The following is a 72,089-nucleotide window of genomic DNA, read 5'->3' as shown; positions in this document are numbered from 1 at the left end:
CTCGATGAGGTTCTTTATCTTGGTCATATCATCTCTGCCAAGGGCATTGCCGTGAATCCTGAGAAGGTGTCTGCAATTGTGAATTGGGAACCTCCTCAGAACGTGAAGCAACTCCGTAGCTTCCTTGGTCTCGCAAGCTACTGCCGAAGATTCATTGAAAACTTTTCTAAGATCGCGAATCCTCTCTCTAATCTTCTCCAGAAGCACGTCAAGTACGTTTGGTCTCCGGAGTGTGACATTGCTTTCAACACTTTGAAAGAGAAATTGATCGCTGCTCCAGTTCTGAGTCCGCCTGATGAATCCAAACCGTACGAGGTCTTTTGTGATGCCTCTCTCCAACGTCTTGGCACAATATTGATGCAAGAGAAGAAAGTTGTTGCTTATACCTCTCGCCAATTGAAACCCAATGAGAAGAACTACCCCACTCATGATCTCGAGTTGGCGGCAGTTGTGCATGCTCTTTTGACTTGGAGACATCTTCTATTGGGAAGAAAAGTGGACATTTTCACTGATCACAAGAGTCTCAAGTACATCTTCACTCAGCCTAATCTCAACCTCAGACAAAATCGATGGGTCAAAATGATTCAAGAGTATAATCCGAGTATCGAGTATAATCCAGGCAAGGCCAATGTGATTGCTGACGCATTGAGCAGAAAGGCTTACTGCAACAGTCTCATTCTCAAGCCTTATCAACCCGAGCTTTGTGAAGCTTTCCGCAAACTTAATCTGCAAGTTGTTCCTCAAGGTTTCCTAGCCAACCTTCAAGTCTCTCCTACCTTAGAAGACCAGATTCGCCAAGCCCAGCTTCTTGATGCTATGGTGAAAAAGGTGAAGATTGGGATTGCCAAGAGTCAACCCAAGTACAAGTGCTACCGCCTTGATGACAAGGATACTCTCTTCTTTCAGGATCGTATTGTTGTGCCCAAAGGTGACCTTCGTAAAGTGATCATGAACGAGGCTCACAATTATCTCCTCTCTATCAACCCTGGGAGTACGAAGATGTATCAGGACCTCAAGCAGGCTTATTGGTGGACTCGAATGAAGCGCGAGATTGCTCAATTCGTGAATAAATGTGATGTCTGCAGAAGAGTGAAGGCAGAACACCAAAGGCCAGCTGGTCTCCTCCAACCTCTTGCCATTCCAGAATGGAAGTTTGACCACATTGAAATGGACTTCGTGACTGGGTTTCCAAAGTCCAAGCGTGGCAATGATGCTATATTCGTTGTCATTGACAAAGTCACTAAAGTGCCTCACTTTCCTTCCTATGACAGAGTCGATCATTGCAGCTCAATTGGCAGAACTCTATACCTCTCGGATTTTCTCTCTGCACGGTATTCCACAAGTGATCTCTTCAGACCGTGGCAGCATCTTTACGTCCAAGTTTTGGGATTCTTTTCAGAAGGCCATGGGCACCAACATCTGCTTCAGCACAGCTTTCCATCCTCAAACTAGCGGTCAAGTCGAGCATGTCAACCAGATTCTTGAACATATGCTCAGGGCTTGTGTGATCTCCTTCGGCATGAAGTGGGAGGATTGTCTTCCTTATGCTGAATTCTCCTACAACAACAGTTTTCAAGGAAGTTCGGGCAAGGCCCCTTTTGAAATTCTGTATGGCAGGAAGTGCCGTACCCCTCTCAACTGGTCTGAAACCGGTGAACGTCAGCTTTTGGGTAATGACTTAATCACAGAGGCAGAAGAAATGTGCAAAGTCATTCGAGATAACCTCAAAGTAGCCCAATCCCGCCAGAAGAGCTACTATGATAGTAAGCACGGTGATTTGGCTTTCGAGATCGGAGATCATGTTTACCTCCGCGTGTCTCCTATGAAAGGTACTCGTCGCTTCGGTATTAAAGGGAAGCTTGCCCCTAGATACGTGGGACCTTTCAAGATTGTCAGCAAGAGAGGCGATCTCGCCTATCAACTCGAGCTTCCTTCAAACTTTGCAAATGTTCATGATGTGTTCCATGTCTCTCAGCTCCGAAAGTGCTTCAAGACTCCTGACCGCACTGTCAACTTCGAGGACATTGAGCTCCAAGAAGATCTTTCCTATCATGAGCACCCCGTTTCTATTCTTGAAAAGACTGAACACAAGACTCGCAATTAGTCAATCAAATTCCTCAAAGTCAAGTGGTCACACCATTCCGACCGTGAAGCTACCTAGGAACGCGAGGATCACCTCCGTTCTGAGTACCCTGCGTTCTTTCAGTCCTAGATCTCGGGACGAGATCCTTTCGTAGTGGTGGAGTGTTGTAACACCCCGGATATGACTTTCCCAATTTGTACTCCAACTCTTGCCGTTTCCGGCGTTAACTTATTTTATTTTCTCGGGTTCGGGTTTTTGTCTCCATGTGTTGTTGTCGTTGTCATGCATCTCATATCATGTCATCATGTGCATTGCATTTGCATACGTGTTCATCTCATGCATTCGAGCATTTTCCCCGTTGTCCGTTTTGCATTCCGGCGCTTCGTTCTCCTCCGGTAGTCATTTCTAGCTTTATTTCGTGTGTGGGGTTTAAACATTTCCGGATTGGACCGAGACTTGCCAAGCGGCCTTGGTTTACTACCGGTAGACCGACTGTCAAGTTTCGTACCATTTGGACTTCGTTTGATATTCCAACGGTTAACCGAGGGACCGAAAAGGCCTCGTGTGTGTTGCAGCCCAACACCCCTCCAATTTGGTCCAAAACCCACCTAAACCTGCTCCATCATCTAGAGCGTTCGATCACGATTGCGTGGCCGAAAACCGCACCTCATTTGGACTCTCCTAGCTCCCTCTATGCCTATTTATACCTCCCCCATTTCCAAATCTGGATCTCTCCCCGTCCAACCCTAAAAAAAAAGATCTTCGCCGCCGCTGGACAACGTCCGCGCCGAGCCGGATGTGTCCGGATCCGCCGCCGCCTACCGCCGCCTGCCACGTGGCCATCGCCTGTCCCCGCCGCCGCCGCAGCCCGGGAGCCCGAGGCCGGCCCCCGCGGCCCGCCTCTCCGTCGCGCCCCGCACCTCCTCTCACCTCGCCGCCCGCGCCTCCCGCCTCCTCCGCCCGACGTCACCACGCCCCTCGCCGGCCCGCGCCGGCCGAGTCCCCGGAGAGCACCACCACCAACGTCGGCCGCCGTCCTCTTCTTCTCCGGCCGTGAACAGTAAATCCGGCGATCCTCGAAATCCACGCCGGCTGGATCTAGATCTGGATCTGAGACGGTTGACTTTTTGCCCGAAATCCTAATCCATATGCTCCTGTGCATCGCATCATAACTTTGCATCCGTAGCTCCATATGCTCCGTTTTTGGCATATCAAAATGTTCATCTCAGAGAGTACATCATTTCATTCCATTGCATCATTTTCATTTGAGTTCATCTTGATGCCCGAAATGCTGTTAGAAGAGGGCTACTTGAGTTAATTGTCAGATCTGCTACTCCATTTGCATATTTGTCATTTTTGCCATGTTTATTGTGTGCATGATATGCCCATGAGTTTTACATATGTTTCGTTAAGGGTTTTGCCATCTTTCCAGAGGTGCAACCCATGTATTTTTGTGATGTGTGCGGTGACTAGTTCAAGCTTGCGAAATGAGGCACTTGGTAGTGCTGATTTCAGGGACTTAGCAATTCCACTAAGTCCTTGACCTGTTTATCTCATATGGCCATATGTTCTTGTTGTTTCCTAGTGATCTGTGCCACTTTTGAGGATGATCAGTAAGGATGTTTTGTTAATCTTGTAGTGCTCTATCCATCCATGTCTTTGTTTGCGATTATGGAGCAACCTAGCTTGATTCAATCGAGCTCTACTTTTGCTACTTTGTGAATCTGGGCAGATTGTCAACTTGTTTGCAATTTTGCCGATGATGTTGTAGTTGACCCGTGCATGCTATGCTATTGTTCTTTCCATGTCTAGCTTGAATTTTGTGTGTTCTTGATAGATGTATGCTTAGCTTTTCATGTCTTGCTCCGTAGTGAGTGCATCGAGATCGTAAACATGCCTACTTGATATCTGTTTTCAGCATGCTCCAGTTTTCACTAAGTTTGTGATCTGATTATGTTTTTGCCATGTTCACTTGCTTGCAATTGTATTTTCTGATCCCTTTTGTCTCAAGGTCACTAAGGGACTTTTGTTAAGCTCTTTGAGTAGCTCCATTCCATGCTTTACTTTGCCATGTTTGGGTGCTGTAGCATATTCATCTCATTGCATTTAGATGGCTACTTGTTGTAAATTGCAGACCGGTGTCATATTTGTTTTGCTTGCCATTTCCAAACCGTAACTCCGATTCCGGCATTCTTTATATCGTTTTCAAGAGATTTCATCTCATATTTCCAGTGGCACACTTGGATTCCCAAGTTGAGGCAAAGGTCATGCATTCCTTGTCACATCTTGCATATGCATCCCGCATCGCATCCTGCATAGCATACCATCCTTGCATCATATTGTTTGATCCTTGCACGTGGTTGATTGTGTCCTTGTTGCTTGTTTGTCTTGTTTGGGTAGATCTGGGAGACGATTTCGGTAACGAGGAGCCCATTGAGTTTGCTTTCGAGGATCCAGTCAACTCTGACAACTTTGCAGACAAGATGATCATACCCTTGAAATCACTAGTATCTTTGCTATGCTAGATTGCTCGCTCTTTTGCTATGCCAATGCTACGATGCCTACCATTTGCTTTCAAGCCTCCCAAATTGCCATGTCAAACCTCTAACCCACCATGTCCTAGCAAACCGTTGATTGGCTATGTTACCACTTTGCTCAGCCCCTCTTGTAGCGTTGCTAGTTGGAGGTGAAGATTGGAGGTCGTTCCTTGTTGGAAAATTTATTTACTTGTTGGGATATCATTATATTATCTTATTATCTTAATGCATCTAAATACTTGGTAAAGGGTGGAAGGCTCGGCCTCTCGCCTAGTGTTTTGTTCCACTCTTGCCGCCCTAGTTTCCGTCATATCGGTGTTATGTTCCCGGATTTTGCGTTCCTTGCGCGGTTGGGTTTTAATGGGAACCCCTTGACAGTCCGCCTTGAATAAAACTCCTCCAGCAATGCCCAACCTTGGTTTTACCATTTGCCACCTAGCCTTTTCCCTTGGGTTTCGCGGACTCAAGGGTCATCTTATTTAAACCCCCCCGGGCCAGTGCTCCTCTGAGTTTTGGTCCAACCTAGAGCACCGTGCGGGGCCGTCCCTCGGCAACTTGGGTTACGTTGGCTCCCGTACGCTTAGCTTATCCGGTGTGCCCTGAGAACGAGATATGTGCAGCTCCTATCGGGATTTGTCGGCATAGCGGGTGGTGTTGCTGGACTTGTTTTACCATTGTCGGAGTTGTCTTGAAGAACTGAGATACTGAGTCTGATCGGAACGTCTTGGGAGGCGGTCTATTACTTCATTGACCGTGAGAGCTTGTCATGGGCTAAGTTGGGACTCGCCTACAGGGATTTGAACTTTCGAATGCCATGCCCGTGGTTATGGGCATATGGGAATTTGTTAATGTCCGGTTGTAGATAACTTGAACCTTAACTTAATTAAAATGAATCAACTGAGTGTGTTACCGTGATGGCCTCTTCTCAGCGGAGTCCGGGAAGTGGACACAGTGTTGGAGTAATGCTTGCGCAGGTTGTTCTCTAGTTTCTCGCTCGCGCTTTGCCTCCTCTTCTCGCTCTCTTTTGCGAACAGGTTAGCCACCATATATGCTAGTCGCTTGCTGCAGCTCCACATATATATTTACCTTGCCCTACCTATAAGCTTAAATAGTCTTGATCGCGAGGGTGCGAGATTGCTGAGTCCCTGTGGCTCACAGATTACTATTACACCAGATGCAGGGCCTGATGATTCCGCTCCAGGTGACGCGCTCGAGCTCAAGTGGGAGTTCGACAAGGACTCTCAGCATTACTATGTTTCCTTTCCTGATGATCAGTAGTGGTGCCCAGTTGGGGGTGATCGGGACCGTGTCGCATGTTGGGTTATCTTTTATTTTGGCACCGTAGTCGGGCCATGAGTGTTTGGGTGATGTAATGTTATTTATGTACCTTGATTGATGTGGCGAGTGTAAGCCAACTATGTTATCTCCCCTTTATTATTATATTACATGGGATGTTGTAAAGATTACCTTACTTGCGACATATGCCTTCAATGCGATTATGTCTCTAAGTCGTGCCTCGACACGTGGGAGCTATAGTCGCATCGAGGGTGTTATAGAGAGTAGCAGCGCGAGCAAGAGCAAGAGCAGACAAGGCAGGGGACCGAGAGGAAGAGCAGAGCAGCAGCGCGAGTGAGAGCTAAAGGAGCGGCAGCTCCTACTGATATGGATGTCGCCGCCGAGGGAGCGACACCATGGAGGAAGTGTCCGGTGACACCGCCGTGGATGGAGCCGCATCGTGTCGGCTCGGGACCGAGCGCCGGCAGCACCGTGAGATCGAATCAAGAAGGAAATGCAGCGATTAGTTTACAACCTCTTTGGTGGTGCCTATTAGGCCGCAGCTTCATCTAAGGAAACGGCGATGATGATGCTTTTCTGGTGGTGCAGGAGAAGACAGCGGTGTGGGAATGGAGGTGGCGCGAAAGACGAGGGGAACGTCGGGGCAGCTCCTTGGAGGTGTAGGACGGGGTGGCTGAACCGGCGGGACGACCAAATCGACGACCGATCCTCATTCGGTACGGTGGATGAGGGACGTCGAGGTGTTGCTGTGGACGACGTCGTCGGGGAAGCGGCTCCGGCTAGGTGGCGGACGGAGGATGGTGTGGGGCTTCACGGGTTTCCCCGACATCGGTGTACGAATGGGTGGACGGATGGGATGGGAGTGGGGAACCATGGCTTAGGGACGCGCTTGTCCGAAATGTGGGGTAAGTTATGAAAGTACCCCCACCGATTTGAGGCAGTTCTTTCGGTTCAGGGGTCTCATGGGCATTTCGCGTGTTGGGATAAGATCTACAATAATGATTGTTGTGAAGTCAAAGCATTTGAATTCATTTCTCTGTTTTAATAAGATCTACAATCATCATTATTGTCAAGTTAAACCATCGTTTGTGTATTATCTTCACAGCACACCACATGATTAGTCTCGAGTTACATATAAACTATGTGTACTATATGAACTCGAATTTGATTTTTTGAATCCAATTTATGTCGATTTCAAATCATAGTACATTTCAAGCTCTAACTAGATCTTCATAATCTAAACCATGTCTCATATGTATAATGTGTTTATCACATTATGTATGGTGCCCCGCCCCTACGCATACAAGTATTTAGATGTGAGTTCCAAACACCACACATTACCACAAATTCAAATAAAATGTGAGAATGTTTAATATATAGTATTGTTTAGATTGTTCGATACTTAGTTGTAAGCTGCAAATGCCACACATTATCACAAATTCAAATAAAATGTGAGATTGTTCGATGTATAGTGTGGTTTAGATTGTTCGACATTTAGCTATGAGTTGCAAACGCCATGCATTATCACATTATGGTATAACATGTGCAAAACCACAACACGCGTATCACCGCTATATTCATGCAAGCACATGTTTAAAACACTATGATCTCCTATTCAAATATATGAATCCATTTTCATATCAAATTATGATCTTTGTTAGTCTCTTACACCCATGCAATCCTCTAACCTTTGTAGCTACCACTAACCTTCTCTCGTGCATGCACACGCCCTCCTCGCCCTCCCCCTCCCTCAGCATTCTACCCTTCGCACACATTCATTTTTTTTCTTTAGGTCGTTCTCCCACAGTCTCCACAACTCATTTCCAACACACACCGATCGATAAACCTCTCAAGTGATGTTTGCCTACAACATACACACGCACCTTCAATCTCCTCATTTATGTGTCCTCGACTCGTGTCTCTCATACGGTCCCACACACGTGTAAACTCTCGCCCCTCTTTTCATTGATCTCACAACCGCACACTCCTCCCCTATCTAGCTAGTAGCTGGGCCTCTTGCACCATCTTATAGCTCCATTCTCTTTGTCTATCCGTCTCGCCGGGCCTTATTTGCCTCTAACAAATGGATGTACACCGACCAATCTCCCGCTATACATATAGCTAGCTAGGTCCTTATAACTCGTTTTTCCCCACGTGTCGATCGATCCACCTCATTACTTATGTGCCCTTCCTCCGACAAACAACAATTGATCTACCAATCTAGTTAGGTTTGCTTACCAAACACATGGTTCCCCTTCATCATCCATGGATGCGTCCCGACAGATCTATCACGCACAGGCACACACATAAACACATCCCCACTCTTATTGATAATATTGCAGTTCCACCCTCAGTTTGTCTAGTAAGCCTCTCCCACCATCTTCAAGAAGCAACTCCATCACCCATCCAACACTCTACCCCGCTCCCTCTCTCTCTCCTCTCTCTCTCTCTCTGTCCCATCCTATTTCCCGTCCTTCAGTTATGTATGGATGTTGACCGATCTCCCTCAAGACATAGCTGGGTCTCTCCATCTCAACACATATACGAGTCGTTCTACCTCTAAAGTTAAGCCTCTGCCTACCCCTCCCCCACCCCTCCCACACACACATACCGATACATCGAGTGCTAGCTCTAGTCATGTCTCCCTGCCACACACAAACTTGACCTATGCCCTCTGACGTCCCGGTAGGTCAGTCTCCCTATATGTTTGACTTGCACACACACACAATTTTGATGGCTCTCTTCATCGATCTCGCACCCACCCACTTGATCTGCTCTTCGACACTATCGATATCTATGACCCCTCCCTCTCTTCTTGTGGATCGCCCGGCCCTCTATATATGATATGGATAGGCCTCCATTTCACATACATTGCATGCAAAAATTTGTTTGATATGTCATCGACATATATTCCCACAAATACATTCACGAAATCAACCTCTCCCCCCCCAACAAAAAACACTCACGAATGTACAAGCCATTTGTCTAGGTTTGTATCTCTCACACACACCCACGTAGAAGGGGGACGTGCACGAAAGAGAAGAGGTGCACGCACGGCGCACGTACTCCCGTTTCTTTCCCAACCACACCCGCGCGGGTACACGGTGGAGCTCATTTCTATACGAGAAGGTAGCCCACATGGTAATTTGACACGTGCACGGGTTGCCCACTAGATGGAGGGAGGATCGTCTACCATGGGTGAACAAACAAATTTCGACTTGACGCGTTATGTTAAAAAAGAGGCAGACCATGTGGGGCCTACCTTAGAGGCAAGGCTCTATACACTAGAATACTTTTGATGTGTCCCGTCAACTCATAGAACGAGGAGAAACTTGCTTAGTACGCCGTCTCCCCCACCCACGGGCACGGTGGCTCACAGGATGAGGTGAAGCTTGCTTACTAGTAGTAGTATTGTACGCCTTACGCCCGCTCCCTTGCCCATGCGCGCGGTGGCTCGCATGACGAGGAGAAAATTTTACTACTCCCTCCGTTTACTCCTTGTCCCTACTACCTTGGTTAGACAGATTATCATATTGTTTGGAATATATATGTCTTTTACTAGATTTCAATATGAAGTACTAGTACATGCTCCAAACACTGATGTATATAGACATATTTAAAGTGTAGATTCACTCATTTTGCTCCGTATGTAGTCCATATTGAGGTCCTGTTTGGTTCATAAGTCCTAGGACTTTTTCTAGTCCAAACTAAAAAGTCCCTACTCCTTAAAAAGTCCCGCCGGTTCAGCCACCCCGTCCTCCACCTCCAAGGAAAATTTTGGTGACACGTAGGAAAATTTTGAATTTCTGCTACGTTCCCCAACAGTGGCATCATGAGCTAGGTCTATTGCGTAGATTCTTTGCACGAGTAGAACACAAAGTAGTTGTGGGCGTTGATGTTGTACAATATGCTTACCGTTACTAGTCCAATCTTGTTTCGATGGTATTGTGGGATGAAGCGGCCCGGACCGACCTTACACGTACTCTTACGTGAGACAGGTTCCACCGATTGACATGCACTTGGTGCATAAGGTGGCTAGCGGGTGCCAGTCTCTCCCACTTTAGTCGGAACGGATTCGATGAAAAGGGTCCTTATGAAGGGTAAATAGCAATTGGCATATCACGTTGTGGTTTTGCGTAGGTAAGAAACGTTCTTGCTAGAAACCCATAGCAGCCACGTAAAACATGCAAACAACAATTAGAGGACGTCTAACTTGTTTTTGCAGGGTATGCTTTGTGATGTGATATGGCCAAGAAGAATGTGATGAATGATATGTGATGTATGAGATTGATCATGTTCTTGTAACAGGATTCACGACTTGCATGTCGATGAGTATGACAACCGGCAGGAGCCATAGGAGTTGTCTTTATTTATTGTATGACCTGCGTGTCATTTAACAACGCCATGTAAATTACTTTACTTTATTGCTAAACGCGTTAGCCATAGAAGTAGAAGTAGTCGTTGGCGTGACAACTTCATGAAGACACGATGATGGAGATCATGATGATGGAGATCATGGTGTCATGCCGGTGACGATGATGATCATGGAGCCCCGAAGATGAAGATCAAAAGGAGCAAAAATGATATTGGCCATATCATGTCACTATTTGATTGCATGTGATGTTTATCATGTTTATGCATCTTGTTTACTTAGGAAGACGGTAGTAAATAAGATGATCCCTTACAAAATTTCAAGAAGTGTTCTCCCCTAACTGTGCACCGTTGCTACAGTTCGTCGCTTCTAAGCACCACGTGATGATCGGGTGTGATGGATTCTTACGTTCACATACAACGGGTGTAAGACAGTTTTACACAGCGAAAACACTTAGGGTTAACTTGACGAGCCTAGAATGTGCAGACATGGCCTCGGAACACGGAGACCGAAAGGTCGAGCATGAGTCGTATAGTAGATACGATCAACATGAAGATGTTCACCGATGATGACTAGTCCGTCTCACGTGATCATCGGACACGGCCTAGTTGACTCGGATCATGTAATCACTTAGATGACTAGAGGGATGTCTATCTGAGTGGGAGTTCATAAGATGAACTTAATTATCTTGAACATAGTCAAAAGACCTTTTTGCAAATTATGTCGTAAGCTCACGCTTTAGTTCCACTGTTTAGATATGTTCCTAGAGAAAATATAGTTGAAAGTTGACAGTAGCAATTATGCGGACAGTAGAACGCTTATGTCCTTAATGCACTGCTCAGTGTGCTGAACCCCAAACGTCGTTTGTGGATGTTTCGAACATCGAACATACACGTTTTGATAACTACGTGATAGTTCAGTTAAATGGTTTAAGTAGAGGCACCAAAGACATTTTCGAAACGTCGCGGAACATATGAGATGTTTCGAGGGCTGAAATTGGGATTTCAGGCTCGTGCCCACGTCAAGAGGTATGAGACCTCCGGCGATTTTCTTAGCCTGCAAACTAAGGGAGAAAAGATCAATCGTTGAGCTTGTGCTCAGATTGTCTGAGTGCAACAATCACTTGAATCAAGTGGGAGTTAATCTTCCAGATGAGATAGTGATGTTTCCCCAAAGTCATTGCCACCAAGATGCTAGAGCTTCGTGATGAACTATAACATATCAGGGATAGATATGATGATCCTTGAGGTATTCGCGATGTTTGACACCGCGAAAGTAGAAATCAAGAAGGAGCATCAATTGTTGATGGTTGGTGAAACCACTAGTTTCAAGAAGGGCAAGTTCAAGAAGGGATACTTCATGAAACGGCAAATCAGCTGCTGCACCAGTGAAGAAACCTGAGATTGAACCCAAACCCGAGACTAAGTGCTTCTGTGATAAGGGGAATAGCCGCTGGAGCAGAATTACCCTAGATACTTGGTAGATAAGAAGGCTGGCAAGGTCGATAGAAGTATATTGGATATACATTATGTTGATGTGTACTTTACTAGTACTCCTAGTAGCACCAGGGTATTAGATACCGGTTCGGTTGCTAAGTGTTAGTAACTCGAAATAAAAGCTACGGAATAAACGAAGACTAGCTAAAAGTGAGCTGACGATATATGTTGGAAGTGTTTCCAAGTTTGATGTGATCAAACATCGCACGCTCCCTCTACCCTCAAGATTAGTATTAAACCTGAATGGTTTATTGAATCTCGATCGTAGTGATACACATTTTCATGCCAAAAGATATAAGATAGTAATGATAGTACCACTTACTTGTGGCACTACCATGTAAGTCATAATGGTATAAAACGCATGAAGAAGCTCCATGTTGATGGATCTTTGGACTCACTCGTTTTTGAAAAGTTTGAGACATGCTAACCATGTCTATTGGTGTATATGCATGAAGAAACTCCATGCAAATGGACCGTTTGGACTCACTTGATTTTGAATCACTTGAGATATGCAAATCATACCACATGGGCAAGATGACTGAAAAGCCTCATTTTCAGTAAGATGGAACAAGATAGCAACTTGTTGGAAGTAACACATTTTGATGTGTCCAATCCAATGAGTGCTGAGGCATGCAGTGAATATCGTTATGATCTTACTTCACAGATGATTCGAGTAGATGTTGAGAATATTTACTTGATGAAACACAAGTCTGAATTATTGAATGGTTCAAGTAATTTCAGAGTGAAGTAGAAGATCATTGTGACAAGAGGATAAAATGTCTATGATATGATCATAGAGATGAATATCTGAGTTACGAGTTTTGGCACACAATTAAGACATTGTGGAAATTGTTTCGCAATTAATACCGCCTGGAACACCATAGTGTGATGGTGTGTCCGAACATCATAGTTGCACCCTATTGGATATGGTGCGTACCATGATGTCTCTTATCGAATTACCACTATTGTCCATGGGTTAGGCATTAGAGACAACCACATTCACTTTAAATAGGGCACCACGTAATTCCGTTGAGATGACACCGTATGAACTATGGTTTAGAGAAACCTAAGTTGTCGTTTCTTAAAGGTTTGGGGCTGCGATGCTTATGTGAAAAAGTTTCAGGATTGATAAGCTCGAACCCAAAGCGGATAAAATGCATCTTCATAGGACACCCAAAACAGTTGGGTATACCTCCTAATTCAGATCCGAAAGCAATATGGATTGTTTCTTGAATCGGGTCCTTTCTCGAGGAAAGATTTCTCTTGAAAGAGTTGAGTGGGAGGATGGTGGAGACTTGATAAGGTTATTGAACCATCACTTCAACAAGTGTGTAGCAGGGCACAGGAAGTTGTTCCTGTGGCACCTACACCAATTGAAGTAGAAGCTTATGATAGTGATCATGAAGTTTCGGATCAAGTCACTACCGTACCTTGTAGGATGACATGGATACGTACTACTTCAGAGTGGTACAGTAATCCTGTCTTGAAGGTCATGTTGCTAGACAACAATGAACCTACGAGCTATGGAGAAGCGATGGTGGGCCCAAATTCCGACAAATGGTTAGAAGCCATAAAGTCCGAGATAGGATCCATGTATCAGAACAAAGCATGGACTTTGGTGGACTTGCCCGATGATCGGCAAGCCATTGAGATAAACGGATCTTTAAGAAGAAGACGGATGTGGACGGTAATGTCACCGTCCATGAAGCTCGACTTGTGGCGAAGAATTTTTCACAAGTTCAAGGAGTTGACTACGATGAGATTTTCTCATCCATAGCTATGCTTAAAGTCCGTCGGAATCATGTTAGCATTGGCTGCATTTATGAAATCTGGCAGATGGATGTCAAGACAAGTTTCCTTACCAGTTTTTGTAAGGAAAGGTTGTATGTGATACAATCAGAAAAGTTTTGTCAATCCTAAGGATGCTAAAAGGTATGCTAGCTCCAGCGATCCTTCTAAGGACTGGAGTAAGCATCTCGGAGTTGGAATGTACACTTTGATGAGATGATCAAAGATTTTGGGTTTGTACAAAGTTTATGAGAAACTTGTATTTCCAAAGAAGTGAGTGGGAGCACTATAGAATTTCTGATGAGTATATCTTCTTGACATATTGTTGATCAGAAATGATGTAGAATTTCTAGAAAGCATATAGGGTTATTTGAAAGGTGTTTTCAATAGAAAACCTGGATCAAGCTACTTGAACATTGAGCATCAAGATCTATAAGATAGATCAAAATGCTTAATAATACTTTTAAATGAGCACGTACCTTGACATAATCTTGAAGGTGTTCAAGATGGATCAGTCAAAGAAGGAGTTCTTGCCTGAGTTGTAAGGTGTAAAGCTCGACCACGGCAGAAGAAAGAGGAAGGACGAAGGTCGTCCCCTATGCTTTTATCATAGGCTCTCTACAGTATGCTATGCTGTGTACCACACCTGAAGTGTGCCTTGCCATGAGTCAGTCAAGGGGTACAAGAGTGATCCAAGAATGGATCACAGGACAGCGGTCAAAGTTATCCTTAGTAACTAGTGGACTAAGGAATTTTCTCGATTATGGAGGTGGTAAAAGAGTTCGTCGTAAAGGGTTACGTCGATGCAAGCTTAACACCTATCCGGATAGCTCTGAGTAGAGATACCGGATACGTATGATGGAGCAACAATTTAGAATAGCTCCAAGTGGAACAGTTATTTGGAATAGCTCCAAATAGAGCGTGGTAGCTGCATCTAGGAGATGACATAGAGATTTGTAAAGCACACACGGATCTAAAAGGTTCAGACCCGTTGACTATAACCTCTCTCACAAGCATAACATGATCAAACCCAGAACTCATCGAGTGTTAATCACATGGTAAATGTGAACTAGATTATTGACTCTAGTAAACTCTTTGGGTGTTAGTCACATGGGGATGTGACCTTGAGTGTTAATCACATATCGATGTGAGCTAGATTATTGACTCTAGTGCAAGTGGGAGACTATTGGAAATATGCCCTAGAGGCAATAATAAATTAGTTATTATTATATTTCCTTGTTCATGATAATTGTCTTTTATTCATGCTATAACTGTATTATCCGGAAATCGTAATACACGTGTGAATACATAGACCACAATATGCCCCTAGTGAGCCTCTAGTTGACTAGCTCGTTGTGATCAACAGATAGTCATGGTTTCCTGGCTATGGACATTGGATGTCGTTGATAACGGGATCACATCATTAGGAGAATGATGTGATGGACAAGACCCAATCCTAAGACTAGCACAAAAGATCGTGTAGTTCATTTGCTAGAGCTTTGCCAATGTCAAGTATCTCTTCCTTCGACCATGAGAGCGTGTAACTCATGGATACCGTAGGAGTGCTTTGGGTGTATCAAACGTCACAACGTAACTGGGTGACTATAAAGGTGCACTACAGGTATCTCCGAAAGTATCTATTGTTTTATGCGGATCGAGACTGGGATTTGTCACTCCGTGTAAACGGAGAGGTATCTCTGGGCCCACTCGGTAGGACATCATCATATGCGCAGTGTGACCAAGGAGTTGATCACGGGATGATGTGTTACGGAACGAGTAAAGTGACTTGCCGGTAACGAGATTGAACAAGGTATTGGATACCGACGATCGAATCTCGGGCAAGTAACATACCGATAGACAAAGGGAATTGAATACGGGATTGATTAAGTCCTTGACATCGTGGTCCGTCCGATGAGATCATCGTGGAACATGTGGGAGCCATCATGGGTATCCAGATCCCGCTGTTGGTTATTGACCGGAGAACGTCTCGGTCATGTCTACATGTCTCCCGAACCCGTAGGGTCTACACACTTAAGGTTCGATGACGCTAGGGTTATAAAGGAAGTTTGTATGTGGTTACCGAATGTTTTTCGGAGTCCCGGATAAGATCCCGGACGTCACGAGGAGTTCCGGAATGGTCCGGAGGTAAAGATTTATATATGGGAAGTCCTATTTTGGCCACCGGAAAATGTTCGGGATTTTTCGGTATTGAACCGGGAAGGTTCTAGAAGGTTCCGGAGTGGGGCCCACCTGCATGGGGGGCCCACATGGACGTGGGTAGTGGTGGCAAGGCCCCACACCCCTGGTCAAGGCGCACCAAGATCCCCCCTTAGAAGGAATAAGATCATATCCCGAAGGGATAAGATCAAGATCCCTAAAAAGGGGGGATAACAATCGGTGGGGAAGGAAATAATGGGATTTCTTTCCTCCCACCTTGGCTAACGCCCCAATGGACTTGGAGGGCAAGAAACCAGCCCCTCCACCCCTATATATAGTGGGGAGGCGCATGGGAGCTCAACACGAAGTTCTGGCGCAGCCCTCCCCCTCTCCCAAGTCCTCCTCCTCTCCCGCGGTGCTTGGCGAAGCCCTGCAGGATTGCCACGCTCCTCCACCACCACCACGCCGTTGTGCTGCTGCTAGATGGAGTCTTCCTCAACCTCTCCCTCTCTCCTTGCTGGATCAAGGCGTGGGATACGTCACCGGGCTGTACGTGTGTTGAACACGGAGGTGCCGTGCGTTCGGCACTTGATCATCGGTGATTTGAATCACGACGAGTACGACTTCATCAACCCCGTTCACTTGAACGCTTCCGCTTAGCGATCTACAAGGGTATGTAGATGCACTCTACTTCTACTCGTTGCTGGTCTCTCCATAGATAGATCTTGGTGACACGTAGGAAAATTTTGAATTTCTGCTACGTTCCCCAACAGTTACCCCCAGTATACAGAAAAATAACAACCAAACAACACCATGGGGCAGTGGGGCAATGGGTGCAGAGAGGGGCATTGTTGGTAAAGTCCTAGAAAAGACTCTCCTTGAGAGTATTCTTCATTAAGTCCTAAAAAGCAAGTTTTAGTCCCTAGTAGTCCCTCATGTTTGGTTAAAAAGTCTCTATGAGGGACCTTTTCTAGTCCCTACACTAAAAAGTCCCTGGAAACAAACACCCCCTGCATAAAGTTGAGACACTTATTTTGGAATGAAGGGAGTACATATTTTCTATGATCTGCCAATCATTGAGATGCAATAGCATGCATGTTAGTCTCCCTTGTATTTGATGCAATGTTGCAATGGGCAACCTTGGACGCAAGATACAAGTAACAGAAGCTGGAAGCTTCATAGCATTGTACTATCTTGCTGATAAATTACAGTACGTACTATACTAGTACTTCCTCCATTTCTAAATATATGTCTTTGTAGAGATTTCACAATGAACCACATACAGATGTATATAAATGCATTTTAAGTGTAGATTCATTCATTTTGTTCCGTATGTAGTCCACCTAGTGGAATCTCTACAAAGACTTATATTTAGAAATGGAGGGAATACTATGTAAAGAGTTAGGTGTCACACGGTGTCCAGAAGATATGGTGATAGTGTGAAGTGGGCCATCTAATCACTGAGCCTGCGTGTTTTCACTGCTCTTGCACTCCTCCACTATAAGAATGGAGAAAATTGTAAACTAGTAGTACCTCCTTTCGCCAAAAGTGTGGGACATCTAGTAGTCCTACCACCTAAGTAATAATGACCAATGAGCCGTCAAATCACATAGACCCAAGGGTAAGTTGGACAGACGAAACAACCATCACTCTTGAACCCGCTTCTCCCTTTAACGCAGGCGCCAGTGAAAGGTCGCGTCCGCTCTGCCCGGGCATGAATGTGGCACCGATTCTGTGGAGTGGCACTGATCGTTTCGGGCGGGAAGTGCGCGCAGTTGATGGAAGGGCTTTGGGTGGGGCCAGGCTGGTCGGGAGCGGGCGTGGCAGCTATCCATCTGTCCCTACGGGACGCCCGGAAACGAGAGGATGCACCGACTCTCGCGGCTAAAATCATACACTACACACCATATCTTTGTAGGAGTAGGTCGATCTGTCGCTCTCTCTAACACAAACATGTTGTTAAACACACACACACACAAACACAGGTTCATAGAATAGGAAAATCATGCGAGTGGGAAGCCACAGGAAGTGAGATACAAATGGATTACGTACAAGAAGCGAAGAGGAGACGAATATTCCATCAAACCTGGACTGAGGAGTAGTACTCCCTCCGTCTAGGTGTTAAGTCATCTTACGGAAATCAGATATTCCAAAAAAATTTAGGCGTCGACCATTAACTACGCATCTCAATCCCCTCCTGGCCTCATTGCTAGAGAGCATTTGGATCCTTAGCAAGAACACCTTATAGCATAGCCGGGCAAGGTTAGGCATTTGGAAACTGTTGAAATATGTTAGCATTTGTGGGCGAGCTAGCTTGGGTGGGCTAGAAAAACCTTGCTAGCTCAGGAGAGCCAGATCGGCTCGCTTCCGACAGAAAACTTCTTGTAGTAGTAACATAGACTAGTAACATATGCATGTTACTAGTCTAAGTTACTCACCACTATGACCAGCCTAAGCAATGTAACCAAACACTCCTTACTCTGCCTTGTTATCTCCCCCAGAAACCCAATGCATGGAGCGCAACTACGCGTTGATCAATCAAGAAATCAAAGTCGGCTTGCATGCGAGTTAATACGTGGCCCTACATGGTAGCTAAAACGGCATCTCTTAGTTGTTTGGATTAATTGTTGCGTTTAGAGATAGAAATCAGGGCTTTGATTGAAGGAATGACCGGTCAAGTTTCTCCTTCTCCTCCAATCTGCTTGCACCTTGGTTCTGCTGCGCCTTCTAACGTGACATATTACACCCAGACCGAGGTAGTCGTATGAGATACGGTGGCACACTAACTTAGGTCGAATACAAGTGCCCAAAATTGTGTGCATGTTATAATAAGGATTCACTTAAAATAGTACGTGAGCGAATAGAGGGATCAATTGGACAGTGTTCCCGAGCAGTAGCGAGATGTGTGAGGTAAGATATACCGCTGGCGCTTTTAATTTTTCTTATTAATTTGTTTGTTTCACCCTCTATCTTGTGGGACCCAACGTACTACGTGGAGAGAGGTAAGGTGACTAAGGCTGCATTATTTCTGCACCACTATGGATAGTCTTACCACCAAAGCCACATGACACGATTATGATTTAAATCCCAATGACTCCCACACAAAAAAAACGGCATGCTTGTCACACGAATGCAGGAATGTATAAAAAGGTTATTTTCCTCTCTTTGAACATAACGGGAGGGTTGTGTAGCTGGTTAGCCTATTCGCTTATCAAACTTGAGGTCTTGGGTTCGATAACTACACTTGAGCATAATTCGTGCCAGGAGGATTCTTTGACTGCTCAAAATGCATGGATATGGAGCTATACGATCAGCTGCAACCTCGGCGCTTGTTTTCTAGGGTTTGCACTCTTCACACTCTCTCCAGTATATATATACACGCTGGAGCCTCAACGCTTGTAGTTTCTCTCTTCACACTCTCTCACCCTCTCCAAATCTAAACAAGGCTTCGTTGGCCTCTCTCTCCCCTCACTACTGGTCTTCTTGTAGTTGCTCTCTTCACACTCTCTCACCCTCTCCAGATCTAAACAAGACTTCGTTGGCCTCTCTCTCTCGCCTCACTGCTGGTCAAAGAGCTGACAGGATCCGTTTGCCGGGAAGGGAAGGAGGCTTAACGCTGTCACCGTCGGCGAGGGAGGGAATCCACTACCATGACAGTTGTTCACTTTCACCCAGCAGCGGCGTGGGAGGGCCTCCGACCCCTTCTTCTTCGCCGCCGTACATAGTGTGGGCCGAACGGCCTCCGGTCGTCCACCGAACCACACCCCAGGAACCTTAAGCTACTATAATTTACTTATTCCACATGCATCACTCTAGCTGCATGTGGGCTTTCTCCGCTTCTGCACTCGAATCTAGGTGTTGGATCAAACAGGAAAGTAGTGGGGAAAGATGTATACCATGAATCTAGGATGTGGTTCAAAGAGGAAAGGAATGGGGGAAAGTAGTGGGAAAAGTTGTATAGCATGAATGTAGGACGTGGTACAAAAAGGAAAGGAAGGGGGAAAGTCATGGGGAAAGTTGATTGCATGAATCTCGGACGTGGTTCAAAGAGGAAAGGAATGGGGGAAAGTAGTGGGGAAAGTTGTATAGCATAAATCTAGGACGTGGTTCAAAGAGGAAAGGAAGGGGGAAAGTACTAGTAGAGACTGGCTATCCAACACCTACGTTGGTCGAAAAGGGAAAACAATAACAAACGCAGTACGCACATCTGTAACGAACTGATCGTTTGTTCTGGGGGACAAGGTTGTAGAGTTTGAGCAGGACTAGATTTGCTGCGCTCACATAGGGAAAGGTGTCTAAAGATAACAAAACTGGGACCAACACAAATATGCTCCTTGGTTGTTTGTTCTTTGTTGCAACAGACTGTGCATCACCCCAGTACATCGGTAGATGCACATGGTGCTGGTGCGTTCACTGTCCTGTGCAACTCTTTAGCTATTGTTAATCTAAGGCCCTGTTTGGTTAAGAACTCCCTAGTCCCTACCTGCTTGGTTCTAGGGACTAAACATGGACTATAGGTTATTAAATGACATGCTAAAAGACCATGTTACCCCTAGTAATGAACTAATAGAGACAAGGTGCGATGCGTGGCAGGGGCAACTATTGGAAAAAGTCCTAAAAAGACTCCCCCTCAGGTTCTTCTTTCTTTAGTCCCAAATGCCCACTTTTAGTCCCTAAAAGTCCCTCCTGTTTGGTTTAGATGGGACTGACACGGAGTTTTTTAGTCCCTCCACCAAACTGTCCCTGTAAACTAACACCCTCTAATAATGCCACTGGAAAATTGATGCAATGCCACAGTTAAAAGCAAATTACATGTTTAACAGATTTTATTGTTATTATAATCTCTCTATTAATATTAATCAATGCCACCATTTGAGAAATGCTACTGTCTTGCTTTCTTTCCCATTTATATAAGGTAGATGCTTCTTTTTGTTGGCTTCTATTTCATCCACCGTTATTGACCACTAGTTGTTTCCTTTGCACCTCTGTGAAAACAGGGTTATCTACTTCACCTTGTTGCCATTTTGACCTTTTGTTGCACTGCACAAAACACTTTTGTTTTAAGAGTAGTGGGGAAAGTTGTATAGCATAAATCTAGGACGTGGTTCAAAGAGGAAAGGAAGGGGGAAAGTACTAGTAGAGACTGGCTATCCAACACCTACGTTGGTCGAAAAGGGAAAACAATAACAAACGCAGTACGCACATCTGTAACGAACTGATCGTTTGTTCTGGGGGACAAGGTTGTAGAGTTTGAGCAGGACTAGATTTGCTGCGCTCACATAGGGAAAGGTGTCTAAAGATAACAAAACTGGGACCAACACAAATATGCTCCTTGGTTGTTTGTTCTTTGTTGCAACAGACTGTGCATCACCCCAGTACATCGGTAGATGCACATGGTGCTGGTGCGTTCACTGTCCTGTGCAACTCTTTAGCTATTGTTAATCTAAGGCCCTGTTTGGTTAAGAACTCCCTAGTCCCTACCTGCTTGGTTCTAGGGACTAAACATGGACTATAGGTTATTAAATGACATGCTAAAAGACCATGTTACCCCTAGTAATGAACTAATAGAGACAAGGTGCGATGCGTGGCAGGGGCAACTATTGGAAAAAGTCCTAAAAAGACTCCCCCTCAGGTTCTTCTTTCTTTAGTCCCAAATGCCCACTTTTAGTCCCTAAAAGTCCCTCCTGTTTGGTTTAGATGGGACTGACACGGAGTTTTTTAGTCCCTCCACCAAACTGTCCCTGTAAACTAACACCCTCTAATAATGCCACTGGAAAATTGATGCAATGCCACAGTTAAAAGCAAATTACATGTTTAACAGATTTTATTGTTATTATAATCTCTCTATTAATATTAATCAATGCCACCGTTTGAGAAATGCTACTGTCTTGCTTTCTTTCCCATTTATATAAGGTAGATGCTTCTTTTTGTTGGCTTCTATTTCATCCACCGTTATTGACCACTAGTTGTTTCCTTTGCACCTCTGTGAAAACAGGGTTATCTACTTCACCTTGTTGCCATTTTGACCTTTTGTTGCACTGCACAAAACACTTTTGTTTTAAGAGTGTTTTGTGCAGTTTAACCAAAATGTCACACTGACAATGTTGCTTGATTGCTTGATCTTAGTGGATCTGCACAAGAGGAGATCTTGCTTCCTATCCGTGTTGGCAAATTTGGTTCATATATTCTTCTTGTGAGTTGTTTGAATTCCGCGCCATGAGAGGTCAGTACTAGCCTTCTTTCACATGATTCTCCAGTGTGCTTTCATATGTTGTGCTACTTGTACGATAATGTTGCTTGATTTTAGTGTACTACACAAATGGAGACAAGACTACCAATCTGTATGTGCACCGTAATATCCCATTGAGGTAAAATAAGGATATTTCACATCTGTTGGCCTGTATTTTGCCACTTTCATCAGAAAATTAATGTCATTGTTTAGTGCTATACTTGTGCAACCTAATTGACATGCCAAATCTTACATTGAGGGAGAAGCTTGTCAATTATTGAACAAAGTGACGAAGGGCAAGAACAAGTGGAAGAAAAAAATCAACTCCCGGTGCTGTAATGAAGCACTGGAACGGTGATGACACAAGTAATGATATAGTTTTGCATCTTAATTTATTGCTATGGCTGGAACGAGCAATTGTTTTGCCACTGATTTGATTCCACTCTTAATGTAATACGTAATTATCTCTACTTGTGCAAACAGGGATATTCTTTGAAGATGCCATATATTTTAGTGGGACTGCACAAGAAGATGTTGGAAACATCAGAGGAGTATATAGTAAGCATGGCCACCACAGTAGATAGCAACAGATGGTCCCGGAGAAGTGCTTAATCTGTATGCTCTACACAATAAGCCTCCTGACAAAGGTTGGTACTCGCCCACTGATTTCATCCATATGATTGAGCTTTGTCATCTCTATTGGTGTTGTGCTACAGTTTAGATACTGTCATCAAAAAGTGGTATTGTCCTTGAGGAGTGCTTCATCTGTGTTGTTTTAAATATTTCCTTTCCTTTTTTTCGAGCAAACAGGGATGCTAGCATTTAGTTGTCCTCTTGTCTTTGCACAACAGGATCATCGTCCTCTAAAGAAGAATATGGAGTACGTGAAGTGACTAGTTCCGATTATGCCAGGATGAAGAAGCCATGTCTATCTTCTCATCAGAAGGAGCAGTTGAAGGATGGTTACATTACCCCCCACAAGACCAAACTAACTTCAGCCCAGAAGGACTGACAAATATCCATTTTCTTGTTGTGATGCGCGAGTACAATGTTGTTCTAGGATTCTTTCCAGTGAGTTCCATTTTTCTAAAAGTGTGCTCTACATGGACCATGTAGGTGCCTATTTAAACTGTCAATTCATAGTACAGTTTGCTTTATACTAATCACTTTTTTTGTATTTGTGCAAACAGGGGTGCTCAGCTTGATTTCAATGCGAACTGCACAAAATGTTCTTGAATACATCGAATCATTCATTTCCACCACTAGAAAGGAGGTGCCGAGCAAATTTGGTTGATTTTAGTGGAACTGCACAAGAAGAATGGCTGGTTTATTTAGCATGAGGTGCCATGTCAATGTACGAACTGATGGAAAACCCTGCCCATTCCACAATCGTAGGCATTCGATATTTTGGAATGGGACAACCTTGTCAAATTTTGCTCATTGATTTTAGCAAGAAGACATGTGTTTGGTATTTTTGAATGGGACGCCCTTTGCTGTCAGCAGCGTTAATCCATTTTTTCTTTATTCTTTAGTTGTGAAGTAAATATTGGCTCTGACATGTGAATCGCTGAGATGCATAACCATCGATTGTTTTGAATGCTCTCTATGAATTGACAGGCTTGTGTGTTTGATTGCAGTGTACATGAACGCCAAAAAGCTCCTCAAACTCTTTGTACTCCTTCTGTTCCTTTTTAGTTCACACATTGTAAAGTGCATAATTTTTTCTATAAGATTGGTCAAAGTAGAGATACTTTGACTGTAGACAAAACTTGTATGCAGACTAGAAAGGACCGAAGGGAGTACATGTGAAACTGCTGCAAACTAGCTGATCACCCTGGGAATAATGCTAGTACATATTGTTTTGCATGTTCATCCAATGCCATTGATACAAGAATTCAAACTAATCGAAATAAATTCATTCATACACGGTCAGATTTCATATAAGCATGCCGGATTTCATTACATTTCACATATGCTACAACTAAAAAGGGGTGCGTTGGATGTATAATTAATTAACCAAAGCTACCCACCTGTGTCCGGCTGAGCAGAACAGAAGCTTCAGTGACTTAACTGCAGGTGCGGTTGCGTAACTGACATGTGGCCCAGATGCCTGTTGGGCCCACGTGTCAGTCAGCCAACTGCACCAGCAGTTAAGTAGAAGTAGCGTCCTTCTCCAACATAGCTCTCCGACTCCACGTCGCCGCCAAGAAGCTAACCGGCCATCAGTGATCAACCCTCCTAGCTTGTCATAGTGATTAGGGAAACTAGGAGCCCAATGATCACGATCCCCACATGACAAACACCTTTCTTCTTGTGATTCTTCTTCCTAAAGTTTGTGTGTTGCACAGCCTTGTTCTTCCCATCAAACTTTGCTTTACCATCAAACTTGCCCTTGTTCTTGAACTTGTGGGGCAGGAAGTTCTTCTTCTGTACCAGATTGGCACTAGATCCTCCCTCAATTCCTCGAGCATGTGTGTCCATTGCTCTCGCCTTTTCTTCCACATCAAGAGTGCCAATGAGATCCACGAAGGAGGAAGCTTAGTGGTGATACCTCCTGCAACAAACTTGTCCGGTAGCATACAACTAAAGTGCTCAAGTTCTCTAGCAAATGACTGTATCTCATGAGCTTTCTCAACCACGGAGCGCTCTTCAATCATCCTGTAATCATAGAATTGCTCCATGATGTACACCTTAGTGCTAGAAATCGGAGGGTAGCAGCAGTGGCCTTACTTGGACCTGAGCAGCGGCGACCTACCGTGTTCTACTCTTCCTCGTTTTCTGTGTGGCACAACCTCGTTGGCAGTGGGGCGGGGCCTCGGCGGAGCCGGCAATGTCCTCTATCTCGTTGCCGACGGGCGGCGCCTCGGTGCAGCGGGGGAAATCCTCCCCCTCGTTGCCGGCAAGGTGGGGCTGTCGGCGTTCTAGGAACGGGGGTCCCCAGACTTGCCTGCCTGCGGCCTGCGGCGTGGCTCAAGTGGGGGCCCAGCACGGCCCATCTTCATCAACGCAAGCTCAAGACCCTCGTGAAGGGTCAAGCCTCATGGGGCGGACGACAGGAAGCTTCCTCAGAGGCAGCCTCATTAGGCAGGCTCGCGAGGAGGCGGAGAGATCAATGCAAGGGTACCTCGCGAGGATCCCATGACGCAAGCATTGATGATCAAGGCCAGGCGGGCGTCGGCCTGCACAGGGTTCTTGTTTCCCCTTTGGTGCAAAGGGGGCAAGCACAGGCCAAGGCATCAGGCAAAGGTTGCCATTCCGGTGCAACGGCGTCATCACCAATGCTTTGGGCAGCCGAAGACCACCTTTGGTCAGGATAACTTGTACTAGATGTTCCCCTTCAAAGTGGCCAATTGTTGGCGCCCTTCCCGCTCAATTATTCGTGGAGAGGCCCAGGGCCACTATAAATAGAGCTAGCCTCCACAAAGGAAGGGGGACACCCAGAAAAAAGAGAGGCGGCAGAACTCACCCTAGCAGTTCATCGCACCAGCTCAAGAACACCTCTCGTGAGGCTGTTCTTCCCTTTTACTATTCATCATCAGCCCCTGAGGCAATCCACCACAGCACACACTAGAGTAGGGTATTACACCACAACGGTGGCCCGAACCAGTATAAACCTCGTGTCTCTTGTGTCATTCATCATTTTCATCTTAGTTTGCACGAGAGGATCGGACGTAGATCGGTAGGGCAGAGATCTCCGTGTGCACCCCAGTGTTCGAACCTCAAGGGTCTCCCGGAACCCGAAATCCGACATTTGGCGTACCAGGTAGGGGTGCGCCGGAATCTTTCTTCCGATGTTCGCGTGTGATCTTCCATCATGTCCATGGCTGACGCTCATCGGGCTTGCGCCGAGCGCCGGGATGCTCGCGCCACTCGCGTCACCCAGACGGCGCCCGTCGGCGGCCACCATGTCGTTCCCCATCGCCCGCCGCCAACGCCGCCACCGGCCCGGCGGGGAACGAGCAGCAGGCCTCGTCCCAGCATCCTTCGGCGTGGCGAGATGGCCGCACCGCCACCCCGTCGCTGACTCCAGCTGGCTCGTCGTCCCACACCCGTCGCGCACACATGGATGCGCACGCCTCATTGCTCTTGGCGCGGGAGCTCCTGCACTATCGCCCTGTCGACAACCTCTATGAGGACTGGCTCGCCCGCATCACCGAGCTCGTCAGTGCCGCAGGGGGCTCCCCCTTGTGGTCCCTCTCACTGCTTCGCCCTCCATCCCGTGCAGGGGGCGAGGATCAGGAGGCGCCTCCACCGCCTCCTTCCCAAGAAGGTGCCTTGGCTCCAAGGCGCGCAGCCCCAGGGTGGGACCCTCCATGTCTGGCGCCGGCGCAGCAAGAAGGGAGCTGCCAAGAGATCCCACGTCCCCGGGAATGTGCTCGTGCGCTCCTAGCGCCGGCACGCCAAGATCGTGCCCCAGCGCCTCCACGACGAGACCACGCGCTGCTCCCAGTGGCGGCGCGTGGTGACCCACAAGAACAAGTCCAGCACCAGCAAAGGGCGCCGGTGGCCACGGTGGGCTGCCTCAGCTTCACCCCCGAGCTGCGCGGCGTCACATGGCCAGGAAAGTACAAGCCTGACCTCCCTCCCCGCTACGATGGCACAGCGGACCCCGCAGAGTTCCTGCAGCTCTACGAGCAGGGCATCATAGCCGCCAACGGAGACGAAAAGGTCATGGCGGATTGGTTCCCCATGGCGCTCAAGGACAGCGCTCGCACCTGGCTCCTGAACCTGGCTCCTGGCACGATCTCCTCCTGGAGCGAGATGCGCACCCGCTTCATCGCCAACTTCCAGGGCACACGCGACCGGCCCCCGGCCTTGAGCGACCTGCGCCGCATCAAGCAACAGCCAGGAGAAACCCTACAGAAGTACATCCAGCGCTTCAACTATGCTCGCCTCAAGATCCCCAAGGTGACTGTAGAATCTATCATCTCAGGCTTCTCCGACGGCGTGCACGACGTGAAGATGAAGGAAGAGCTAGCAATCCATGAAGACCTGTGCACATCCCTGGAGCTGTTCAACTTGGCGACCAAGTGCGCCAGGGCTGAGGAAGGGCGTCTCTCCCTCCTCGAGCTCCCGGCAGCCGACCCGGAAGAAAAGAAGCCCAAGGCCAAAGACGTGAAGCGCAAGGGGGCTGCCGTGCTAGCAGCGGAACCAAACACCAAGCGAGCCAGGGACCAGCCCGAGTCATCCAAGGGCGGACAGTACTGCGTGTACCACGACCTCCACACCCACAACACCAACGAATGTCAAGAGCTCAAAGCTGTGTGAGATGGGAAAATCGGCCGACGCCCAGAGCGCAACGATAGGGGCTATGGCCGAGGAGGAGGAAGAGGTGGCGGACGATGGGAAGACCGTGGCCTTCGCCAGGGATGGCGTGGCCGCTTTCGCGAGGACCACTGGCAGGACCATCCTCGCGAGGGAGGCTGGAGGGACTAGCCACGTGAGGGCCACCCGCACGGCATCGCAGGCCTCCCTGCTCTACCGCCTCCACCAAGGAGGAACAAAGACCAACATCAAGACGATGGGGCTGGGGGCTTCCAAGAGCCGCGTGCAATTGCTTGCATCTTGGGTGGCGCCCAGGCCCCAGCCTCACAGCGCATCTTCAAGCAGTTAGCTCGCGAGGTGAATGCAGTCCTTCCCTAGCTTGAGGCTAAGCACCCTCTCAGGTGGTCTTCGTGCACAATCAAATTCAGTTCCGCGGACCAGCTCAAGTGTGCGGCAATGGCCGGAGTCCTCCCGATGCTTTGCTCCCCAGTCATCACCAACGTGCAGGTCACCAGGACCCTCATCGATGGTGGAGCAGGACTCAACGTCCTTTCTGTCGAGACGTTCGATAATCTCCAAGTGTCGTATGGCCAGCTTCATCCGACCAAGCCTTTCTCAGGAGTCACCGATGGTTCCACTGTTCCAATTGGGCAGGTTCGCCTTCCGGTCACCTTCGGGCAACGCAACAACTACCGCACCGAGCTCATCGACTTCGACGTCACTCACATCCGCTTGCCGTACAACGCCATCCTTGGGTACCTAGCCCTAGCCAAGTTTATGGCAGTGACTCACCATGGTTAAAATGTCCTCAAGATGCCAGGAAGCGGTCAAGTCATCGCCGTACCTTGTGAAGAAAGGGACACAGTGTGCTCGCTTGAGCGTGCGTTCCAAGCTGCAGCAATCGATGACCCAGATCACGGGAGAAGGAGGCCTCCCGAGGCGACCCTCGAGAAGAAGAATACCTCACCTGGCCCGAGCCACAAGGAGGCAAGCACCTCCGGAGGTATCGCGTCAGGCTTCGCGGCCGATCAGGGAGCGCCACACCCTCACGCATAGGAAGGCGTGCCCGGTGCCCTCCTCAGGCAGGGCTCGGGGGCTCTCTCTTGGAGAGCCGCCGACCTTGCCAAGGTCGCGGGGGAGGCGCTCGGCCACCACTTGGAGGGGTGCTTTCAAGCACGCTTCCCTCTGGAAGGTACAAGTCAAAGGAGACCAAACCATCAGGAGTTCATCGCAAGGAACGCCCACGAGCTACAAGAGTCCAGAGTCATGTGCGGCAGCCGCCGCTTACCTTTCGTGGCCCCACACCCAGGCGAGGATGGAGGACTGCGCGTCTGCATTGACATACCAGGGCTCAACCGAGCTACGTCCCAAGAGCGCCTATGGCCTTCGGCCGTAGGGCGCTGCGAGGGACCACCTCACAACTACGTTCGCATGCCCTTCGGCCTGCCGAGTGCGGTCGCCGCATATCAGCGCCTGTTGAGGAGCATTCTGGAGGCTCAGGAGGGCAGGCATCGCGCGGTCCTCGCAGAGGTGGCGATGGTCCCCAGAGACCTGCACGTGCCACCGGAGCCTCCCGAGGCCCCTGGGCCTGGGGGCTCATGAGGGCCGACGTCTTCACCGCGCATCGCTCACTTCCTCAGCATCACTTCATCTTCAACAGCACCATGTGACATCTTTCAGAGTTCTACTTTCAGCTGGGAGCGCCCACAGGGCTACACCATTCCCCGGCCGCGTGGGCCTGTCCCCGCGGCATGTATCCATTTTGGTTGTGCTCTTTACTTACCTTGTTGGGGGCGCCCCTCGGGCTGCATCATCCCCACGCCGCCCGGGCCTGACCCAGCGGCAGTTGCCTTTCCAGCATTTACCTTAGGGTGAAGTTATTCTTTCACGCTTAATCTAATTTCCATAATTATCACCTACTACTTGTCGTCATGCAAAGCGCTTGCATGTTAAAAGGGGGATACCTGAGCATCGCGACTCATGGGCTCCTACTAGCTCTCCAGCCCTCACCCCCTGGCCTTGACCCACGGCATCAAGACCTGTCATACCAGCGGTGGCTGAGCTCGCTCGAGGGCCGGGACCTAAGGACGTAGAGCATTTGCATTCTAACAACCCTGCAGGAACACACCAATTGATAAAGGCCCAGAGCCAGGCGCAACCCGCCTTGAGGTAGGGCCTCGTGAGTGCCGCGCTGGCTCACGGGTGCCCAGATACACCTCTCCTAGCCCTACCGTGCCGGCCACGTGTCAGGGCGGGGATGTACACGCCCCGGGGTCTCCTCCCGGAGGGGAGCCCCCTCCCACACACCAGTAGAAGCACCACGCTACGTGTTGGCTGATGACACTACCGAGGAGCCGCTATGCCCGTACACATATGGAAGCGCTCTGCTTCGCGCTGGTGATAAACAACTGAGGGCGGCCCACGGCCGTACCAACCTCAAGGAGCCCAGAGCTTAGTGTCCGGCACCATCGCAACGCCTCCCCTCGGGGGTGCCGCGCGAGGGGCTGGACACGGGGGCTACGTCCGGGCCTCGCCCGAGCGCACGCCACCCAGCCAGGTCCCTTGGACTTGGCTGTCGCGCGCCACTCCCCGAGCGGAGCCAAGGTACGAAACCCGTTTGAGCGTCTATGGGGACTCCTGAGCATCGCGACTCAGGAGCCTAACTTGCCACGTAGACCCTCACTCCTTAGTCTCGTCCTTGGTTTCTGGTCGGGGCTAACGCTGGGTGAGGTACGCGCGGGGCCGGGCCCTGCCGACGTAAAATGATCAATCCACTCCTCGCTCCCCCTTCCCTACTTGTTGGTCGCGCGTCAAGGGGGACTCCTGAGCATCGCGATTCAGGAGCCTAACTTGCCACGTAGCAACTCACTCCTTAGTCCCATCCTTGGTTTCCGGTCGGGGCTAACGCTGGGTGAGGTACGCGCGGGGCCGGGCCCTGCCGACGTAGAGCGTAAGCAAGTAGGAGAGGAAAATGCAAATTCCAGGAAATTCAAAGCAAATATTACAAGCCATAAGATTGTTCCACAATGCCAAACACAAGTTTTGACGCCTCCGCGAGGCATGGTGCATATGCAGGAATAAAACAGGATGGATGTCGCGAAGGGATCACTCTCCCGAAACGTCGTCACCGGTGGTGGAGTCACGCTGGACGGCTTCGCCTCTCGAGGTCGCAAGGCCGGCGGCACCGCGCCCGAGCAGGACGTTGGGGGAGCGGAACTTCCCCAGCAAAACCTCGGCTCGGCCCCACACGGCCTTAGCGGCGGTAGCGGCATGGTCGCCGCTCATGGGCTCCAACAGGCTGTCGAAGTCGATGTTGGGGTCGCACAGGTAGACATGGATGAGGACACGTGTCAGCGTCGCAGAAGACAGGGCACGCGCCTCAGCCTCGACCGTGGGGCCAAGGCCGTCCGTGACGTCCTCAAGCGCATCAACCAGGAAGGGGATCAGCTTGGCGGGGCCGTCCTCCTCACCAGCCAACGGCTCCTCCAGGACGCTCTCATACATCGTCTTCAGTATGCCACGAGCCCTCTTCTCCAGCTCCACGAAGGCCACCCGGTCCTCCGTCAGGACCTTCGCCTTGGCGTCCATCTCGGTCCTCTCCGCCTTCAGCGAACGCTCTAGCGATTCCAGTCGGCTGTGGCGGTCATCAAGCTTGGCTTTCTGGTCCTTGGCGGCAGCCTCCCTGGCCTTCATTTCCTTCTCCTTCTCCCGGCGGATGTGCACCTCCTTAGCGAGCTCGTCGCGCAGGCCTTGCAGCTCGGCCTCAAGTGTCTTGCAGCGGCATTGGGCATTTGCAGCGTCGCCCAGGGCAGCGTCACGAGCGGCCTTGGCTTGGTCAGCGGCCCGCTTCTTCTCGTCAGAGGATAACACGACCTGGCTCAGCACCGCTCGGACGGAAGCAGCAGAACGGGCCCAACCAGAGGCCAACTCCAGAGGCCCGGCCACTAGACGAGGGTCTATGCTCAGGAGATCCTCTCGCAGTTGGCTCAACTCATTGGGGCGGATGGAGCAGCAGACACAAGAACCTGGGGAGCAGGCGGAGAAGATGGCTGCATGACCACGGCTTGGCAGGAAGGGACCTCCTGAGCCTTGGCCGCCATGGCCGCAGCGTCGGGCACAGTCGACTCTAGGTCCAGCGGGGCCGCGGGGGCTGACTCCTCGCCGGGGTGCCCTAGTTGTCCTTGCGAGGGAGGTTGGGTCAGAGAGGCACGGGCCTTGCCGTCCTCTCCCCCAACAGCGAAGGCGTCGCCCCGGAAGAAGTATTCGCCCCAAGCGGGGCCGCAGAAGCCTCCTTCAACCTCTTGGCAGCAGGTGCCGGCCTGGTAAAAGAGCGCAAACGTCAAGCCTCAGCAGCAGAAACCAAGCAGAGCACGAATCGAGCAATTACTGGACATCGTCCATGGACTCAAGCAACCTCCGGCCAAACTTGAAGCCCGAGAGCCTGCAGCGGGGGTCAGCCTTGGAGGGACTGGAAGCAGGAGGCGCGTCATGAGGGATGGAGCTGGCCTTGGACCCCCCAAGGACCAGAGCAGACTTTGGGCGAACCAGCCTCGACCTGCCCTTCCTCGTGACTGAGGAAGAGCCCTCCCTTCCTCGCCTGGCACTGGCCTCATCGTCGTCCGGCATGGAGCGGATAGCCTGGGACCTGCGCCGAGGGTAGGACTCCCCCCAATCCTCGCAAGTCTCCTCCGAGTTAGACGCTTCCTCCTCTGCCTCTTCTTCCCCACTAGAGCTGCTGGAGGACAAGTTCACCTTTGCCGACACCGTCAGATCTTCGGGAGCTGCCGCGGGCACCAGCCCCTCACCGTTGAAGGTGGGCATGGCGTTCACCACCTGCTCCCAGTCCTCACTAAGGAACAGGGGGACGGGGGCGCCCACCGGGCTCGCCACGTCTCCCCCAACCAAGGAATGGAGGGCCGCAGTCAGATCCTCGTCGGTCAGGGCCTCGGACCTCAGGCGCAGGGCGGCGTCTGCTCCTCCAAGCCTCCACAGTGGGAGCGAGTGCTCCTGGAGCGGAGCCACCCGGTGCTCCAAGAACACACTCAGGAGCGTGGCCCCGGTCAGCTTCACTGCCCCCAAGTTGCTTGGCCTCAGGTCCGTGTTCATCCTCTTCAACACCGCCTTCATGCGAGGGTCGACGAGCTCCGCGCGGGACCATGCGTCAACGGACTTAGGTTGCCCCGTGGGCAATACCAGCCGAGGATGGAGGCACCCGACATCCATCATAACCAACTGCTCCGGTAGCCTTCGGTCCTCTTCCCATGCTTCGAGATGGCGTTGGAGCTGGAGTATGCAATGAAGCTCGCGCATGCGGAGACCTGAGCATCGGAAACCTGGAGGGAGAAAAAGTGGCGTAGCAAGGCCATCGAGGGCTTCGCACCAACATGAGCCTCGCAATAGTAGGCGAAAATCGCTAGGAGAAGGACAGAGTTGGGGTGCAGATGCAGGGCCTGCAAGTTGTATTGGCGGAGAACGGCATAGAAGAACTCAGAGAAAGGAGGCACTAGACCGGCGACAATGGCGCTCACGAAGAACGGGTAGAAGGTGCTCCCCTTGCCCTCAGGCTGGTCGAAGCCGACCTTGAGCACAGTCGCCCCCTCGCTGCCCTGCGCCACCATCATCGGGCGCGCGAGGGAGAGGTTCTTCTCCGGCAAATTCGGGGAATCCAGGGCCGGCAAGTACCAAGCATCAGCCAGGGACTTGCGAGTCGCCATGGCATGCCGAATGGAAGGATTGAGACGGATCTGGAGGATTTCAGGAGCAAGAAGGAGGAAAGAAAGAAAGGGGATCTAGGGCGAGACGGACGAGAGCAGGGCAAGTAAGCCTGGCCCGGGCGCCCCCTTTTTGTCAGACGTGTAGTTGCCGAGGTGTCGTGGGAAGTGCAGACGCCCACGTCCAATCAACCGCCACGCGGCGCCCAAGGCCGTAGGCTATTAGGGAATTTATCAAACTCATCTAAGCATGGACTAGCAAATTTAGTAAATGGGATTTCAGCTTTATCATATCTGTAGAGAGAATTTACCCTTACTACATGCCTCGGGTTATCAAGACCATGAGTTTCTTCAATAGGTGAAGGATTAAGATCATATGTTTCTTCAATAGGCGGTAAATTAAGACCGTGTATTTCTTCAATAGGAGGTAAATACTTAACATATTCAGCTTTAATACCTTTTTCTTTCATAGATTTCTTTGCCTCTTGCATATCTTCAGGACTGAGAAATAGAATACCCCTCTTCTTCGGAGTTGGTTTAGGAATAGGCTCAGCAATTGGCTCCGGAGGTTTCCAATTATTTTCATTTGTCAACATATTATTCAATAGAATTTCAGCTTCATCCGGTGTTCTTTCCCTGAAAACAGAACCAGCACAACTATCCAGGTAATCTCTAGAGGCATCGGTTAATCCATTATAAAAGATGTCAAGTATTTCATTTTTCTTAAGAGGATGATTAGGAAAAGCATTAAGTAATTGCAGAAGCCTCCCCCAAGCTTGTGGGAGACTCTCTTCTTCAATTTGCACAAAATTATATATATCCCTTCAGGCAGCTTGTTTCTTATGAGCAGGGAAATATTTAGCAGAGAAGTAATAAATCATATCCTGGGGACTACGCACACAACCAGGATCAAGAGAATGAAACCATATCTTAGCATCACCCTTTAATGAGAACGGAAATATTTTAAGGATGTAAAAGTAACGAGTTCTCTCATCTTTAGTGAACAGGGTGGCTATATCATTCAATTTAGTAAGATGTGCCACAACAGTTTCAAATTCATGACCATGAAAAGGATCAGATTTAACCAAAGTAATTATATCAGGATCAACAGAGAATTCATAATCCTTATCAGTAACAAAGATAGGTGAAGTAGCAAAAGCAGGGTCAGGTTTCATTCTAGCATTTAGAGATTGCTTACTCCATTTAGCTAATAACCTTTTGAGTTCATTTCTATTTTTGCAAGCTAAAATAGCTAAAGAAGCTTCTTGATCAAAAACATAACTGTCGGTGTCAAAACTGGCGGATCTCGGGTAGGGGGTCCCGAATTGTGCGTCTAGGCCGGATGGTAACAGGAGACAAGGGACACGAAGTTTTACCCAGGTTCGGGCCCTCTCGATGGAGGTAAAACCCTACGTCCTGCTTGATTAATATTGATGATATGGGTATTACAAGAGTAGATCTACCACGAGATCGAAGAGGCTAAACCCTAGAAGCTAGCCAATGGAATGATCGTTCATGTGTACGTTGTCCTACGGACTAAAACCCTCCGGTTTATATACACACCGGATAGGGTTAGGGTTACATAGAGTCAGTTACAATGGTAGGAGATCTACATATCCGTATCGCCAAGCTTGCCTTCCATGCCAAGGAAAGTCCCTCTCGAACACGGGACGAAGTCTTCAATCGTGTATCTTCATAGTCCAGGAGTCCGGCTGAAGGTATAGTCCGGCTATCCGAACACCCCCTACAGGACTCCCTCAGTAGCCCCTGAACCAGGCTTCAATGACGATGAGTCCGGCACGCAGATTGTCTTCGGCATTGCAAGGCGGGTTCTCCTCCAAATTCCGTGTACCGATTTGAATAAAGTTTGGTTTCTTGTAGATGTTGTGCTCCTTGGCTTCTACACCCAATAATGGCCGCTCCCCACGTGTCAAACGAATATGAAAAGTCTGAGTGTTTTTACATTCACACCCCTAACCGTGTAAACGAGCTGCCCTATTTAAGGGGACGAGGATTTAGATCCAATCCACACCTTCTCCCCTCCGCGAGTGTTCATCAGAGCGCATCCGACAAAGGTCCATTCCACCATGGCTAGCCATCGCAACTCCTCCCCTCACCCTTCCAGCCCTAAGCCTGGATATTGGGAGAGATGTTCCATCCCGCATAGCGAGCTAGTGACAATCCAGACCAAGGGATTTCTCCCCCCTGCCTATATGGTCCCGGTTCGAGCCGGTCTTGCCGTCTACAACGGCGGCGAGCAAGCAGAGAATGCCCCTAATCCCGCCAAAGGAGAGCGGGTGTGCCTCGTCCCTTACTTAATAAGGGGGCTCGAATTTCCAATCCATCCATTTCTCCGGGGGTTGCTGGAGTTCTACGGCCTCCAGCTACATAATCTCACGCCTGCCTCCTTACTGCATATCGCGGGCTTTGTAGCCCTCTGAGAGCTGTTCTTGGGTGTCGAAGCTCATTTCGGACTGTGGAAGGAGCTATTTTGGCTCGTGCCCCGTTCCAAGAAGGGGTCAATGTATCAAGTGGGCGGAGCCGAAGTGTGGCGCATCGCTGGGACCGGATATCTGTCCGGAACCCCAAAGAAGGCGTCGAAGACTGGCCCTCTGAGTGGTTTTATATAGAAGACGTTCCGCTGCCGGATCCTATCCGGATCGGCCTCCCTGAATTCAACAGTGCTCCCTTAAAGAAGCGCCTAAGCTGGCGCCCACGGAGCCCTCAGAGGGGAGGTGACAGGGACATCATTTACCTGATGGGCCGAATAAGATTGTTAGCCCATTCCGGACTAACCATGATCGGGGTTATTGCCGAATGCATTATGAGGGGGGTGCAGCCGCTTCAGTATAGAAGCCACCCCATGTGGGACTTCAACGGGGAGGACGACGCCACCCGCTACGGCCGTAAGGGGCCAAATTTAGCTGCCGCTCTACTAAAGATCTTGTGCACTTTGTATAAGGGAGAAGAGGAGGAATTTCTCTGCGTCAACCCTCAGGGTGGATTCTCCATGCACAATCCCCCGAGCTGGGTAAGCGGTCGTATTTACTTGTCCATCCGTTTTGTATTCCCATTGTTAAATATTCAGTCTGACGACTTCAACGCAGGAACTGCGCCGGGCTGTTAAGGAAATAAGCAGCCCTCCTCCACAACCCGAGGACCTAGGATGGTCCCTCGACCCGGCCTCCCAAGAGGATCCGGACATATCTGTGGAGCTGATTGATGGAGTGTTCCATCAATTGAGCAAGGACAATGCCTTGGTGGCCATTACAGCCGATTACCCAGGGCTAATCCTGACCCCACAGGTACCTGAGATCGAAGTCCCAGTACCCCGAATAGGTGTCTGCCCACTCGTGTTCAGTTTCCTGAGTGCAACCAAACTTTGCAGGGGAGGTATTTAAGGCGGAAGGCCGAACCTGCGGCGATAAGCCAACGAGGGGCCGTAGAGCCCCGCGGGCAGAAAAGAAGTGCAGTCCGGACCGAGGCGTCAGCGCAAAGGTATGGCGCGCCCCCTTATCCCAGGTGTTATACCTTCGAGGCATATGAACACTCGCGCTCTTTTCAGGACAAAGAGACCTCACCGGACTACATCCGGAGAGGCTGCCAATCACGCCTCCACCAGCCAGGCTCCAAAGCCTGGTCAGGAGGCGGAGGCGAACGCAAGGCGCGCGCCAGACGCTCCTCCGACGGAGGATGTGGATGGGTTGTCTGCCACCAACTCTGAGGTGGAGAGTGCTATGAACCACAGGCGTCGCCGGACAATTCTTCGCGTCGCTTGTTTCTCCCAAGGGGCGTTAGATGCCTTCAACTCGGGAGATGCGTATCTCCGTGCCTCTCAAAATGGTCTAGCCAGAGCCACGGAGTAGTATGTAAAAGACATACGGGTAAGAAAATTCTGGTAATTATATGTATATACCAGTAGCCCCCGAGACTTGAAACAGTTAGAAGAACTGATTTAAGGATCATTTGTGATGCAGGTTCTTACGGAAAAGAATTCCCTACTGTCCAAGGAGTTGGAAGAGTGCAAAGCCCAACTTGAGGCCGCACTAGCCATAGCAGGGGAGCCCAAGGAGACCCCCTCTGGTAATATACACTTTGAAAGATAAGTATTTTGTGAAGCACGACTTTGGTGCGAATCTGACAAATGAAATTGCAGATGGCGCCAGATTGAATCTGGAAAGGCAACACCTCCTACGCCAGCTAAAGGCTGGTGAGAAGGTGCTGACAAAGGTGAGGCGGGAGAAGAACGATCTCCAAGATGCCAACACCAAGCTGGGCGTCGAGCTGAAAGATGTTCGTGCCCAGCTGTCAAACTCCGTGAAGGAGAATCAGCGGCTTCGGCACGGCATATTTAGTAAGTGCTTGAACGAACCTTTGAAAGAAAGTTCGGCGGGGAAGTCGACTAACAGAGCAATGTCTGTAGGTGTGCTAACAGGTCGTCCAGCAGAGGAGATGCCTGGTTCTACGGGTGACCTTCTTCTCGAGCTCTCGCAACTGCTCGATCGAGTTCGGCAGGCGATGCAAGGCGTCGCCTAGGCCCTGTGGCCATCCGTCTCCATGCCTGAAGGTCTTGGAGAGCTTGCGACGAAGCTAAAGGGAGCACGGCGGCGCTTCCGATTGTGGAAGATATCAACCTGCCGTCAAGGCGCTAGGGAGGCCTGGGCCATGGTGAAGATGCGGTATGCAAAGGCTGACCCCAACCACATGGTCGAGGTCGGTCCTGTAGGGCCCGATGGGAAGGAGATCCCTGTAAGCTTAGTATACGGCCAAGTAGAGTTGGCCGCAAAGTATTCCCAGCGGGACTGTAAATTAGACATCCTGTTAGATGGTATTGAAGAGGAATACAACCAGTCAAAATGACTATGTAATTTAATTGACATTTATAATGCCTTCTAGCCTGATTGTAGATCATTTGTCATGGCCGACCTTTTCGCTTCAGCCTCGGGACATGACGGTCCGGAGTGTGTCTGAATTCCCATGCGGTTATATAGAAACCGGGGAATGCATGGAGACCAGGCGTAGGGGTCATTAGGGCTTGAACAGACAAGTGCCCGACTAGTTATGTTATATTACATGGTTAGTAAGAAACATCTTCGAGGGAGAATAGTTCCGTTAGGGGTTCCTTTCCCTGGGAGGCATGCCCTAAGGTGCATGTCCATGCTGCGAAAAGAAACGCAGGAAAAACATCTGGGGGCGTATAGATAAAAATAAAAAAAGATCATCTTTAGTTCACCGACCGAATATTCCCTTAAGAACGCTAGATTTCGGCTTCACCCAATCTGAGGTACACGTCCGGCTGACCCGACAGTAACAATCGCAGAGGTGCTCCCTTTACCACCTAGCCAAACAATCAGGAACGTAGGGGTAAGCACAGGAGCCAGACAACCCAGCTTGGCCAAAACTTAAGTCATAGCGATGCATATAATGGTGAATAAAAGGTACATGCGGAAGTGTGACACATGTGTTGGGCATGAAGCCCGTATGAATAAGCTTCTGTTTAAAGAAGCCCCTAGGTTTAATGAGCGCGGATAGCGCGTCACTTTATGAGCCTTTAGAGGCTATAAGAGAGAGAGAGAGAGAGAGAGAGAGAGAGAGAGAGAGAGAGAGGAAGAGAAAAGTAAGACAGAAAATATATAAAAAATGGACAGAGGAAGGAGACGAACACAGAGTCCGGTGCTAGGCATAGAATCTTTGGAGACGTGCTGCGTTCCATGGGTTTGGCTCGAGTCGGTTATCCGATGCATCCCACAGGCGGTACGCTCCACCAGTTAGGACATGGTCAATTATGAAGGGACCCTCCCACTTGGGCTTGAGTTTGTCCTTTTTCTTGTCCGGTAGTCGTAGAATTAATTCGCCAATGTTGTCATTTTTGGCCCGTACTTCTCTGCATTGGTATCTTCGAGCCTGCTGTTGATAGAATGCGGAACAGGCTTTTGCCACGTAACGCTCGTCCTCCAATGCGTCCAAGATGTCCTGCCGATCGAGTTCGGCTTCTCTTTCTTCGTACATGCGCACTCGAGGTGAGTCATGAATTATGTCGCAAGGCAAAACTGGCTCTGCGCCGTACACCATAAAGAATGGTGTGTATCCGGTGGTGCGATTCGGCGTGGTCCGCAGCCCCCAGAGTACGGAGTCGAGCTCCTCTACCCAGTGCGTGTTAGATTCCTTGAGGGACCGCACTAATCTGGGTTTGATGCCGATCATGATAAGACCATTTGCACGTTCGACCTGGCCGCTAGTTTGTGGGTGATAGACAGAAGCATAATCGAGCTTGATGCCCATGTTTTTACACTGGAGTTTTACCTCGTCGGCCGTGAAGTTTGTGCCGTTATCAGTGATGATGCTGTGGGGGACGTCGTAACAGTGTACAACCCCGGATATAAAGTCTATCACCAGTCCGGATTCGGCCGTCTTAACAGGCTTGGCTTCTATCCATTTGGTGAACTTATCCACCATGACTAGTAAGTATTTTTGCTTGTGGGTTCTGCCTTTAAGGGTCCAACCATGTCAAGCCCCTAGACCGCGAAGGGCCAAGTAATGGGGATAGTTTGGAGGGTAGTGGGTGGCATATGGCTTTGGTTTGCAAAGAGCTGGCAACCGGTGCATCATTGGACTAAGTCTTGAGCGTCTGCCCCGGGCCGTCGGCGAATAAAAGCCTGTACGGAAGGCCTTTCTTACAAGGGACCGGGCTGCAGCATGATGACCGCCGAGTCCGGCATGAATTTCAGCCAGAAGGTTCCGCCCCTCCTCTTCGGAGATGCACCTTTGAAGGACTTCGGTAGTGCTTTTCTTATAAAGCTCTCCCTCGTGGACTCTGTAGGCTTTAGATCGCCGCACTATGCAGCGTGCCTCATTTTGGTCGTCGGGGAGTTCCTACCTAGTAAGGTAGGAGAGGAATGGTTCTGTTCACAGGGCGATGACAGCCATTATTACGTGGGCTGAAGGTGTTATTTCATTAGCAGAGCCTCCGATTGTGTCAGAATGTTAGGTGTCGGGCAGTGCGGTTGGGTCCGGGCTGTTATTGTTCGGCTCCCCTTCCCATACAATGGATGGCTTGAACAACCTTTCCAAGAAGATATTGGGGGGACTACATCGCGCTTTGCGCTGATGCGAGCCAGGACATCTGTCGCCTGATTATTTTCCAGGGCTATATGGTGAAATTTGAGCCCCTCGAACCGAGCTGACATTTTTAGGACGGTGTTGCGTTAAGCTGCCAGTTTTGGATCCTTGGCATCGAAGTCTCCATTTATTTGGGATATTGCGAGGTTCGAGTCCCCACGCACCTCTAGGCATTGGATGCCCATGGATACTGCCATCCGGGACCATGTAAAAGGACCTCATATTCGGCTGCATTGTTGGAGTCCGTGTACATAATCTGTACTACGTATTGAACTGTGTCTCCTGTGGGGGACGTCAAAACGACGCCAGCCCCCAGTCCGGCCAACATCTTGGAGCCGTCGAAATGCATGATCCAATTTGGATATGTGCCATATTCTTTAGGGAGTTCGGCCTCCGTCCATTCTGCGATGAAGTCAGCCAAGACTTGTGATTTGATGGCTCGTCAAGGCTTATAAGTTATGTCGAACGGGAGGAGCTCAAAGGCCCATTTTGCAATCCGGCCCGTTGCGTCACGGATGTTTATAATATCGTTAGGTGGTACTTCCGAGGCTACTGTTATTGAACACTCTTGAAAGTAGTGTCGTAGCTTCCGGGATGCCATGAATACCGCGTACGCAATCTTTTGATAATGCAGGTACCGTGATTTGCAGGGAGTGAGGACAGTGGACACGTAGTACACCGGCTTTTGAAGGGGGAATTTGTGTCCGTCCGCTTCTCGTTCGACGACAAGTACTGCGCTTACAACCTGATGTGTTGCTGCAATGTATAATAGCATTGGTTCGCCAATGTTTGGTGTGGCCAGGACTGGGTTTGTTGCCAGTATGGCTTTTATTTCGTTGAGTCCGTCCATTTGAAGTGTTCGGTGCGCCGAAGGAGGTGGTAAAGGGGTAGGGCCTTTCCTCCCAAGCGGGAGATAAAGCGGCTTAGAGCCGCCACGCATCCGGTTAACTTTTGTTTTTGTTTGAGGTCCTTTGGGATATCCAGTTGCGACAGAGCGCGGATCTTGGCTGGATTTGCTTGAATTCCTCTCCCGGATACTATGAAACCCAAGAGCTTTCCGGCTAGAACGCCAAAAAGCATTTTTCCGGGTTGAGCTTGATGTCGTATGTTCGGAGGTTATCAAATGTGAGCCTCAAGTCGTCTACTAGAGATTCAACATGTCTTGTTTTGACGACCACATCATCTACATATGCCTCCACTGTTTTGCCGATCTGGCTTGCCAGACATGTCTGAATCATATGCTGATATGTTCCGTCGGCGTTTTTGAGCCCGAAGGGCATTGTGTTGAAGCAGAATGGCCCATATGGTGTGATAAATGCCGTTCCGGCTTGGTCTGGTTCTGCCATCTTAATTTGATGGTAGCCAGAAATATGCGTCGAGGAAACACAACGAATCGTGTCCTGCGTTAGCATCGATAATTTGATCGATGCGGGGGAGGGGGAAGGGATCCTTTGGACAAGCCTTGTTAAGGTCTTTAAAATCAACACACAGGTGCTAGGATTTGTCCTTCTTTGGTACCATCACCAGGTTGGCTAGCCAGTCCGGATGTTTTATATCTCTGATGAATCCGGCCTCCAATAGCTTTGCTAGCTCCTCTCCCATGGCCTGTCTCTTAGGTTCGGAAAAACGCCTAAGAGCCTATTTGACAGGTTTGAATCCTGCTTGGATATTTAAGCTGTGCTCGGCCAGCCTGCGTGGGATTCCTGGCATGTCTGAAGGGTGCCAGGCAAAAATGTCCCAATTCTCTCATAGGAAATCTCGCAATGCGGCGTCGACATCAGGTTTTAACTGTGCCCCGATGGAAGCTGTTTTATTGGGGTCCGTTGGATGGACTTGGAATTTGACTATTTCGTCCGCCGGTTTAAAGGAGGTGGACTTGGATCTTTTGTCGAGTACCACATCATCCCTATTCACCGTAGAGCGCAGCGCAGTTAGCTCCTCAGCCGCTAGGGCTTCGGATAGTGCCTAGAGGGCCAGTGCGGCTGTCTTGTTTTCGGCGCGGAGTGCTATGTCCGTAATGGGGTATTGCTTGGAAGACTGTAAACGCTTCCCTCCCTAGTAGAGCATGATAACCGCTTCTGAACAGAGCCACCTGGAACGTGACCTCTTCGGACCTGTAATTATCCAGCGTGCCGAACACCACATCTAGTGTGATTTTTCCTGTACAGCGCGCTTCCCGACTGGGGATTATTCCTCTAAAGGTTGTGTTGCTTCGCTCAATGCGGTTCCAGTCTCTTTCCATTTTTTGAAGGGTCTCCTCATAAATGAGGTTCAATCCGCTGCTGCCGTCCATAAATGAGTCCTTGGTAAGACGAAAGCCATCCACTATTGGACTGAGGACCAATGCGGCTGGTGCTCGGGCCGTTCGGGATTTAGGTTCATCACTAGCGTTAAAGGTAATAGCCGTGTCACTCCATGGGTTTATTGTTGCTACTTGGTAGACTTCGGCAAGGCTGCGGAGTGTCCTTTTTCGCATATTATTCAATGCGAAAGTCTCGAAGACTGTTAATACCGTATTGGTGTCTCTGGGGTGGCTTTCTGTGGCCTCCAGAATTAGGAGATTTTCGCCAATTTTGGCCACTTGCCGGAGTATCCAACATGCTCTAAGGTTGTGAGTTGGTGTGGCATCCTCTGTACTATGAATTTTACAGGGTCCATTAAGCCATCCTTCCAGTACATACGGTTCCATGCCTTGTAGAGGGTTTTTGCTTTTTAGTGCTTGACTCGGGTGACTGGTGATGATGCTCCCTTTTATTTCGGACTCGGTTTGTATTCAGTGCCGGATTGTCCCAAAATTTTATATCAGTTTTCCAGGCACTTTCCATCGCACAGTATTTTTGTACAATGGAAGCCAAGTCAGCAAAGCATGTAATATCACGGTGACTTATGGCGTTGAGTATTCCCTTGTCCATGCAATTATTGTAGAAGGTTGAGATTGCGTCTTCCTCGCGGCAGTCCCTTAGCCTGTTCTTAACCAGGAGGAATCTGGCCCAGTAATGATGTACTGTTTCATCGGGTTCTTGCCTGATTTTGGATAGATCGCTTATGTTGGGGTGGGTGGGTGGAATTAAATCCGAAGCCTCACCCCATCTAAGGCACAGAGGCTAAGGAATTTCCGAACTCGAAAATTTGGATTCCTGGATGTTGTCCAATGAATCCATCCCATCGCCTGACTCTAAATTCAGGTCTTGAGTGATATCCTCCCCTCCGTGGCTATTCGGCTTGGAAGGATCGGGAATCCGGACGTAGCGAGTCTTTAAGATAGATGAAGGGTCGCCGCACTGTCCCTCTACCACGGCAACGTGATGGGTGACTTGGGGAGAGTTAATCTCTCTCAGATCGGGTTTAGACCCAATCTGGTCGTAATCCGTGGCGACTACCAGGGCGGCGAAGTGATCCACGAGCTCGTTTATGGAGGACAGCTCCATTGGATCTAACTGCTCGGCGAGTTCCGAGCTGACATGAAGATTGTTTTCGATGTCTCGAGAGGTCATCGTCGGCGCAGAAGTCGAACAGGCGGTCATAAGAAAACCACCTAGTCGGAGGGTTTGGCCGACAGCCAAAGCTCCCTTAGCAACGGTGTCGTCTTTAAAAATGGGCCGAGGCATCCTTCCTGATGGCGACAACACAGAGGAACTCTCAATGAAAGAACCAATGTCGGTGTCAAAACCGGCGGATCTCGGGTAGGGGGTCCCGAACTATGCGTCTAGGCCAGATGGTAACAGGAGACAATGGACACGAAGTTTTACCTAGGTTTGGGCCCTCTCGATGGAGGTAAAACCCTACGTCCTGCTTGATTAATATTGATTATATGGGTAGTACAAGAGTAGATCTACCACGAGATCGAAGAGGCTAAACCCTAGAAGCTAGCCTATGGTATGATCGTTGATGTGTACATTGTCCTACGGACTAAAACCCTCTGGTTTATATAGACATCGGATAGGTTTATGGTTACATAGAGTCGGTTACAATGGTAGGATATCTACATATCCGTATCGCCAAGCTTGCCTTCCACGCCAAGGAAATTCCCTCCCAGATACGGGACGAAGTCTTCAATCTTGTATCTTCATAGTCCAAGAGTCTGGCTGAAGGTATAGTCCGGCTATCCGAACACCCCCTAATCCAGGACTCCCTCAATAACCCTTAGGAATAACAAGTGATTCTTCATCATCACTTTCATCAGTATCATTAGATTAAATATTTTCAATTTCTTTATCTCTAGCAAGTTGTTCATCAAGAAATTTACCAAGCGGCATAGTAGTATCAAGCATAGAAGTAGTTTCATCATAAGTATCATGCATAGCAGAAGTGGCATCATCAATAACACACGACATATTAGAACAAATAGCAGAAGCAGGTGTAGGTGTCGCAAGCTTATTCAAAACAGAAGGTGTATCAAGTGCAGAGCTAGATGGCAGTTCCTTACCTCCCCTCGTAGTTGAGGGATAAATATTAGTTCTTGGATATTTCAAGTTCTTCATGATGATAAACAGATATAAATCCCATGTGACTCAAAGAATAGAGCTAAGCTCCCCGGCAACGGCGCCAGAAAATAGTCTTGATAACCCACAAGTATAGGCGATTGCAACAGTTTTCGAGGGTAGAGTATTCGACCCAAATTTATTGATTCGACACAAGGGGAGCCAAATAATAGTCTCAAGTAATAGCAGTTGAGTTGTCAATTCAACCACACCTGGAAACTTAATATCTGCAGCAACGTATTTAGTAGCAAAGTAATATGATAGTAGTGGTAACGGTAGCAAAAGGTAACATTAGTAAAAGTAAATTTTTTGGTATTTTGTAGTGATGATAGAAATAGCAACGGGAAAGTAAATAAGCGAAGAACAATATATGGAAAGCTCGTAGGCAATGGATCGGTGATGGAGAATTATGCCGGATGCGGTTCATCATGTAATAGTCATAACCTAGGGTGACACATAACTAGCTCAAGTTCATCAATGTAATGTAGGCATTTATTCCGAATATAGTCATACGTGCTTATGGAAAAGAACTTGCATAACATCTTTTGTCCTACCCTCCCATGGCAGCGGGGTCCATACGGAAACTAAGGGATATTAAGGCCTCCTTTTAATAGAGAATCGGAACAAAGCATTAACACATAGTGAATACATGAACTCCTCAAACTACGGTCATCACCGGTAAGTATCCCGATTATTGTCACTTCAGGGTTAATGGATCATAACACATAATAGGTGACTATAGACTTGCAAGATAGGATCAAGAACACTCATATATTGATGAAAACATAATAGGTTCAGATCTGAAATCATGGCACTTGGACCCTACTGACAAGCATTAAGCATAGGAAAGTCATAGCAACATCAATCTCAGAACATAGTGGACGCTAGGGATCAAACCCTAACAAAACTAACTCGATTACATGATAGATCCCATCCAACCCATCACCGTCCAACAAGCCTACGATGGAATTACTCACGCACGGCGGTGAGCATCATGAAATTGGCGATGGAGGATGGTTGATGATGACGATGGCGACGGATTCCCCTCTCCGGAGCCCCGAACAGACTCTAGATCAGCCCTCCCGAGAGGTATTAGGGCTTGGCGGCGGCTCCGTATCGTAAAACGCGATGATGTCTTCTCTCTGATTTTTCTCTCCCCGAAACACAATATATGGAGCTGGAGTCAGAGAGGCAACAGGGGGCCCATGAGGTAGGGGGCGCGCCCCCACCCTCCTGGAGAGGTGGTGGGCCCCGTGGCCTTCATCTTTTGCAGGTATTTCATATTTTCTGAAAAGTCGCTCCGTGAAGTTTCAGGTCATTCCGAGAACATTTGTTCCTGCACATAAATAACACCATGGTAATTCTGCTGAAAACAGCGTCAGTCCAGGTTAGTTCCATTCAAATCATGCAAGTTAGAGTCCAAAACAAGGACACGAGTGTTTGGAAAAGTAGATACGACGGAGACGTATCAGCCCGCTCCACGGCGATCTGCTCCTTCGCCTGCTGATGCTCTTGGAGGAGATGGTGGTTGTAGGCAGCGTCGGCATGCACCTCCTGGAACTGCTCCTCACGCTTCTGCCTCACCATGTCCATATATTGGGCACATGCCTCACCGATGGTCATGGTGCAATGCACCGGCAAGGATGGCGCGGAGGAGGGGGTTGACGCCGGATAGTCGACAACCATGTTCTCCATCGGGATGTCGTCGTCCTTCGGTTTCCTGTCGACCAGCCAGTCGGCAGGAATGGCTGCCATCTCCTTGTGGTCCGTTGTTCGCCCGTCCCGAAGAGCGCTGGACCGCGAGGAAGCCATGGTGGGCAGTAGTGGTGTGGACAGGAGAAAGGGAATAGATGCGGATGACTGCGTCTATGGCCGGCGCAACAACTTATATAGCATTGGTGGGCGGCGGAGGGACGGACTTGTGGCGCCAGAGTAACTGCCTTGGCAATTGCGTATCATTAATGTGGGCGGCAAAAGGATGAACGGACTACACTTGTGTCATTTGAAGGCGGAGCAATCGCCTGCACCGGGAAGCGGGGCGGGCGGTGTTGACCGTTTCGGGCGGAAACCGCGCGCGGGCGAGGGAGGCGGTCTGGGTGGGCCAGGGCAGTCAGACCCGTGCTTGGCAGTGGGTCGGTCTAGCAGCCGGACATGTCGAGATGAGCGACGACAATAAGACAATGGACGTATGTGATAGCCTGGCTTATTAGGGATGATAGACTACTCATATCAATAAGGAATTCCTTCTTTTTCGGGAACCCATTCAGAAAGAACTCCAAAGTTAAGCATGCTTAGCTTGGAGTAATTTCAGGATGGGTGACCGACCGGGAAGTCGGTCCTGGGTGCGCACGAGTGTGGACAAAGTGCGCAGAAAAGACTACTATTGATCTATGGGGCCAGTCTAGATACCGCCAGGAGTAACGACCACCGGGGGGTGTGTCCGGGGCATTACAAGTTGGTATCAGAGCCGACCCTCGCAGTTACACGGATGTTTGCTGACAGGTGCGCGATCATGTTGTTCATGCGTTCGTGACTAGTCGTGGCACATGACATGGAACATGTACCAGACTGGATGCACAGACATATGTGCCAAGAGGGAACGTTCTTGTGGCACGACGAGGACGTCGGTTCCTCTAAGTGGGGGTGTATGTGATAGACTGGCTTATTAGGGATGATAGACTACTCATATCAATAAGGAATTCCTTCTTTTCCGGGAGCCCATTCGGAAAGAACTCCAAAGTTATGCGTGCTTAGCTTGGAGTAATTTCAGGATGGGTGGCCGACCGGGAAGTTGGTCCCGGGTGCACATGAGTGAGGACAAAGTGCACAGAAAAGACTAGTATTGTTTTGTGGGGCTAGTCTAGATCCCGCCACGAGTAACGACCACCGGGGGTGTGTCCGGGGCGTTACAACGTAGCTTCCAACCAGGAGTCGGCCCCACTGTCCAAGTCGGTTCATGTCGTGTTCACCGCACTTCGACGCCCTAATGGTGGAAGAGCTACCAACGCAGGAGGACCTGTACTGCAACCTCTGTCTCCTCAACGAGCACCGGTGAACAAGCGAACTACAATGCCGTCGCGGACAAGTGGTCCTATGATCCTGGCTTCCCGAATGAGCAGCGGGCGTTGTATCAGACCATCCGTAGGGCCCGCGAGGCCCTCTCCGTCGTCCTTCGAGTTGTTGCGCTCGTCGTGGCACCGCCGTCTCGCATTGTCAACATGGTCAACGGACATGAGGATGAGGAGATGACTTTACTTGGAGAGGATGACAGTGGGGACCCACCAGTGCCATAGCCACACGTACGCAAGTGCCTCCTTATTAGTATATAAAACTATAATTTTTTTGCTTCCTCCTGGTTTCCTGACATCATGGCCCCACACCATTGTCAACCTGTGTAGTCAACAAATGAGAGAATTGCACAAGAATCGGCCGACAGCTAGGACCAAGCAGCTCGAGCAGTATTTGTGTTTTTGAGGTGTGAGCACTGCAGTGTTTTTCTTGAGCGATGTTTAGCCCAGATATGAATTTTTCTCCTCTGAACAACAACGAAAACATAGCTGCATGTATTAACTGGGCGGCCTGTGGCCCGTCTAGCCCAGGCCAGATATCCAGCCTAGAGATTAATTTTATTCAAGATAAAAATGGCTAGCCCAGCTATACTTTTTTTAGGAATACCCAGGGAAGGTCAAGTTGTTATTCTCCGCCCCGCTGGGCTGCAAATCTTTCCTAGGAGGGATGCATTAGGCTTAGCAAGAAAATGGGCTTTTAAGATATAATAAATGGGATGTAATTATAAAAAACTGGGTAGTAACTATAAAAAATGAACCAAACACGTAATTACTTTATAAAATATTATTTTTGGATATTGAAAATTTTAATTTCATTAATTGTTGCGAGCGCAATGTTTCGTTGGATTTTTACGTAATATAAATTTATATTGAAATTGTATTTAATCTGACTAGAAATTTCGGGATAAAAATATTTTGGATCCCATCAAAATGTGGGAAATTTTATTGATTTCTGTTTTGAACGGTTGGTTGAAATTGGTTGTACTTTTAACAAACTGTAAATGGGTTGTAGTAATTCCATTAGAATTCAAAAATTGGTTGCACATTCTTACAAATCTCAAATGGGCTATAAGTTCTCTTCCACACACTTGTGGCCTTACTAAGTTGACGCATCCCCTCAAAAAAAGAGTTGACGCGTATGCAAGGCTTTGTCAACTTATAGTCAACACACGGTTCTAGTAGCAGTGGCCGTTGGATATCCATCCAACGGATGTCGTGCTTCTTCTTCAATCTCAGATATTCTAGCTTCACCCGCCCAAAAAATGATTCCTCCCCTGACATCTGGGGCACACCGTTCCGGAAGATGACCTGTGGGCCTACTAAGTTGACGCGTACCAAGGGCTTTGTCAACTTAGTTAATATAAACGATTCTAGCTGCATTGACCGTATGATGTCCATCCAGCGACTGTCGTGCTTCTTCAACCTCTTGTCCTGTTGCTCCAGCCGCCCAAAGCAGCGCCGGTCGTGTCGCCTGCTCCTGCCTCCCATGGCCGGTTGAGCTGCCGCGGAGGCCTCACCGCCCCCTACTAGTCCCATTGCTGGCCAGGCCATCCCTCCACTTGCCCACACCCCTGTTATTCTACGGCGACAGCAGCCTCACACCGCAGCCGAACCAGTGAACCCTCATACTCCTCTCCGCGTGGGTATCCACTACCGCGTCTACCCCGGCTCCGCGTCGTCCCCTTCCTAGGCCTCACCGTCGTCCACCGCCGTGGTGCTCTCGGTGCAGCGTGGTCAATGTGGTCAACGACCGACTTCCATCAGAAGAGTACTGTACGTGGAGAGGCTGGCAGCTGGGTCCATGGTAGCCTCAAGGAAGTGCCTCCTTATTATGCGCAAAATAATTATTCCTCCACCTGACAGAGGAAACGGCCTTGTGTTCGACCGGCCATGTTCAAAACAGGATCCTGTTCATCGGGAGGGGTTTGGTGTACTGCAAAATGGAGGAAATGGACCTCCTACGGTCAAAATGGGGTCCTGTTGATCGCGAGGCGTGTGGCGTACTGCAAAACGGAGGAAACGGACTTGTGTTGGAGCGCTATGGTCGAAATGGGGGTCCAGTTCATCGGGAGGGGTGTGGCGTACCACAAAACGGGACTCCACGGGATACCGTTCATCTCCACCGTCAACCCCCTCCAGCCTCCACGGGCTACTGTTCATCCACCGTCGACCTCCTCCGGCTTCCACCTACGACTGTTCATCCACGGGCTCTGTTCATCCAGCCTCCACAAGCGCTACTCCACTAGCTATTGTTCAACCAGCCCTCTCCACACGGGCTCCTGTTTAACCACCCCACCATGGGATACTATTCATCCAGCCCTCCACCGTCTACTATTCATCCATCCCTCCACGGGGTGGTCCTGTTCATCCAGCCCCAACCGGCTCGATCGATCGGGGTCCTGTTCATCCAAAGGCAACACCACGCGGTCCTGTTCATCCACCCCCACCGGGAACTGTTCATCCAAACCCCCCAGCAATGCTCACTGTTCATCCAGAGGCAGCATTGATCAGCTTCAGTTAGCAGCAGTAGCGAAGGAATCGCTCAATTGGGTTCCGTTAACAGCCATCGATCGATCGCTCGGGTTCAGTAACGCGTAGACTGCAGTGCAATCGCTCAGGTTCAGTAGGTGAACGCGTCGCTCGGGTTCAGTTATAGCCCAACGCCTAGCACCCACGCGCGTGCGTGTTCGAGAGAAACGCACAAATCTCCATGCATCGCTCGTCCCCGACCACTCACCGTAACCGGGAACACCCTGATATTTTGCTCGCCCTCGCTTCTACCATGGTTTTTCCATCATGGACGGCCCAAAGAATGTCATGCAGCCACGTCTCCGTCCCGCCCAGGAAGAAAAGCCCATTTTCTGTCATGATTTTTTGTCATAGAAGTAGGAGCCCACCACATCTATGATGATACCAGGTTTTGTCACAATTATCATCATAGAAGTGTCATAAGTATGATAGAAAAAATATTCATTCGGCCCAAAATGTCACATATGTGTCTTCTTTTTGTAGTGCTAGAAAAACAATTACTACTAGTACAGTGGATACACTAATGGTTCTGGCTCCTACGAGGTCATCAAAATGTCTCCCGCTACTGAATGTCGTTTTACTTTGGTTCACCGACATGTGGGCCATGCAACACACGGGCCCAAATGCCATCCACCAAATTAGAAGAAAGTATGCAGGCGGAGAGTCACCCTGGTAGTAGTGCGGCAGTAACGAGCCGTCATATCACAAAACCCCACCTCCCCGCAGTCTAAGTTTGACAGACGAAGCAATCATCATTTCGCTCTTCACTGAATCCCCTTCTCCCTCACCGTCTTCGGGAAAGACAACACTCGCATCTTCCATTGTTCTTCTCTGCCAACGAAGGGAAGGTACACGGATCCGTGATGTTGGTATATTTCTTTCAGAAAAAAATAACTTTTGCAAAGCAGTAACCGATCCTCACTCTCTTTTTATTTAATTGTCATTACAATTGTGTTTTCCTTTCAGTTGTTTCCTATTCGTCAGTTTCGTGATGGAACAAGGAGAACTAGGCAAAGATCTACCGATGTTGGAGTAGACACGGGAGGCTGATTCCCATGAGAGAGAGAGAGAGAGCTCCAAGAAGATGGAGGCCGCCACCAAGCCGACCCCAGATACGCTCATGGCCACAACTGAGATGGTCAATGGCCCGTTTGAGGTATAGCCCCCATGGCCCTACATGAGCAGTTTTCCCCCTTCGAGGATGTGTCCCCCCTGCTGAGCTGCCCAATGTGATTTTCTTCTTTGCCGATCTCGATTGTGGTTTTTCATCTAAGTATGTGGTGATAAATAATGCAAGATTTTATTAGCTTCGATGCCATGCTACCTTACTTGTCATGCATACTTTTGACTCTACATAGTGGTTTAAATAACTTGTGTTTTTTATATTGGAAAGTAATTCAGAATTCGATTTTGTTTCAATTAGAGCCCTGATGCAGACAAGGATTGTGTGGTTGTACATGTCACTCACTATGAGGCAGATGACCTGAATATATGCAATGAGAAAACTAAGTTCTCAGGTTGTTGGATCATGGAAGCCAGTTGCACTTATACGAGAGTTGAGATGTATTCTAGCCACAATGTTGTTAGGCGTATTTTCCAGGGTGTACTGAAGCACAAGAAGTTCAAAGCTACTCCTTCATTTGTGAGGCATACTGTTCTTGTCAAGCTTATGCTAGAAGATGATATGGCATGCCCTGACAAACAAGTTTGTGAGTAGCAAGGCCACAATGTTGTCTTCAAGAACGTCCTTGATGATGTGGCATGCCTTGACAAGATTGTGCTGCTACCGGACGTCCTCGATGATGTTCATGGCAAGGTCCATCTTGTGTCCATCCCAAATTAGATCAAGGCATGAAATAGTTGGCCCAACTAGTGTTTAAAAGTACTTTGGATTGTTTCTAATTATCTGAACCTTGCCTATTATCGAGCCCTCTGGTGCTAGTACTCTGTTTGAATCCGTCTATGGGAACTACTTCTACTTTTGTGTGCCCGTGAATCATGTGAGAACCATCGTAATTATTGTCGAAATAGATGCGTCCTCGCTAGTTTTTTCATGTAATATGGCATGGTAAGACATTAGTTGTCACGGTTTATCATATGAGCAGTGTGTGCTTGATGAAATAGAGTACCTTTTCGAGAACTGTCCACCGCCGTATACATAAGGCTGGTTAAATACTTGTTAACACTATTGGCGCTACCCCACTTGTAAGCAGTTGTGCAAAACATGACACATTGGCTCAACTCGCTTCAACACTAGAAAAGTCAGCTATCGATCAACCAGCTAACAATCAATACTCTGTTGTCTAAAGTATATAAGCAACTAGATATCTTGTTACAGTGGTTCATGCCGTTAACTGAGGCCCAAATGAAAATTCCAAACGTTCACACACTAGTCCAGCGTCCATGTGGAAAATTCACATTAAACTCGGCTTCATAAAATACTTGAAAAGCATAAGTTTCACAACTTTATACATCTGAATGATTCATAGAACATAACAAACATTTACTAGTTCACAACAAAAGACAAAGTTGTGAGAAGGTTTACAAATCAGGAAAAATCAAGCAGGGCTTCTCTGAGCAAAGGGCCTCCCTAGGCAGGCTTTAATTTCCTGGAGTTCACTCTAGTATTTCTTGTTGCCTCCATCCAGGGTTAGGTTCTCTCATTCCAGAATAACCAATTATAATGGTGTTCTCAGTTGGAATGCTGAACTAAACCATGTAGTGTACTGACCATCTGAACTTCTTGTGTAGTTCCACTAAATTTAAGCACCACTATTTGCAGAAATGAGTAGACCACAATGCCTCTTGTCTGTGAACCTATCCCAAAAACCTCTGCACAGCCGTGCCAGCTAGTCCTCTGTCCATCCTTAAATTGGGAGAAAGTGCATTCCCGACTAGGATGCAGTTGTTTTCGCTCGTCCCTGCAGTGCAATCAGGAAGTAAAACGTATGAATCGGTTTTTTTAGATTACGTTGGTCATTCTACCTTGTTAATAGCAATGTACGAATAACTGGAAGATAGCAGGTTAGATGACAACTAGGAGTAGCCATCTCATTTTGTGCAGTTCTACTAAAACAGATGTGTGTACTTTTGATTGCACAAATAGAAACGATATGGAGACAGACATCGCTGTTTGAGCAAATATGAAATGCGGTTATGTAAGCAGTGACAGTTATTAGCAGTGGCATATGATTAACAGCAGCATCTATTGTGTTATAATTGGCACTTCATTGACAATATGAAAAAGTGCCATCAAGTAAGAAGTAACATCACATCAACACTGCCACTAGATTACCACGTAGAACAATAGCATTAGTATTACTGTCATGGGAGCAGCACATGGTCAGTAAATGTGCAATCAAATTTGAGCAGTTCCACTAGGATGAAGCAATGTTAGCAGTGTCAGATTTAATTGTAACTTCAAAAACACAATTCATGGGAAATAAAGCAAGATGGAAGCACTTCATAAAATGGTGGTGTCATCGCTTCAATTTATCGACGACACTAGACTGGCGGTAGAAATACTTAATAGTGACATTAGGTGGCATTGCTTCATGCTTCATGTGACTTTACATCAATGATAGCGATAAGGACATAGGGACAACAGGGGCATAAAGTGGTGAAGCAGATGTGGTTGCCGACAGGGGCAAACATTCAGGCAACATGTCTGCATGTGTCCCATTTTTAATCTCCTCGCCGACATTTTCCTATGAGAGCACAGGAAATCTAAGACCTGCTCATTCTCATTTGCATTGTCCCCCCAACACCCCTCATTGTATTTCCTTTTTCGACCAAGAGACATGTCCACTTCCCCCACCCATTTCCATCCGCCCCGCTTTCTTTGCCTTTTCAACCAAGAGACCGGTTGGGTAGCTAGTATCTACTACTTTCCCCCGTTTTCTCTTAGAACTAAGTCCTAGATTCATGCTACAGCTTTCCCACTTTCTTCCCAGTTTGAACCAACTCTTAGATTCGACTGCGGGAACTAGCTTTACCTCTAATAATAGTAAAAGTCTAGGTGGCTTTGGAACAGCCGACGGAAGTAGAAAAATATCGACACACAACCCTGTGGGGAACTGGGCCAGTAGAGCAAGGCCGGTTTCGAACGAAGATACACCTGAGGGTCGTCGAGATGTGGCAAGGACAGCGTCGGGAGGATGCATCTTGGCCACAATATGTCATGGGAAACCACGGCCACCTATGGGGCATGAAAATTGCATTAAGATCTCATGATTGGGGTATAAAAATTGAAAGCCGAGCATAAAAATTCTGAATAATAATTTCTCTTGAGCGCTCATGATTGGGGCATGTAACATTGACTTAAGCCTCCCCAAGCTTGAGTGGTACTTTCTCCTTCACGACGCCAAAAATTATGAATATAATTCCGATCACAATGAACCACGTGCATAGGATAAAACCTTTGATGAAATCCCAATTTCAAACGGTTGTAGTTCCATCCAATATCATCACATAGCCTATACCATGTCAATGACTTTTCCTTCAAAGATAAAGGGAAAACCTTCCTATTGACATCATCCACGTGCAAACCTGCAAGCTTAAATAATCCACAAACTTCATCCACATAGATTAGATGCATATCAGGATGTAATGTTCTGTCTCCTACTTAAGGATTAGCTAGCAGCTTCTCTATCATACCCGAAGGAATTTCTCAATAAACATTTTCAGTAGGTGCAATTGGTTGAGGAGAAACTATTTGCTCTTCTGGTCAAGGTGAAGATACCCAGAAAAAGCCCCTCAAAGGATTATTTTCCATAGAAGCAAGTGACAGTAAATTTCAGCACACTATATAAATGTTTCCTTACAAAATTACACTTACCAAAGGCGCTTCACTCCCTGGCAATAGCACCAGAAAAGAGTCTTGATGACCCAAAAGTATAGGGGATCTATCGTAGTCCTTTCAATAAGTAAGTGTGTCGAACCCAACGAGGAGCGGAAGGAAATGACAAGCGGTTTTCAGCAAGGTATTCTCTAGAAGCACTCAAAATTATCGGTAACAGATAGTTGTGTGATAAGATAATTCATAACGGGTAACAAGTAAAAAAAGTAACTAAGGTTCGGCAAGGTGGCTCAATCCTTTTTGTAGAAAAGGACAAGTCTAAACAAACAGTTATATAAACCAAGCGCTCCCGAGGACACATGGGAATTACTGTCAAGCTAGTTTTCATCATGCTCATATTATTCATGTTCGTTACTTTGATAATTTGATATGTGGGTGGACCGGTGCTTGGGTGATTCCCTTCCTTGGACAAGCCTCTATGATTAACCCCTATCGCAAGCATCTGCAACTATGAAAGAAGAATTAAGATAAATCTAACCATAGCATCGAACATATGGATCGAAATTAGCCCCTTTCGAAGCAACGCATAAACTAGGGTTTAAGCTTCGATCACTCTAGCAACCCATCATCTACTTATTACTTCCCAATGCCTTCCACTAGGCCCAAACAATGGTGAACTGTCATGTAGTCGACATTCACATAACACCACTAGAGGAAAGACAACATACATCTCATCAAAATATCGAACGAATACCAAATTCACATGATTACTTATAACAAGACTTCTCCGATGTCCTCATGAACAAATGTAACTACTCACAAAGCATTCATGTTCATTATCAGAGGAGTATTAATTATCATTAAGGATCTAAACATATGATCTTCCACTGAATAAACCAACTAGCATCAACTACAAGCAGTAATTAACACTACTAGCAACCCACAGGTACCAATCTGAGGTTTTGAGACAAACATCAGATACAAGAGATGAACTAGGTGTCGTGGATCTAAGTTTGACAGTAGAGTGGGGGGTAGGTATGGAGAGGCAAGGTCCTAGCTATGGAGAGGTTGTAAACACAAGAGATGTACGAGTTCAGGCCCTTCTCAGAGGAAGTAAAAGCCCTACGTCTCGGAGCCCGGAGGCGGTCGAGTGGATTACGTGTATATGAGTTACAGGGTGCCGAACCCTTCTACCTGTGGAGGGGGTGGCTTATATAGAGTGCGCCAGGACCCCAGCCAGCCCACGCAGTGAAGGGTTTAAGGTACATTAAGTCTGGGGCGTTACTGGTAACGCCCCACATAAAGTGTCTTTACTATCATAAAGTCTATTTAATTATAGACCGTTGCAGTGACGAGTGCCTCTTGACCTTCTGGTGGTCGAGTGAGTCTTCGTGGTCGAGCCCTCCGAGTCAGTCGAGTGAGTCCTTCGTAGGTCGACTGGAAGGTGATCTCTTCTACGGGTGTCCTTGGGCAGGGTACTTAGATCAGGTCTGTGACCCTACCCTAGGTACATGACCCCATCATTAGCCCCCGAATGGATTGAGGCTTGAGTGATGAAGGAGTTGATGTTGTTTCCGATTAGCTTTCGCATACTGGTTGTGCGTTGTTTTGAACCAAAAAATTCTCTTTGTTGATAGTGAACAACTTTTCTTCAGTCGACTCGATCCATTCTTTTTCTTCGTCGAGTGATCTTTTGGACTTCGCTGATTTCCGAGCGATGGATCGCAGGAAATCCCGCGTCTGGCAGACTGATCTGCCGTTCGCGGATTCCGCGGGATATGGAATTTGGGGGAGCGCGCGAAGCAGAGCGGACCGCGGTGCTCGGATGGGACAGGGCATAGACTCCTCGATCCCCGCGCCGCTTTTTTCGCCACGTATCACGCCCGCGCAACTGTTTCAGGATATGATTAGATCGACCGGGCCCACCTGTCATCCACTCGGAAGGGATCTTATAAATGCGCCCGGCGAGGGTTTTTTGAACAGTGCCTCAGCATTCTCCCTCTGCTCCCTTCGTCTCCGCCCAACGCGCTCGCTCTCGCCTCCGCACAACTTCTCCTCGCGCGCCTCGCCGGTAGCCATGGTCAAGGAGAAGACGGCGGCGCTGGAACGCGCGAAGAAGGCGTCGGCGACGGAGAAGGCGAAGGGGAGATCCACCAGCCGCGGCGGGTCTTCGTCTAGATCTCGCCTGCCGAAAGGCTGGGTCCAGGGAGATTGGATCCAGTCGACCATCACGGAGAAGGATCTCCTCGACATGGCCAACGAGGGCCTGATCCCTCATGGAGCTGCGAGGCTTCCGGGGAAAGAGTGGCAGCCCCAGCCGGAAGAGGGTGAGTGCGTGCTTCTGGCTACCCATGTCGACCGCGGATTTCTTTGCCGCCGAGCATTTTCTTCCGTGGTTTCTTGAACTTCTTTGGAGCGCAACTCCACCACTTCACCCCGAATTCTATCGCCTATCTTGCCGCGTTTGTGTCCATGTGTGAGAGTTTTCTGGGTTGTCGACCGCATTGGGGCTTGTTCAAGCACATATTCACGTGTCGCTCTCAGACCGTGAAGAAGGCGAGCCCAGGCGACGAAAAAACCCGAGTTGTCCAAATGTGTGGGGGTCTGGGGATCCAGGTGAGGAACAAGAGCACCTTCCCAGCCATGACATTTCCCGAGTCAGTCAGAGGCTGGCAGTCGACCTGGTTCTACTGCCAGGATCAGTCGACGCCGGGGCAGTCGAGTGGACTCCCTCAGTTCACCATGGGCCGAGTGAACAAGCCCTCCTCTCTGAAGGTGATTCCGGAGGAGAAAGCTGACGTGAAGATGCTGATGGAGCGTGTAGTTCAGTTGGTTCGGGATGGAGTGACGGGTATGGATCTCCTGGAGGTTTTTCTTAGGCGTCGTATCCAGCCTCTTCAGTTCCGGAGCCATTGCATGTGGTTGTACTGCGGGACTGAGGATGTGACTCGGGTCAATCCAGAAACAGTCGACGATGCCACTCTGGAAAGGTGGATGGCCGCTGTTACTGGGAACAAGGATAACCCTCGCGGAGCCAGAAGGATTCCTCCACTCGACTGCCACAGTGATCCAAACAAGGTATGTCTGCTCCACTTCCCATTGTATTCTCGTCACATTTATTTCTGTTTTCTCTGTCGATCGGTCGACTGATCTTTGTCTTGATGTCTATCAGGCCCTCACTGAGCTGTACTCGATGCCCAACGGAGCACAGGCTCCGACTGAGGAGGGAGAAGCGAGCGGGGGCGAGAGCCAGGAGGAGGAGTGGGACTCGGACGCCGCTGAGGATGATGATGATGATGATGACACTGATGACGATGATGATGATGTTGATGAGGACGAGGAAGAGGAGGAGGAGGAGGTTGCACCACCGCGCTCGGAAAGGCGGTCGAAGCTTGTCCATGACCCTGCGACTGAACGTGGCAAGGGGGTTGCGACTGTCACGCAGTCGACCAAGCGCCCTCGGACCACCTCTCCCGCACCGACTGAAAAGGTGTCGAAGCAGCCCAGGGCGGCCCCGTCAAAGCCGACCAAGCACCTGCCGAAGATGAAGGTGTCCATCCCCACCATATCAGGGTAATCATGTTGCTTAAGTCTTCTTGTTTTGTGTGAACTTTATCTCTGGTTGGCGCTGGAGTTAGTCGACTGACTCTTTGGAGTTGCAGTGCTGCTACTTCTGAGACCTCAGCCCGGGCTGACGATCATGAGATGGAGGACGCAGCAACCTCAAAACCTGGTACTATACTCTTAACCCCGTTTCTAGTCGACTGACTCATGATCTCTAATTCTGATTCTTTTATGTAGCTCCATCCAATGTTGTTATCACTCTCCCTGATGATGATGAAGATGAGGAACCGCTGAAGCACAGAATGAGAAGGAAAGCGTCTGCCAGCAGGGTGCCCCAGGATGTGACGGTGCCTGAGACTCTGGTCGCGGAGGAGGAGAACACCACTCGACACACTGTGTCCTTCGCAGATCCACTGACGAGTGCTCTGCAGCCCTCCCTCTTTACGACGCACCACGTCCCAGAGGACCAAGCTGGCGCCGCGAAGGAGGCGATACGCCAGGCAGGGATCATGATGGAGCAGTTGAAGACCATCCGGGATGCGAGCCAGGCAGCTTACGACGCCAGTTCCGCCCTTCAAAGCAATGTTCAGGTCAGTCGACCACCGCTTGTTTTCTTTCCAGAATTTATAGTAATCACCCACTGGGTGTGTCGATTTAAACTCCGTGTTAGCGGGGGCACGCTGAGTGCACCCGCTGGGTGTAGTCCCCAAGGCTAGGGTCGACTGCTGGCGATCGGCCTTAGGCTTTATAATTTCAGTCTTTCCATCATTCGACTATGGCGAATGGATTTCGCATACCGGTGGGAGCACGCTGAGTGCACCCACTGGGTGTAGTCCCCGAGACTGTGGTCGACTGCTTGCAGTCGATTACAGTCTTAAAGAATACATCTCTCTCTTTTTTTGAGGTCGACTGGTCGACTCTGTCTTCAATAGGATTAGTGGGGGCACGCTGAGTGCACCCACTGGGTGTAGTCCCCGAGACTACGGTCGAATGCTTGGATTCGGCTGTAGTCTTAGAAACGCGTGATTTTTCCTTTTCCACTCGGAAGTGAATTATCTTTGACATTTAGTCGATTGGTTCTTCGCAGAACTCCTGTGACCTTGCGGCTCGCTACACTGAACTGGAAAACAAGCACATTCAGCTCGAGCTGAATTTGAAGCTGGTTCAGGAGAATCTGACGAAGGCAAAGGAGGAGACCGAAGGTATGTTTGGTGAGACCTCGACGACTGCTTTTTCCCTTCATTTGTTTCAAAATCTGATCTTGCTGTAACTTGCAGGTAAGGTGAGGGAGGCCCAAAGGAAAAAAGACCTTGAACTAGCTGAGAGGATCAAGCTTGCCGACGAGAAGTTAGCTTCAGTTACCAAGCTTGAACAAGAAAATACCAATCTGAAAGCTGCTCTTGAGAAGAAAAATGATCTGGAGGCCTTCCTGAGTGGTCTTGCCAAGAAGCTGTTTCTTATGCTTGAAGGTAAACCTTCAACAATCATTTTCAACTGTGGTTTTTTCATTCGACCATTGCTTTGACTCGGTGATCGTCCTTGCAGAATTTTGTCAAAACTTTGAAGAAGAGACTAGCCGGCTGGAACCAAACCTTGACCCCGTCAATTCTCCGGTGAACGACGAAGTTGCCATGAATGTTTTCCGACTGGAGTCCCGTGTTGCAGCTGCCGTGGACTATCTTGCAAGGCTGAAGGTCGCCACATCTCGCATCGACTCAACGCTCTGGCCCGGGGAGACACTCCAGAACGACCTCGAGTCGCTGATGGCTCGTTTGAACGCTGTCCCTGGTCGAGTGCAGGAGTGGAAAAAGTCCTCGGCTCGGTGTGGTGCAGATGTTGCTCTGTGTCTGGCCCGAGTCCACTGCAAAGATGCGCGAGAAGACAAGCTGGCTGCCCTCCGGGTGGCCAACACCAAGAAACACGACTTCAGGTCCTTTATGGAAACTTTCCTTGCTGCTGCCACTCGGATCGCAGATGGAATTGATCTTGATGAGTTTGTTGCACCTTCCAGCCCTCCACAGGAGGGGTAAAAAACTTCTTCTAAGCTCGACGCTTTAAATTTGCCTCGGTATGCCGAGTGGAGTTGTAACCGATAAACCTTAACAGGCTTAGCGCCTGAGCACTTTCGGTTCCTTTAGGTATCGATCTGAACTTGAATTTGGTGTTTGAATATGATTGCTTTTGGCTCGAAATGTCTTTTGCAGGTTCAAAGCAAGACGCTCACTGCAGTCGACTTATTCCTTAATCCACTTAGGCGAGCGCTGGGCTGCAGCTAAGCCTCCCGAGTGAGAGGTTTGCTCTTCACTCGGTAGGATTTTGATAACTTAGGCGAGCGCTGGGCTGTAGCTAAGCCCCCGAGTGAGAGGTCTGCTCTTCACTCGGTAGGATTTTCATAACTTAGGCGGGTACTTGGACTGCAGCTAAGCCCCCGAGTGAGAGGTTTGCTCGTCACTCGGTAGGATTTTGATAACTTAGGCGAGCGCTGGGCTGCAGCTAAGCCCCCGAGTGAGAGGTTTGCTCTTCACTCGGTAGGATTTCTATATCTTAGGCGAGCACTGGGCTGCAGCTAAGCCCCCGAGTGAGAGGTTTGCTCTTCACTTGGTAGGATTTTGATAACTTAGGCGAGCGCTGGGCTGCAGCTAAGCCCCCGAGTGAGAGGTTTGCTCTTCACTCGGTAGGATTTCTATATCTTAGGCGAGCACTGGGCTGCAGCTAAGCCCCCGAGTGAGAGGTTTGCTCTTCACTCGGTAGGATTTCTATATCTTAGGCGAGCACTGGGCAGCAGCTAAGCCCCCGAGTGAGAGGTTTGCTCTTCACTCGGTAGGATTTTGATAACTTAGGCGAGCGCTGGGCTGCAGCTAAGCCCCCGAGTGAGAGGTTTGCTCTTCACTCGGTAGGATTTCTATATCTTAGGTGAGCACTGGGTTGCAGCTAAGCCCCCGAGTGAGAGGTTTGCTCTTCACTCGGTAGGATTTTGATAACTTAGGCGGGTACTTGGACTGCTGCTAAGCCTCCGAGTAGAAGTCTGGCTTACCACTCGGTAGGATTTTATTTAATCTTAGGCGAAACGGATTCGCAGCTAAGCCTCCGAGTGGGAGTCTGGCTCACCACTCGGTAGGATTTTTACAAACTTAGGCGAGTACTTGGACTGCAGCTAAGCCCCCGAGTGGAAGTCTGGCTTACCACTCGGTAGGATTTTATTTAATCTTAGGCGAAACGGATTCGCAGCTAAGCCTCCGAGTGGGAGTCTGGCTCACCACTCGGTAGGATTTTTACAAACTTAGGCGAAACGGATTCGGGGCTAAGTCACCCACTGAGGGGAAAATTTTATTGGACAAAATAAAAAGTGACAAAAAATATGGAGGAACTATGACACTATTATTTTGAGATCCATGAACTACAGAAGTACTTTATTGCAACTCATCCGAGTGATAAACTTAAGTGTAAAATGGGCGGAGTAGTTCCGCGTTCCAAGCTCGGGGCTCGTCGATATTATGTTCGACGTTGTAAAGACGGTACGCCCCGTTGTGGAGAACTTTGGTGACGATGAAGGGTCCTTCCCAAGAAGGAGCAAGCTTGTGTTGTTTCTTCTGATCCACTCGGAGAACTAAATCTCCTTCCTGGAAGGCTCGACCCCTCACATTTCTGGCGTGGAAACGACGCAAATCTTGTTGGTAGATGGTCGACCGGATCAGAGCCATCTCCCTTTCTTCCTCTAAAAGGTCGACTGCGTCCTGCCGCGCTTGTTCAGCTTCTGCTTCGTTGTAGATCTCAACTCGAGGAGCATTGTGGAGAAGATCACTCGGCAAGACTGCTTCAGCTCCGTAGACCAAGAAGAATGGAGTTCTTCCGGTCGACCGATTAGGTGTGGTCCGCAGTCCCCAAAGCACCGAGGGAAGTTCGTCGACCCAAGCTCCAGCTGCATGCTTGAGATCACGCATCAGTCGGGGTTTCAATCCCTTGAGAATCAGGCCATTGGCTCGCTCTGCTTGTCCATTCGTCTGCGGATGGGCGACCGAAGCGTAGTCGACTCGTGTGCCTTGAGAGTTGCAGAAATCCCTGAATTCTTCCGAGTCAAAGTTCGACCCATTATCCGTAATGATGCTGTGCGGGACTCCATATCTGAATATCAGTTCCCTGATGAAGCTAACAGCAGCACCGGCGTCAAGGTTCTTGATTGGTTTAGCCTCAATCCACTTGGTGAACTTGTCGACTGCCACCAGTACATGCGTGAAGCCACTTCGCCCTGTTCTCAAAGGACCGACCATGTCCAACCCCCATACTGCGAAAGGCCAGACGAGTGGAATGGTCTTCAGAGCTGATGCAGGCTTGTGCGACATATTCGAGTAGAACTGACATCCCTCGCACTTATCCACTATTTCCTTTGCCATCTCATTCGCCTTTGGCCAGTAAAATCCGGCTCGGTATGCTTTGGCCACGATGGTCCGAGAGGACGCATGATGACCACAGGTTCCCGAGTGGATATCATTAAGGATGATTCGACCTTCTTCTGGTGTTATGCACTTCTGACCAACTCCAGTCGCGCTTTCTCTATATAACTGTCCTTTGATTACGGTAAAGGCTTTAGATCGACGGACGATCTGTCGAGCCTCTTCCTCATCCTCCGGAAGCTCTTTTCTCAGGATATACGCGACATACGGAACTGTCCAGTCGGGAATGACTACCAAGACCTCCATGACCAAGTCGACCACTGCTGGGACTTCAACCTCAGTCGGATCTGTGGCACTCTTGGGCTGTGGAGCTTCTTCGGTGAAAGGATCTTCTTTGACTGACGGAGTGTGTATATGCTCCAAGAACACACCACTCGGAATGGCTCCTCTCTTGGAACCTATCTTTGCTAGATCATCAGCTGCTTGATTTTTCAGTCGGGGTATATGATGGAGCTCCAACCCCTCGAACTTCTTTTCCAGCTTCCTCACTGCACTGCAGTATCCAGTCATGGCTGGGCTTCTCACGTCCCACTCCTTCATCACTTGGTTGACCACTAAATCCGAGTCGCCATAGACCATCAGGCGACGGACGCCGAGTGAAATGGCCATGCGCAATCCGTATAAGAGGGCCTCATACTCTGCCTCATTGTTGGAGGAATCAAAGTGAATCTGGAGCACATATCTGAGCTTATCTCCTCTGGGGGAAACCAGGACAACCCCAGCACCGGAACCATTCAACATCTTAGAGCCATCAAAAAACATGGTCCAATGCTCCGAGTGAACTTCAGTCGGCTGCTGCTGTTCAATCCACTCGGCGAGGAAATCTGCTATTGCCTGGGACTTAATGGCTTTCTTTGCCTCAAACTTGATATCAAGGGGAAGAAGTTCAATCGCCCATTTAGCCACTCGACCAGTTGCATCTCTGTTGTGCAAAATCTCTGATAGTGGAGCGTCGCTGACGACTGTGATGGAATGATCAGAGAAATAATGAGCAACCTTCTTTGTGGTCATGTATATTCCATACACAAGCTTCTGATAATGAGGATATCTTTGCTTGGATGGAGTCAAGACTTCAGACAAATAATACACTGGGCGCTGAACTTTGAAAGCTTTTCCTTCTTCTTCCCGCTCGACCGTAAGCACAGTACTGACGACTTGTCCTGTGGCTGCGATATAAAGCAACAGAGGCTCTTTGCTGATTGGAGCAGCAAGCACCGGCTGGGTGGAGAGCAGAGCTTTTAGCTCGGCAAACGCTGCATCAGCTTCTGGAGTCCACTCGAACTTGTCTGCCTTCTTCATCAGTCGGTAAAGAGGCAATGCCTTTTCACCGAGTCGTGAGATGAATCGACTTAATGCGGCCAAGCATCCAGTAAGCTTCTGGACATCGTGCACTCGCACAGGGCGTTTCATTCGGAGAATAGTGCCGATCTTCTCTGGATTAGCGTCGATCCCTCGCTCGGAAACGAGAAAACCGAGTAACTTGCCACCAGGAACTCCGAATGTGCACTTTGATGGATTGAGCTTGATATCATACCTTCTGAGGTTGGCAAATGTTTCGGCGAGGTCAGCGAGCAGGTCGGAACCTTTTCGTGACTTGACGACGATATCATCCATATACGCTTCCACATTCCGACTGATTTGAGTGAGTAGACACTTCTGAATCATTCGCATAAATGTGGCTCCGGCATTCTTGAGGCCGAATGGCATGGTGATATAGCAGAAGCACCCGAATGGAGTGATGAAAGCTGTTTTTACCTCGTCGGGTCCGTACAGACGGATCTGGTGGTACCCGGAGTAGGCGTCTAGAAAAGACAATCTCTCGCATCCCGCGGTCGAGTCAACAATTTGATCTATGCGAGGGAGAGGAAAATGATCTTTCGGGCAGGCCCGGTTGATGTGCTTGAAATCAATGCACATTCGGAGTGATTTGTCCTTCTTAGGAACCATGACGACATTAGCGAGCCACTCGGAGTGGTATATCTCTCGGATAAATCCTGCCGCCAACAGTCGAGCCACTTCCTCACCAATGGCTTTTCTCTTCTGGACGGCGGACCGCCGAAGATGCTCTTTGACTGGTTTTGCTGATGAGTCGACTCTTAGGCGATGCTCAGCCAGTCCCCTGGGAACACCTGGCATGTCAGCGGGCTTCCATGCAAAAATGTCCCAGTTCTCACGGAGGAACTGGATGAGCGCTTCTTCCTATTTCGGGTCGAGTGTTGTGGAGATGTGGGTCGGAGCTGCATCGGGGTCGGTCGGGTGAATGTGAACAGGCTTCGTCTCACCGGACGACTGAAATGCAGATTCTGTGGCGGGTTTCTTGGATCGCAGCAAATCACTCGGATCTGCATTTTGCTTGTATTCTTCGAACTCGACCGCTGTCACCTGGGAATCGGCAATCTTTGAGCCCTTCTGAAAGCACTCTTCTGCCTTTTTCCGATCACCGGTGACAGTGATCACTCCTTTGGGGCCGGGCATCTTCAATTTGAGGTACACGTAACATGGTCGAGCCATGAACCGTGCATAAGCTGGTCTCCCCAAAATGGCATGATATGCACTCTGAAAATCCACGACCTCAAACGTCAACTTCTCTTTGCGAAAATGTTTCGAATCACCAAACACCACGTCCAGAGCTATTTGGCCGAGTGACTCGGCTTTCTTCCCTGGTATAACTCCATGAAAGCTCATGTTACTGGTGCTCAGTCGGGACATCGGAATGCCCATTCCTTTCAGTGTGTCTGCATACAACAAATTCAGCCCACTACCACCGTCCATCAGCACTTTTGTCAGTCGAGTGCCTTCGACAACTGGATCGACCACCAAAGCTTGCCTCCCAGGGGTGGCAATATGAGTCGGGTGATCAGATTGGTCGAATGTGATGGGTGTTTGGGACCATCTCAAATAATTTGCTTTTGCTGGGGTAACCATGTTCACCTCACGGTTAATGACTTTCAATCGACTCTTGCTTTCCGCATCTGCAAAGATCATCAGAGTGGAGTTGATATGCGGATATCCTTCCTCACTGTCCTCCTTGTCTTCGGCCTTGTCCGACTCCTTTTCCTTGTCTTTAGACTGTTTTCCTTGAAACTGCTGGATCAGGAGTCGACATTGGCGAGTGGTATGCTTTGGGTAAATGATATTCCCCTCTTCGTCTTTCTTCGTGTGGATGTGACACGGCATATCCATCACGTCATTCCCTTCTTTATCCTTTACCTTCTTAGGGTTCCAGGATCCTTTTGGTTTCCCTTTAAACTTTCCCTGAGTCACGGCCAGAGCCTCTCCAGGAGCTGCCGGTTCAGCCTTCCGCTTCTGTTTCCGACTGGTGTTTCCCTTCTCCGACTGACTCGGCTTGTGCTTGCCGCTTCGGAGTCGGTCTTCTTCTTCGCCGTTGGCGTACTTGGTAGCAATTTCCATCATCCGACTCAAGGTCATGTCTCCGGTTCGACCAAATTTCAAACTCAATTCTCTGTTCTTGACACCATCCTTGAAGGCGCAGACTGCCTGATGATCAGACACATTCTCCACTGTATGGTGCAAAGTGATCCATCTCTGAATATACTCCCTGAGAGTCTCATTGGTCTTCTGCACGCAGACTTGCAGCTCCGTCAATCCAGCCGGTCGCTTGCAAGTTCCTTCAAACGTTCTGACGAACACTCGGGACAGATCTTCCCAAGTGTAAATGCTGCTAGGAGGTAACTGAGTCAACCATGCTCTGGCAGAACCTTCCAACATGAGGGGCAGATGTTTCATGGCCACCTCGTCATTCCCACCACCAATCTGAACCGCCACTCGGTAGTCCTCAAGCCAAGTTTCAGGCTTAGACTCACCAGTGAACTTGCTGACTCCTGTTGCCAACCTGAAATTGGGAGGGATCACTGCGGCTCTGATAGCTCTGCTGAAACATTCCGGACCAGAAACATGCACTCGACTGCTCGTGGGCGCATCTCTGTCGAGTCCACCTCGATGGGCTCTGTTCCGGTCGACCAAGCCTTGCACGATAATGGATCGCGCGTCGAAGCCTGGTTCTCTGGGGTCGACTGGAACTCTTCGCCCCGCACTGAGCTGACGTCTGTCATCTTGCTGCCGAGGAGCGTAAGACCCACCCCTCGGAGGGGAATTGGGCACTCGACGCCTATCATCTCGGTCGTGTCGGTCTCCATATTGGTCTCGCCGATTCTCGCGCCCTTCACGCCGCGGAGGCGATCTGGGCTGTGAGCCGACTGAACCGTATTCGCAGCGACGGATCGACTGTGAATTCTGTTGCGCGACTGCGACACGGCCGAATTCTGATCACCTGCTGCCCGGAGCAGATCCCTGATCTGCATCAAGCCTCTGCCAGCTTCCGACTGAGAGGGCTGGATGGACTCTGCAATACGGGTCGCAGCTGCTAAATTCTGGATTGGGGTTCGATATACCTGAGTCGGCGGGAAGAGTTGACGTCGACTGGTGTCGGGAACTCGTTGCCGCGCGCGCTCGTCGAGTGCTCGCTGAAGATTCTCCAGGCGAGTGCGTTCGGCCAAATTGGCCAAACGTGCCTCCTCCAAGGCGCGAGCCTCGGGGGTTTCTCCTGCGATGGGAGTATGCAGGGCATCCACGTTCCTGCGGCGAAGTTCCTCTCTTTGCAGAGAGTCGAGTGGCTCGGGCTGGTACTCTTCGTGGTCTCGTGCGGGGTCGCCTCCGTCGCCTGCCCCACCATCACGGGCGAAGCCAGGGGGACTGCGGGGCCCGTCGACCATCAGGATTTCCGCCGCTGGATCACTGCTATCGCACTCGGATGCAGTCTCTACGGAGCCAGTCGACAGATCGAACAGGCCGTAAAGAGATTCGTCGGGCTCGATTGCCGCAACTTGGGTGGTGGCCGTCTGGCGAGCCACCGCGTGCCTCACCCACCGCTGAAGCCTCGACCGGCCCGAGCGCTTGCGCTGGCGGGAGACCGGGAGGGTGGCCGATGGGGGAGTCGACCGATACGGGGTCGACGGTTGCCGCAGCAGAACGCCGCGGACACATGCGCGAAAATGCGTCGCACCGCGGACGGGGAGCGCATCGACGTCGAGAGGAGCCTCCTGGAGCCAGGCGGAGTCGTCGGCGACGAAGGTGAGAGCACCGAGACGGATCTCTCGACCCTCAACCAAAACTCCAGCAGCCACCATGATGAAAGTACTCGGAAGAATCGCAACTTCTCCACAAAATCGCTAAAACACCTGCCCCAAGGTGCCAACTGTCGTGGATCTAAGTCTGACAGTAGAGTGGGGGTAGGTATGGAGAGGCAAGGTCCTAGCTATGGAGAGGTTGTAAACACAAGAGATGTACGAGTTCAGGCCCTTCTCGGAGGAAGTAAAAGCCCTACGTCTTGGAGCCCGGAGGCGGTCGAGTGGATTACGTGTATATGAGTTACAGGGTGCCGAACCCTTCTACCTGTGGAGGGGGGTGGCTTATATAGAGTGCGCCAGGACCCCAGCCAGCCCACGTAATGAAGGGTTTAAGGTACATTAAGTCTGGGGCGTTACTGGTAACGCCCCACATAAAGTGTCTTTACTATCATAAAGTCTATTTAATTACAGACCGTTGCAGTGCCGAGTAACTCTTGACCTTCTGGTGGTCGAGTGAGTCTTCGTGGTCGAGTCCTCCGAGTCAGTCGAGTGAGTCCTTCGTAGGTCGACTGGAAGGTGATCTCTTCTACGGGTGTCCTTGGGCAGGGTACTTAGATCAGGTCTGTGACCCTACCCTAGGTACATGACCCCATCACTAGGGTCTGATAGGAGATGGTGCTTGTGACACCCTAATAGTTAAGCTATAGTAAACCCCTGTTAATGATGCTAGGTCATTGTAATTAAAATTTTGCTAAACCTCACTCGTTTAAAAATTAGTTCAAATACAAATTCAAATAACAAGTCAAAGTATAGTTTCATAAACAGTGAATTAAAAATGTTCATTAGGTTGCAAGTATTCATTTGAATCATTTGAATCATGTAGAAACCAACATCATTTGAATCACTGATAAAATCCTAGGAAATTAATAAGTGCTCCAACAGTAAATAAAATGGCCTTTGCAAAATTATTAGTTATTTATTAAACTCCAATTGCATCCAAACTTTATGTGCCACTCCAAAATATTGTGCTTGAATTATGTGCCAAATTTCATATTTAACTAAATTCATTTGACTTGGCTAATAAAAAGAAAACAGTAGCTAAAATAAAACAAAAATAAAAGAAAAGGAAAAAGGGAAAAGGGAAAACTTGCTACTGTAGCAATGGGCTCTACCCGCTACAGTAAACGGCCCAGCCCACTACCAGGACCTTTTCATTTAACCTCTGTACAAAGGGAACAAAGGCCATGGCGTGGCTCACGCACGCACATCCGTGCCGCGGATGTTGCCGTCTCAAGCATCTGGCGAACCCCCGCGAGGATAAGACCGCCCCTGACCTCATTGGCGAACCCTAGATGATCTTTCACTCTCCTCTCATCAGTCTCTTCGACCTCGAGTTGCCCATGGCTGTTGCGCCGTTGTTCGCATAGCCACCATGCTCCCCTCGCCGCATCTCCGTGTATAGAAGAACCACAGTCATCGTCTACGTCTCCTGCTACACCGACTCGACATTGGGGAGCCTTGCAACGACGGGATTAACCCCTTCTTCAACCTCTAGCCACCGCCCGTCACCGCTCCAATTCGTCACCTCTGAGCCGTCCTCGGGCCCCCGACGTCACCATCGAGCTCGTGGTGACCCTCTCTGAAAGTGCGTTATATCGACTAGAGGGGGGTGAATAGGCGATTTTTATGAAATTCTTCACTGAGGAATTTTCCGGTGAGGAAATTTCTTAGCGAAGAACTACTAGCAGCGGAATAAGTACTCAAAAGTAAACATAACAGAATACAAGCATAGTCATCATGATGAAATGAAGACAGACACAGAGTACAGGAAACGTAATCACGGGATAACACAGGATGAAGACAAACAGACTGAAGAAATTAAACTGAGGAAATTGAGAAAGTCTTCAGTCAATGTCTTCAAACACAGATATGACCAAACAACCAACACAGTTATGAGGAAATGAAAGAGTTGAGGAAATAGAACTAGTAAGCTTGGTGAAGACAATGATTTGGTAGACCAGTTCCAACTGTTGTCTCAGTTGTACATCTGGTTGGAGCGGCTGAGTATTTAAACTCGAGGACACACAGTGCCGGACACCCAGTCCTGAACACGTAGCTCAGCACACCAGTCCTCACCGTATTCTCCTTGAACTAAGGTCACACAGCCCTAGTCCAATCACTCGTTGTAAGTCTTTAGGCGACTTCCAAACCTTCACAACTTTGGTCACTCGGCGATCCACAATTCCTCTTCGATGCTCTAGACCATGACGCCTAACTGTCTGGAAGAAGCACAGTATTCAAAGGTAACAAGCGTCGGATCCACACAGGATCAATCTCTTCAGTGATGCTTAATCACTTGGGGTTTGTAGGTGTTTGGGTTTTGGGTTTTTGGTTTTTCCTCACTTGATGATTTTCGCTCAAAGTCCTCAGAGGATGGGTTGCTCTCAAATGACTCGTGTCAATTTATCTCGGAGCAGCCAACCAGCTAGTGGTTGTAGGGGGCGGCTATTTATAGCCTAGGGAGCAGCCCGACATGATAAGACATAAATGCCCTTCAATGATATGACCGTTAGGTGGATAGATACTTTGGGATAGCTGGCGCATAGCACAGCAACGGTCAAAATTTTGAGTAGCAATATCCTAAGGGCCATCATGTTCCTCACTGTGTAGGCAATCCACATTGGCGAATTCCTAACTCCTCACTCAGGACAAATTCCTCAGAGACCAGAAGAACTTCGTCTCTATCACTGAAGAAATTGACTGAACTGTATGAGATTTACAATGGCTTCACTCGAAGGGATTGGTAGGTGTAGGATTTTGAGTTGAGCATCACATGGAAATTTTTCCTTAGTATTTCCTCGACCCCCTTTAATAGTACGGTGTTTCCTATGACTCAAGAAAGAGAAAAACAAAACTATGAAAACGAAAGTCTTAAAGCTTCATATTCCTTGCATGAATATCAAGTCTTCACGGACACACCAATTTCTTCAATTTCAAAGTCTTCATGAAAGTCCTCAAAAATACAAAAATATTCAGTCGAAGATATTCATTTTTAGGGGTCGACTTTTCCTGTAAATATCAAACTCCTCATAAACTTATAGACCTGTGTACACTCACAAACGCATTAGTCCCTTAACCTATGAGTCTTCAATACACCAAAATCACTAAGGGGCACTAGATGCACTTACAATCTCCCCCTTTTTGGTGATTGATGACAATATAGGTTAAGTTTTCAACGGGGATAAACATATGATTGCAAGATATAGAAGAACTCCCCCTGAAGGTGTGCATAGTGAGGAATTTGCCTTTGAAGCGATGCACACTTGAAGAGTTGAATCATGGAGATCTCCCCCTATATCTTGTAATTCATACACGCATTTAACATATAATATGAAGAATTTGAAATGCATGATGAAATATGGTGCCTGATGAAATTCAGCATGCGTGCAATAATATTAACGAGGAATAAGCATGTAGAATAGTGCATCAAAAGTATCAGATCACAGTGCATCAAAAGTATCAGAGCACCATCAGGTTTAAGATTATAACTCGATCCAATAAAGTTTCAGAAGAATGAGAGTTGTAACTTAGCAAGTAAAAAACGCCCATATAGTAGACCCGCTTGAAGACTAACTCATATTTCTCCCCCTTTGTCATCGAATGACCCAAAGGATAGAAAATGAGGACTAACGCCCGTGAAGATAATCATGTTAATGAAGGAGCACCAGCGTTGTTGGGGTCGTATGTTGATGTAGGGCCTGCCGCAGTGTCATCCAAATCTTCATGTTCATCAGTGTTGCGCGATGAAGAAAATGAGCTGGCCACCAGAGAAGGAACCTGGACCTTCTTGAATTTCTTCGATGGAGGTGCAGACTAGTCAAAATCTTCTTTGAGACCCATGTTCTTCAGATCTTCTTCACCATATAGATGTGACAGGATTGCCCAGGTGCGACCAAAGACTTGATGGAGGTAGTAGTGGTTTTTCTTCACTGCATTGTGTGTGGCAATGCAGTGATTTCGATCCACCTTCTCGTGAAGACTAAGCAGAAGTTCACGGT

This window comes from Triticum aestivum, chromosome 3A (assembly GCF_018294505.1).
Source record: "Triticum aestivum cultivar Chinese Spring chromosome 3A, IWGSC CS RefSeq v2.1, whole genome shotgun sequence".
NCBI lineage: Eukaryota > Viridiplantae > Streptophyta > Magnoliopsida > Poales > Poaceae > Triticum > Triticum aestivum.
This window is presented reverse-complemented; position numbering follows the sequence as displayed.